The following is a 72089-nucleotide window of genomic DNA, read 5'->3' as shown; positions in this document are numbered from 1 at the left end:
CGATAGAGTGTCGTATTTCTTGGAATCGTTACATAGAACTTCCAATTGTTTTGTGCATACATGTAGAAAGAACTTAGTCCTCACGTTTGTATTAGAATCATCACTGTTCCGCATATCACAATTCCAGTTATTGCAAACGTCCAAAACAAGATAGTTTCAATCCGGTTCCACAAGCAGTTAATCTTTGCTTCGTTCCCATCCTCGGCAACATCTCGCTTGTTTCGGCTCAGCTTCAGAAGAACCACAGTACAGACAACTGACAGACCTGACAATATGAGCTGTCCTCCCACGAAAATCCCAAATGCAGGCATAGTGAGGGAATTGGCTGGGATGCTACCAAAGATGTGGCTCAGCATGACGTAATAGAAAAGCATCAGGGTCGTGGCCAATCCCACCTTCTCCCCACTCTCAGCCGGTAACAGGAATACGAAGGGGTTCAAACAAGAGGTAACAACAGTAGGTAATACTACACTGACCAAGTAATATTCTCGTCTTCGGCGTATGTTCAGAGTGATATTAATATCTTTCTGTCCAGTAAAACCTGTCACGAGGTTACTTTCAATTGAAATAAACTCCCACTGTCCATTTTGTTTTACTGTACGTGTAACATCAGCTTTCGCCTCAACAATTTGTGCATTTTCCTTTTTGTATACCCATATCTCTAAATTAAGAGTACATGTTTGACTGTCAAATGGGAATCTTGTTGTGTCTATTGGACACTGGATATTTCCGGTATAGTCCGGAACCCATTCAACTGTCCCGTTGGACTGAATGTTAGCAAGGTAATTTTCTGCAGCTAAAAATCTGTTTGCCCTTACTGCAGATGGTATGGCCAGTCGAGGTAACCATATCAGTGTATCTGGAACAAAAGTCTCATGAATACCTGGGAATTCCATCTCATTCCACGATAGGGTTTCATCCACCCACTTAACAGTAAAATACATCCCCACTGACAGCATCTGATTCTTCTCATCCAAACCAAGAAGCGAAGACAACCACACGTCCACGGACACATTCACAGCTTCGTCTACTCCACCAGGCAGGACATTTCTGTTGTAGTTGTGGAAAATATGCTGATGTAATGATGCCTCCATGGGACTTCCTTCAACACAGATTAGACCACAGTAAATTCCAACGATGAGAGATAACATGTTAAAATGCACTTATCGACAGCGTCACGAACCTCTGTAAATGATATAACACCTGTTAGGCGCAAAACGTGATAGAATACATAACCTGCAAACTATGCGTCGAGTTGCGAGAATCAAAATCATTTAGATATATTCTCTTCATCATGACGACATTGATTTTAAACCACCGCAGTTTGGAGAATTGTGTAAACATAAGTCCGGTAGATGCAAATAGTTAAATGGTTGGACAACCATTATCATCTCAAGAATATACATATGTACATATTTTGTGGACAAAGGTTCAGTTGTATAAGTAAGCTAGTGAGAGTGTACCGTCCTTATTTTCTTACTTTATTCCTATGAAAGCATATACATATGTTGATTATTGAGTCCTAGTTATAGTGCACACCAACTGAGATGCAGCTCTACACATCTTTTGTTGTCCGTGCTGTGAGTAAATGAATTTATTTCGACAGTATTTCAGCCATGTAGTGACGAGAAATGGTTTTCAGTCAAGTTTCATTGTCGATTGTAGGGGCGATCGGTTTAAAGTGTTCGTTCGCCACGCCGAGGATATGGGTACAGTCTGTGAAGACCATTTCTGTTGTCTCATGCAGATCCATACCTCATTCAAGTGAAATCTAAATTACATTCTATATGTTTTTATGCTTCATTAGAATTTCGTCATTTTTTAAACAGAATATTTCATGTGTTTTCATCTGTGAAATATCTGAGATGATCATCAAACTTTGCTACCCCAGGATTCGAGGTAAAAATGCCTCCCTGTAATAGGCGAGTAAATATTTCGGTATTTCGGACAGTCAGTCTCAAGCCTTTAATGTGTGTGAGAGTGTGTGTGAGTGTGTGAGTGTGTGTGAGTGTGTGTGTGTGTGTGTGTGTGTGTGTGTGTGTGTGTGTGTGTGTGTGTGTGTGTGTATGTGTGACTGGTCTTAGTCACGATATGACTAAAATATTACGCTAAAACACTAACTCAAAACGTAGCCAAAACCCCAGACCATATTTTGTGCTCAAACCATATTACCTTAATATATACCTAGTATCTTTTCCTCATCGTTAACATTTGTGGGGAATACAGGCGGTTTCGTTGTCATTCTCCTTGACATCCTCGGCATTTTCTGAGGAATAATCCTTGACATACACTGATTTTACATGAGCAAATTTTGAAGAACGATATAACTTTGTTTTGCTTTTACTGAATACGCTCGTAAAATATCACATTGTTAAACACATCCAATATATCGGGTTGGTGCCTGGTTTCGAACCTTCAGTCTTCGTTTACTAGCTTAGTCATTTTATCCACACATGAAAAAATAAAACCAAGTTTTCAGAAAGACAAATTAAATTGCTATTTAAAGATGGACAATACATGCAACAACTTACCCAGGTAAAACTGCATGAATGACTCTTAAACGTAAAATATGATAGGGAAATATAATTCTTAGTTGTAAAATAATTCTTATTTCGTTTGGCCCACTCGGTACTGTTATCCATTTCGATGGTCCCAAGAAGGAGTCGTCAACGGTCTACCCTGCCCATGTGAAATGAATTTTGCGCATAGACATGCACTGTAATAGCAAAGCCTGGGCTGCATTCGCACTGGCAGGTCACATTCGCATGAACGTGTATTCTCTGCCATTTCAGTGGTGCAGCCAGTACATTCGTAATGCATGAACTCCCATTGAATGCATAAGCATATAACTGACATTACCGAAAAAGGCAAGTATACGTTCAGTTCTTTGCAGTCTAAAGCTCAACCAAAAGAGTAATGTCGTAACAAAATTTTATAGTTAACTCTGCAGTATACAAACACATTTTGTCAGAAACAACATTGAAGGTAATAACATGGATATTGGTCGTTATGCGTAAAATATGGTGTCAATGTTTATCCAGTTATGGAAAAATACAAACGGTAATATCATAAGCCAAGCAGCTCACGTTGAAAATAAAATCCATACAAAGATGACGAAAAGTATAAGGCAGACAGATATTATACCCTTATGGCACACAGCATCGATTACAGTAAGAGAAGCCCAAACAAACGATTGTGTACAGCATCACAGAACAGGCCACAATTAATGTTTATTTCATGTTGTATTTCATGGAATCGTTTTACTGGAGGGTCACTTTTACAAAACAAACTCACAAATATCAACCCCATTGGATGTCGATGAGAAGTCTTCATTCGATTACCTACGTCCATCTCATTCATGTGTGTACATGTAGTGAGAACTTAGTCGTTAGAATTATCACTGTTCCACAAAACACACTTCCAATTATTGCCAACGCCCAAAACAAAATAGTCGTAGTTCGTCTAATCAAGCAGTTAATCTTTGCCTCGTCCGCATCCTCTGCCACATCTCGCTTGTTTCGGCTAAGTTTATGAAGAACCACTGTACAGACAAGTGATAGACCTGACAACATGAGCTGTCCTCCCACGAAAATCCCAAATAAGGTCATAGTGGGAGGGACGTAGTCGGGATGCTATCAAAGATGTGGCTCAGCATGACGTAATAGAAAAGCAACAGGGTTGTGGCCAATCCCACCTTCTCCCCACTCTCAGCCGGTAACAGGAACACAAAGGGGTTCAAACAGTAAGTTCCAACTGAAGGTAAAACGATGCTTACCAATCAATACTCCCTTCCTCGGCGGATGTTCAGAGTGATGTCTATATAGTTTTGTCGACCCAAGTGCTTAAACAGGTTATTTTCTACGGCATTTATTTCCCATTGTCCATTTTGCTTCATTGACGATCTGACATGACTTTGGACTTAACAATGTGTGTATACTTGCTAGGATCTACAACGTAAACCTAAAAATACATGCTTGACTGTCAAATGGGAATCTTGTTGTGTCTATTGGACATTTCGTATTTCCGATCAAGTTGGAATTCAATTCTACAGCCCCGTTGGACTGAATGCTCGCAAGGGAATTTTCTGCTTACAGGTATCTGTTTGTCCTTATTGCAGACATAATGGAAATAGGAGGAGTCCATATATGTGTATCTGGAACGAACGTTTCTTGCAATCCTGGAAATTTCGTTTCATTCCACGACAGGGCTCTATGTACCCAAGTTATGATAAAGTACATCCCTACTGACAAAATCTTCCTCTCATCATCAGAGGTAGAGCAACCTTACCTCCACAGACACATCAACAGGTTCGCCTACTCCTCCAGGCAGGACATGGTTGTTATAGTTGCTGAAAATATGTCCATGTAATGATGCTTCCATGCTGCTTCCTTCAACGCAGATAAGAGCACGGTAAATTCCAACGATGAATGGTAACATGTCCAAAGCACAGTGATCATCAGCGTCAGGAACCGATGTGAATGAAATAACGAGTGTCAGAATAGAAAAAATGCAAATTATGAGCCGAGTTGGGAGAAACGGAGACATTATATGTATTAGTGAGTATACATTTTCTCGTTGCCATGACGACATTGATTAATGAGCAACTAATTCGAATTTTGTAATATATATATATGTTTTTATTTTTTGTTATATATAATTTGTATATGCATGTACAACGAGCCATGCTATGTATGTTTTTGCTTTTCATATTTCTCTTGCTGCTCAGCCTGTTAAGTGTAGATTAATAAAATTCGCCGAAGTCACGATATGGATGATACCGCCGATGTGACTTAAAATTTTATCTCACTGACTCACTACAATACTTCTACACCGTTTTAGCAACATTCCAACAGTATCACACCAAGGGACAATGGAATCGCCTTTTACAAACCTGGAACATAAACCGAGTGGCATGCGTTACGAGCGATCGCTATTATCTCAAAGCTACATAAGTCCTTCGTAATGATTCCATGCCAGTTTCCTGAATGGTCAGCAAACTAGTTTGACTTTCATGTTTCCTTAAATCGAAAGAAACATTCACGAACAGTTCCTGATGGGATGCTCATTTAATTACTGCATTTTAAAAAGAATTAGCTTTGTTAAATGATTTGTAAATAGATACGTTTCTTTATTATTGGTAGTTTAGAGGGTACATAAGTCCCGAAACATTCTATGTAAGTTTAGTTCTGCCAAACATTTAATCGTAGTATATTTGTTTTTTTTAATAATGGCTAAATTGCAGTACAATCGTCAATGTCTGAAGGGATGGTGTAAGTCCAGTTACTGTCCATGCAGGTATCAAAAGTAATTTAAGTCCCCATGGTCCCTAGTATGGTTATCTACCTTCTGTTGTTATCGATCTATAGCCAGTGTTTTATATTGTCCTTTCTTCTTTCATAACATTGTTTCAGTTTTTTTATGCTAGTGTTATGTTCATATCTGTGATATTGTAATTATTTTACTGTCCATCGGTGACAGGTTTTAATCTTGAAAATGATTTCATTTCTATTATCTGAACTGATTTTGTCACAATATGGCTGAGATATTGCCGATGTCACTTTAAATATTAACTCACTTACTCACTCCTGAGGGGACCATACAAAAATGTTTTTGTCGAAAGACTTCCACCCGTATACTCCTTGAATTCCATTTTGCGAGGCCCCAACACTTGTTTTATGGCTTCTTGTAAAATCACATTAAGTGAATATAGACGGAAATGTACTACTTTCGCTATTAATACGGTTTGGAAAACCACCTTGAATAGTTAGATTAGATTTATGGCATCGTCCTGCTCTTTAGGTTCCTTCAGTGTAACCAGCTGGTTTAGCATGCTGGCAGTACAGGTACAGTATGCTCCGTGTTCCCTGTGTTGTAGCGTAACCTTGGCTACTGCTTACCAACTGTCCGTTCCTTGTTATTGTATTGTTCAAAATACAAATCAGATTTTACAGATAAATGCCAGTTTGAAATCTTTTCTATGATATTCTAGTTGTTTTACCGTCATTCTGTTGTATACTATATTGGTTGTTTGTGGCTGATGTGACAATAGATTTTAACTCGCTCACTCTGTCACTTGTGATGTATAGCCTAGTTTTAGAATGTATGGATTTCAGCAGCCACGTTTTCATGCTTGCGTACTAGTTTTAGACTGATATTGTGTATAGTATGTCCTCTAGTATGTTTATTGTCCTGTGTCTTGGGTATGACTGATATACTGACTGATATACTGACTGATATACTGACTGATATACTGACTGATATACTGACAATATGACGTTCCATATGAACTCACAAGCTGTTCAATGTAACGTTATGGTGAGCTTGCTTGTTTTGTGACTCAATGCCAAGAAATGGACACTGATACCTTTGGGCTCTGTACGCGTGGTCAAGGTGTTTTTGTGAACTGTGATAGTGTATAGCATCAGGAACTATTCCCATGTAGTAGGCTAGGGACGGTTGGGTATTCTAGTAGTCAAAGCGTTCATTCGTCACGCCGAAGGCCTGTGTTCGATTCCCCAAATGGGTACAGTGTATGAAGCCCAATTGTTTTGTTCCCCGCTTTGATATTGCTCGAATATTGCTAAAAACGGCGTAAAACCATAATCACCCACTCACTCCATGTAATAGGGTGAAATGATCTTGTATTTTCTGTGAAAACCACAATACCTCAGCACGTGATATGTGTCAGTTCCATATACTTCTAACATCCGTTTCATAAAAGAACTTGCAGTAATTGATAAATGTTCATGTATATTGGTCTGAGCATGAAGGTTTATGAAAAGGAAAATGAATGAATAACGTTGATCGTTTGTGACTATACCTGCAAAAGTGGTTGAAGCACCGTAAAATTATTGTCCCCCGGGGACGGTATGTAAGTCATTCATAGTGTATTGTATTGTCCGTGATTTTAATCACAGTATATGTGTTCTTTTAACGTATGGCTAAATTGCGCAAAAAATACCAACACTGAATTAATGGTGTAGATCCAGCTAGGGTCCATGCAGGTAGCAAAGGTACTGTAAACCCCCATGGTCCCAAGTGTGGTGATATACCTCCAGCTGTTTGTGATCTACATCCCTGTTTTCATATTGTGTTTGTGATAACCTGGTTGTTTTACTGCCCTTTGTTTCCAGATGTTGCGAACAGCTTTACTTATTTTATTTTTATTATGATATATTTGATTTGCTGTACAACAAAAATTGTGGAATAATAATGAAAATACTCAATCATTATGACTGGTAGATTAGCTGTTATTTAAAGCCTCTCATTTTTCTAGCTATATCGCGTCTAATTATTATGAAACGTAGTGTTTGTCTCCCAGACATGCCATAACTCGTTGTTTTTTAAGGTAGGTCCATATAACAGATAAACACTACCTGGCTATTTGCTCATACACGTTATTGCCACATATTGATTCCTGATGGAAAGCTTGTACCAAAGTCAATGGTTGTTCCCAGTATGGCGTAATTAACTTACACATCTAAACATTAATGTGAGAATAGCCACTAACCGTTATCTGTCACGTGGGTTTCCCCTTTACTGTGCTGTTAGTATTCAATGGCTTTGTAAACAGAGATGTCAAAATGTATATACAACTATGTTCTGATCAGTGGATGTTATTTGATGAGCACTCAAAGCGTTAAATTAGCTAAAAAGAACTATAAAAATACCTGAGATTTTGAACAAGATCTCTTTTTTTTCTCTTGGAGAAATTCCTGCAATCGCCAGATACTGTGAGGATGGTGTAATTCCAGTTCGGGTCCATGCAGGTAGCAAAGATACTGTCCCCATGGTCCCTGGTATTGTGATCTATCTTCAATTGTTGGCGATCTATAGCACATATTGTGTTGTCACTTTACCATTTTATTTGCTCCCTACCTAGTTTTAAAAAATGTGATGTACTAGTTGTTGTAGAGTACTGTTTACACACATGAACTAATGCATTGTTTAAGACGTTCGAAACGTGGAAATGATTATTGTCATGAGTTCAGAAAATTATAAAAATCAGTGAAAATTTGCGAATTCCTATCAAAACTTTACATCGAAACATGTACTATATTTACACATGCCTTTCCGGAATTTGATGCATGACCCTCGTGCTATTCATCTACATAAAGTTGCAGTGGGCTCCTCCAAGTTAGTGGAGAAGTTAATCTTCGATGTAACCATATATATGTATATAGTGCGTGTTTTAAGTGAGTCGATAATTGTGAACGGAAATATATATGTCATTTTAAATTTTACATGCATTTAAGGTGAATTTATAGCTTGTTGTCGACACAATATGGCTGAAATACTGCCAATGTGACCTGCAGTCTTAACTCACTCACCAAGTCACACCGAATTCAAAGACTGCTGGATGCATAGTGTAAGTAGGACACCGCTTTGGGTTTTCGAATGAAGGCTTCTTACGACTAGCAGAAATAATATATGGGTTTGGTTAAGCAGATCGTGAATGGAGATAAGAAGTATTGACATATTGTATCTGAGTACATTGCCTTTGGAAACCGAAGGCTTGTTATCCCAGCAAACACGAACTTCAACTTGTTCAGCTTGTTGAGAGATGTTATCATGAAGTTCAAGTGAACTCACGTTCCTGAAAAGATCAGTGCCCTTACTAAGTGGGTGAGTGTGTCAGTATGGTCAGTGTTCTTTTACGTGCAAAGCTTATATCGGATATATTATTGTTTTGCGTGCTGGTGAGCCATGAAGCAAATAGCTTTCACTGAGCACAATTTGAATGTGAGGGACGTTTTTTTGGGTGGTAATAATGAAATATTTCATTCTGTCAGAACTGGCCATGGTTGGTCTCTTTTTTCATCTAACAATTGGTCAAGGATTAGATTTCTTCGAATTTTACATTTGGCTTTCATCTGTTCACTAAAATTAACACTTAAGGGTTGTAGGCCACAATCAGTTAGTTCACCCAGCCTGACAAACAGATTAATTTCCAAGCCTCTTACGGCAAGATATTTATTGTTACTTCGAATGTCAACCTGAGAAATGGTGCATAGACACGAAGAAAACATATGAAAAACAATTGATGTAAGGTATCTGAAGAACATTTCATGAAACACAAATGGGATGTACAGTATTATTTGGCTCTACTGATTTCCATTCATTTGGGAATGAATGTGCAGACACTCGTACAAAATACACATCGGTTACTGATTCACATCACAATGAATCCCGAACAGTACATCCACTATGTATGATTAAGTTCGACGACGAAAACACGTTATATCAACAATACTTAAATATTAACAATTAGTTAAAAGAGCAGACAAATATAATAACAAATAAACTATACATGAGTAGAACTACATATTGTGGTGTGACATGAATCAGACACGTCACAGAGTCAACAGCAAATCAAAGAACCCTTGAAGATCCGGGCCACAATCGGTCTTCAGCAACACATGCTTGATGTACCACGTCACTAGCAGGATCGGGTGGTCATGCATGCTGATTTGGCTGACACTTGTCACCGTATCCCAATTGTGTAAATTGGTTATGTTGTTCATCAATGAATTATCTGGTACAATGGGAATATTTAGAGACCGTTATAAAGCTGAATCTACTGAGTGCGGCTTTCGACAACAACAAGGACTTGTCATGCAAAGTGAAGAAACGAGCTCAAGACCTGTAACTGTTACGGAGGTCGATAAGAAAAGGCGGCCATTTAAATGACGCCAGAAAGTGTCAGATTCAAACATTTTCCCCCAGAAGAGGAAGACACAGATGAAGAAAAAAATATGAGTCAGAAATGAAGTCCGGTGAAATACACTTCGTAGATTTGACACTGTACTACAACTGTCTTTGCGCAGCCAGTGAGGAAAACCACGTCGTCAGCCAATCAGAACGCAGGAATAAAATAGAGACAAATACATGATGTGCGTTTGATTTGGTATCACTTTTCCATAACCTCGAGTCATGTCACCTTGGCTTCTTTTGAAGACCTAGAAATGTCACATTCTCATTTGCCATGTCCTTACGATCTGCTCGTGTTTGTCTTCTATAGAGTATTTCCGCTCCTGTGTATCCCAGAATGCCAAACACAACCGCTCCGAGACAGACGTACAGCTTGGTGCGCACGCACAACACACCTCCGTATGCGAAGGTTATCGTGTAGCCGATGGCGTTCCACGTGTGGTAGTTGGCGAACGCTGAGGGTTTTTTCTCAGGGAAAAGCATGCCAACCAGAGCTGAATCAGAAAAGAGAGTACGTGAGATGTATGGCATGGTCCTACTTTCCAGTTTTATAACGATATTTTTCCTAATTCTTAGGTTCGGTTTTCGGTAAGTACCTACGTCTTCAATGACAGCATTTTCGTTTTCCAATGTTTGATAAACCTTCCCCTCCATTGAGCTAATCCCACATTTGTGTCCCTAGCATAGCGATTTACATTCAGGAGCTAGTGGTCACCAGTCCGTTTTTCATATTGCATTGTCTGTATTATTTATTTAACTGTAGTTCACTTGCTACCTTTTCCCTATGGTCCCTAGTATGTTGATCTGCCTTCAGTTGTTGGCGATCTATGGGCAATATCTATATTGTGTTACATGTATATCTGTGATATTCTAGTTATTTTACTGTCCTTCAATGAGAGGATTGTATAATCTACCTTTTATTATTGTTAATCTGTATATTGTTTTAGTTACGATATGGCTGAAATATTGCCACAGTTGCTCAAATTTTAACTCACTCACTCACTTGCTACCTTTAATTCTCTATGATAATCTATTTTTTACTGCCCTTTGTCGGCAGACTTTGTTAGATACCTTTATTATTAGTGAATGAGTTTAGTTTTACGCCCCACTCAGCAATATTCAAGCTATATGGCGGCGGTCTGTAAATAATCGAGTCTGAACCAGAAAATCCAGTGATCAGCAGCATGAGCGTCGATCTGCGCAATTGGGAACCGATGACGTGTTAACCAAGTCAGCGAGCCTGACAACGAGATCCGGTTAGTCGCCTCTTACGACAAGCATAGTCGCCTTTATGGCAAGCATGGGTTGCTAAAGCCTACTCTGCCCCGGGCCTTCACGGGTCACTTTATTATTAATGTATATCTTGTTTTGGACACGATACGGCTGCAGTATAGATCTTAACTCACACACTCACTGGTCGCATGATGGTTTACTCCATGAAAGTGATGCATGGTTGTTTCAATGGGATGATGAAATCAACTGTATATTTACGTCAAGGTCAAGTTCTATTAAACTTTAGGCTGATCTGATGAATATGACTTTGGGCTAAATTTCGCATGGAGACGGTTAACTCCTTGAATCCTTTGCATCGAAATTCGCCTTTCATCACTAACACTTTGTTCATTATTATGTTTTGCAAAATTTAACGTTACAAAATACTATATACTTACAATTAAACTGGGCATGGAATATTCCAACCGCTACTCCCCATATTATAGGAATGGCGAAAAAAGGTGCAATGTTGTCGCTTTGCGGTTTCCACAGAAGCAACGTCAGTACCATTGATATGTTACACGTGAATGCAATAGCAAACAGCCCATATCGCCCCGTGTACTTGGCTATTTGACTGGATATGATGGCGATTATTGACGTGATGGCTCCGTGTGCAGCCATGATGAAACCAACCATGGAGACGCCAAGAGAACAACTAATGAAGGCCTGCAAAGAGAGAAAGGTGGATCGTTCTTCAATACTTGCTGCTGGACAAAACTGACGACATGCTTAACAGCCCAAAGAAGTATGGAAATAGTAACAGTTCGGTTATATGGCGTTCACATCCAGGCCCGTTACCTGCTCACGGTGCTACGTACAGTACTATCGCCGGTCATGGGGCACTATCATACTTCAAGACACGTTTTCAACTCCCCTGGGGACCATGCAGTCATGGTGCCTGTTACGTGCAATGCTCTAAACACTCACATTGCCAGCACATCCTCTCGGGTACCCATTTTAGCGTTCAAGAATGATGCACTATTACAGTGACACATGATTATGTACGAGTACCGTTCTCATACAGTCAACATTTCATTTCTGCTGCGAAGTTGTATCAAAGTTACAACATTCCAGACCTCAATAAAACTTCATAAAAGGTTTATGGTAGATACGTGAAGGAAAAGTAAATATCTGACGCATCAGTGACAAAAACAGTGTCTGAATCAGTTCCCCTGTTGGATTTTACCGTTATTTTATAGGGGAGAAACATATATTTATGACGAAAGCCAAATGTGTGGACCTTTGGCTAGTACCTATTATCATCTCTGTTTCATAATGACTCATAACATGTGCTTTTGATAGAGTTGCAATATTACAATCGACTATGTTTGTAGCAGATATTTCTTAAGGCCGGGGATTGGAGTTTGTCGATATTGTCACTGTGCTACCCAACTGAGACACCAGGCCACTGTTTAACAGACAGACAAATGAGTCACGGGACATTTCGTGTTCTGCGTAACAAAAAAAAATTTCAAAAGTCCTGTGGAAGGATGCTATCCATGAGGTCACTTTGTCTACTGGAACATTGAAGCTGCCGCATGGGCCCTTGCCCTCGTTACCATCTTCAGGAACCGATTCAACAGCGTCAGTGTTAAAATCCAACCGTCTAGGGACTCTTCTGCATAGAAACCTTTATATAGGTGTAACGTCCGATAAAGCATAACACGTCATCGGAAGCAATGCAAAAACAGAACTGATTTCCTTCATTAAATATGCAAATATTCGTAGTGGCAATACATTGTTTGGTCAGTGAGGTAGAAGGCATGATATATATTGTTTGTTACCTTTGTAAAATCTGCAAATAAAATCCCTTGACTCATAGCACAGGACAAGAAGAAAGGAACCAGACAGATGAGTTTAGGGTCTGAGAGAGCTGTGCACCAAGACACGAGCGTTTTCCCTAACCCTGGCTGTTCTATGCTCTTTCCCTCAGGTTGGGTGTTATGAAGAGGTGGCAACAGACACACCGTCAGAGCCAACCCGATAAGATCACACAACAGGAAGACCCCAAGCAGAATGTTCACTATTTGCGGTTCTGGCTCCGCTATCTCTGTACCATTGCCGGCAGTTGGGCAGTTGTCTGCGCCACACCATCTGGTTGTGTTGGTGTCTGCGTAGGAACCTTGCTTGAGAACAAGAGAAGAGATCAGGTTGCCCGTGATTTGAGTAGATTCGTAACACATGAAGAACACACCGTTCAGTTTGGACAAGATGCTGTGAAGTTTCTGTCCAGTTGTTTTGGAAATACGTTCTCCGTTGGTGGTGATGTATAATCCCTGGGCCGTCCACATTGGCCCGGCTATGGCCCCGAGTACGATGGACGCAGGGATGAGTGTGGCCCACGTGGGGTAGAAGTTGCTGGCTGTATACACACTGTGACACACCCACGCCACCACTAGGGTCCACTTGGGTCCCACAAGCTTTATAAAAGGCGGTGTGAGTATACCGGATAGGATGATTGTCCCGTACAGACATGCCAGCGACACTACCCCCAGTCCTTGTTCCTGGTTGAGACTGCTCTGCAGACTCTGTAGAGCTAGGTAGGCGGTGTACGCCGACATGAACGATGCCGACACCACCAATGTTTCCCGCCATGACGACCAGAAGCTGGAAGGTCCCTTGCGAGCTGAGCCACCGTCTGGAGCGGCAAGGAGAGACCCTGTAGAAGGCATAATCTCAAGATGGCTGGCGTGCAACAACTGCAAAGAGAAAAGAGGTGATCTAAACAAACGTTATCTACATGACACGAATTTGATAAAAATACAATAAAAGTGTATGTGCATGCAATGCATAAAATCCAATACATTCTTATTACAGTATCAGGGGATCTAATGAGTAGGTTTGCTTTGTACTTATCTTGCAATACGATGAGTTATACATATATATTCATACAGTTTGACACGTACAACTGCAAATCACATTAATCGGTATTGGCCAACCCATGTTTAACCATTTTCACCCCATCCAACCCAATAACCTGAACAGACCGAACCTTTATGAGGTAGCAAGCATACACTCCGAAACGTCGTGTTATTCACAAAAACTAAATAAGTTGACATCCATGTCTTGCTTTTCTAATGCATTCCACTTCTCAATGTCTTCCAAATATCAGACCAAACCTTACTGGTACCCCCAAGAAATTATAAACCTCTCGGTTGTATTCTTGAATTGGTGTGTAAGAGCAACACAAATATATCCATAATCATAAGATGTTATTTCCATTGCCCACTTCCGATATTTCCGCATGAATCAAATAGTGATGACGGTTAGGAAAGTGGTAAACAAAATTACTGTTTCAGTAAGGTAATGTGTGTGAGGCAAACTTAAAACATCGTCATCAAGTGTTACCTAAACGTTTTCCAGGGACACACAATTCAATCAAATCAAGTCAAGTCTGATGACAATCAGCTTGGGAAGATGGAATATAAACGTGTACTCTAAAATACCCTGCCATCTCTGAAGCCAAAATGGCTCTCGAAGTAGTCTGTGCCTCAAAACCTCTTTACAACAGGTGTGGAATGGGCACACAACCCTCATACACACCACGGTGAATCTGTAAGTAGTTCACTGTCTCGGCGATTCAGTTCATTATCCTCTAGGTAAGAGTGAAAATTTGGACCAGTCAAAGTATTCCTTTAAACCAACTGGACGCACAAGTCTACATGACATAGGTATCCTTCTTCTGTTTTATTGAGTTTCTGTTTTACCGTAGTGTTTCCTCGGTATAAATATATTGATTATGAATTATTGTAATTCCTCAGTCCCATTCGGTTCACTGTATCATTGTGTTCCTTTTTCGGCATTGTGTTTCGAATTCCTCTGTGGTTTAAAGTAAATATTCTTTTGCGAGTCACATGCCCTTGACCACTCAATCCATCACTTCATTTGCCAGTTCTGGCTGCACTGTATGAACTACCATGGTATTTGCGATTTGATCGTATCATCCTAACACTGCGCACACTTTGCCGGAGTTGGCCGGTGGAAAGGTTATTACATGTTCTAGTATGTTCATTCATGTTCTTTCATCTTCAGAACGCTATTTCTTCATAAACCATTGATTTAACAACTACACCACCTTCTCGGTGAACAGTTGGATGTGGTAATCAATACACACACAACACCTGTTGAATGCAATCGTGTTGGTGACATACTGGATGCGGTTTATAGGTTGACGCTCGGTTCATAGGTCGGTGTGCTCCTTGTGGGAATAAAAGCAACCTATAAACTATCATTTCCTTGTACAATGCTCCAGGGTGCGTGCTTGAAATGTTTAAAACGTTTTTTTTCTGAGTTTACATCCATATATATCTGATGTATTGATTTCACATAAATTAGTTCGTTTTTCTGATTATATGATATATTTGCCTAACAAATAATGGAAAAAGAGATTTGATTGAAATGTTGGAATGTTTTATCACGAAGGTGTTAATCTGACTGACAGGCGCCGACCTTTAAGGGCAACGTGCCTAGCAGAATAGACATGTGAACAGATCAAACTATATAACAACTCACATGGGCTGGTAATTGTGAAAGTATGTTAAATCATAGGATATTTTCATTCGGAAACATTTTGAAGCAAATACAGGAAACTGTTGTAACTGAATGTCAGTGTCGTGTTAGATATTAAAGAACCAATTAAATACAACCATTTGCCGCTAAAGGCAGCTGGGTCGATGGATTGATATAAAGTGATTATGTCTCAGATTTACACAAATACGAATGTTCTGACTTGTTTTGCATAACATGTCCACTTACTTTCCAGATTGATTCGTCACTTTGCTCCCCTGTAAACTCCAACGAAGGAAACGGTCGCAACGTATCTCTATGTGACGACGGTCATTTGCCTCGATATTGTCAACTCAAACAGAAGACCCCCTGCCAGCTTCGTGTGGATATAGTTATCAACTATTTTCACACGTGTGAAAGCTGGACCGATCTTCTAAAGACCATGTATGGTTTGACCAATCCTGTATGGACAGTCCTAACGGCGAAAAGAAGGCAGAGCTTGACTCGTAAAATAAAGTGACGTGCTTGGGTCGCTGTATGAATGAAGTGTGGTTTCGATGATAAATGTGCCCAAATCCTGCCCTCTCCCAGGGCATCTGCCGGAAGCGATATAAAACATGACTTGCTAGTTTGGCTGCCTCATAATGACACCGCATAATAGATGCAACATGAAACAGATAGATTTGACGAGGGTCCGTAAGAAAACAACATTCCATATCGTGGTATTCTGACTTGTTAGTGGGCATATATTGTTGCAAGGCATGATGCTTAATATTATTCGACTTAACATGGGTCTGCAGTATTGCAACATATCATGTAATAGCATTTTACGTTATGGGTGGGTTAAATTATTGCACCATGTCATGTTAAAATATTTGGCCTTACGGGATGATTAAATTATCAAAATAGATCTATTGTAAAATTTTACCTTATGGGTAGGTTAAATTATTGCAAGAGATCATATTGTAATATTTTACCTTCTGGATGGGTCAAATTACTGATACATATCACGTTATAATATTTTACCTTCTGGATGGGTCAAATTACTGATACATATCACGTTATCATATTTTACCGTATGGATGGGTTAAATTATTGCGAAATATTATGTTCTGATATGTGGTCTACACTGTTGCAACAGATTATATCATATTACTTCTTAGTGTGTCTACATGAGTGCATCATTAAATGTTACTGCAATTGCAATACGGCATGACGACGTCACGTTTTGGCACGTTCACGTTTTACAATGTGACCAACTGTTGTCTTCACGTTCTACAACATAAAGACAACCTGACCATCTTGTGTCTTCACGTTCTTCAACCCAAAGACAACGTGACTATCTGATGTCTTCACGTTCTACAACCTACATAGGACGAGACCAACTGGTGTCTTCACGTTCTACAACCTACATAGGACGTGACCATCTGGTGTCTTCACGTTCTACAACCTACATAGGACGTGACCATCTGGTGTCTTCACGTTCTACAACCTACATAGGACGTGACCATCTGGTGTCTTCACGTTCTACAACCTACATAGGACGTGACTATCTGGTGTCTTCACTTTCTACAACCTACATAGGACGTGACCATCTGGTGTCTCCACGTTCTACAACCTACATAGGACGAGACCAACTGGTGTCTTCACGTTCTACAACCTACATAGGACGTGACTATCTGGTGTCTTCACGTTCTACAACCTACATAGGACGAGACCATCTGGTGTCTTCACGTTCTACAACCTACATAGGACGAGACCAACTGGTGTCTTCACGTTCTACAACCTACATAGGACGTGACCATCTGGTGTCTTCACGTTCTACAGCTTACATCAATGTGACCTACTGGTTTAGGTTTGCTAAGACAAAGTGCAGAGGTTTAGTACTCCTGCGTTCCTCTAAGACAGCGCAATGTGCTGTCAACATTGTCTTCAGACAAATATCAGTAAAGATGTACGAACGAATGTAAAGAGATTACCACATGGGTATAATCGGATATGTTTCATATTCATTTAAATGTACAACATGAGACATATGAAACCTTTTGAGAACCGTATCTGTGTTTGCTCAGAGCCCTGATAATGTTGACGCCAGTATTTATCCATCCTTGTGGAGATATGTTGGCGTAACTCATAGATTACTTCAACCAGTCAACTTGGACAAGATATAAATAACAGCGATGTCGTGCTTGTTGACAACAACAGAATCCACGTTTGCTGAACATCATGATAAGGTTTTGTTTAGGAGAGTATGTTTACCAAGATCGAATCAACCAGTATCCTTCACTGTAACTCAGTATCTATGTGTCTCAGGTCAGAATAGATTTTGATTATTCTAGACTCGTACATCGAAATATATTTGGGCGCATTTCCTCTATTAATATATTAGGTGGCTAGTAGTGTGCCATCAAATCGTAAACCCGCATATCAAATGCTCATCCTGTTTAATCATCGTGTATTTTCAGAGTTTCATCCGTATAATTTTTACCACTTCATTGTAGCTGTAACTTTAAATAATGGCTGAATTCGACTACAATTAGCAACAGCTGAAGGGATGACATAAATCAAGGAAGGGACCATGCGGATAGAAAAGTATTGTTTGTCCCCAAGGTCCCAAGTACAGTTATCTTCCGTCAGCTGCTGGCGATCTCCATTAGGTCTTTTTTATTTTGTTTTGTCCATAATAACTAGCTAATTAATGTGTCCAGTTGACATTTCACATACATTATGTGTTTGTTGGACATCGGGGCATATGTAATGTAACACTGTATATCTCTCGAGGTTGACGTTTAGGTTAATAAGAAAGTGAAAAGCCATGTTACATTGTTTTACGTCAGTTAAACAAGGCAATAATCACTAAACAAAACAAATTGACTTGTTTTCTTCTTCGTATCATAATGTGTATCATTATATTTTTTTCCAATCTCATAAAATATATTTTAGGATAGAGAACAAGCTTAAAACTCTATTTGTACAGTTAGCTCAACGAAGTAATTTGTTTTCAGTGACCAAACAAAATAGGAAGATTCAGTCATGTCCTAAATAAATCCCCATGTAAGTTATGAGGCATTATCGTGTCACATTCATGACAAGCCCATCACACACTGACATAGACAAGTACGTCAATTTTTGTGATATTTTCGCTCATGGGCTGCTTAGTTTAACTGGGACATTCCTCCCATAACGTGAATGACTCTGTGGCGAGTTCACTGGCATGAGTGAGGCAGGTCAATAAGTGCTGTACAGGTACGTTGTATTTTGAGCTAGACCCAACACCCACTATCAGGAACTTATAAATTATTCACATCCAAGCTGAGAGTACATACTTATGTACAAAACAGAAACACTGTACCCGGAGAAAGTCTAGATGTCATCTTAGGAACTTGCTGTGACAAGGGTGATTACAAACTCATATATCCGTGCGGGGTGGACATAAACAAATGCAAAGGCGAATTACAGTATTTCTGCCATATCGTGAATGAGTGAGTGAGTGAGTTTAGTTTTACGATACACTCAGCAATATTTCAGCTACACGGCGGCGGTATGTCTGTCTGGAACAGACAATCCAGTGACCAACAGCATGAGCATCAGTTTGCGCAAATGAGAACCGATGACATGTGTCAACCAAGTCAGTGAGTCTGACCACTCGATCCTGTTAATCGCCTCTTACGACAAGCTGAGTCGCGTTTAATGGCAAGCATGGGTTGCCGGAGGCCTGTTCTACCCAAGACCTTCACGGGTGTATCGTCACTGAACAATTCTCAATTCAATACATATAAAACATAACACCGATTAACGATACAGGAGAGAAAAACGGTGGCAAGAGATCGTTGGCGATGTACGTTTGGCCACCGTACCAGGGACTGCGGGAATTTACAATACTTCCCACACGGTTCCCCAGCTAGATTTAGCCATTCCTTTAGCTGCCAGCCATTATGCGTACACTATTGTAGTCCAGAATGTATAAAGACTGTACAATTAAAAATGATGGCAAATATGTATGTACTGTGATTGAAGTTTTCGTACACACAAACGGGACAAGACTGGCTGTTGTGTTGTTTAACGCCACGCTTGGCAACATTCCAGCCACATAGGGGGATTATCAGTTTTTTTACAATAAACTAGGGGTGGGCTTTGGATGTCATTGAATTTGTGAATCTGTGTCGTTTGTACATAATCTTTAGTAGGATATTTAACAGTATACATGCTTCTACATAAAAAGATCTGTGAATAATCGAATTTGGAACAGACAACCCAGTGATCAACAGCATGAACAACAATCTACGCATTTTGGATAGGATGGCGTGTATCGAGTCAGTCATGGAGCCTGATCACCCGATCCAGTTAACCGTCTTTTACGACATAGGTTCCTGAAGACTACTTCTAACCCAGATCTTCTAACCCGAGTAAGCGGGGCATGAGAAGTGAATAACCTTTTCCAAGGATACAACACATTGACTTTCACTATAAGACCTCTTGAAATGGACAAGTTGAAATGAACATTTATAAACATGTCATGCATTTCTCATTCTCATATTTCTTCGTTAAGGCTTATCGCTTGGGTCACATAACACCTTGTATTGAAGAGTTTGGGCCTATTGAGGTTGAGTCTTTCGGGGTTCCAGCAGATGGACGTTGACGATTTCTTACACTATTTTTTACACACGTTACTCTTGGAAATCAGGTGGTCCGCCCTTAATTGTGTCAAATTTGTGAAATTCGATTTAATAGTTCAAAGCCTATTAATACGGTATGTTTATTTATTACAGCTACAGAAAATTATTTACATTGGGTGTCAGAAGGAACGGTATGGATGTAGATTTATATGATCTGAAAAGAGACGCTGCACACAAATGGCACTGTCGTTAACATGATCATAAAGGAATACACCAATATCGTGCAAATAACGTTATGTTTCCATGGGCAATTGGATCCTAGTATGGTGGTCCAGACTCAATTGCTGGCGATATGCTGCCCATTTTTTTCAACCTGTTGTTGTTTTCTTTTAAATGACCTCAACAAGTTTTTACTTATAAGTGTGGTAATCTAGTTATTCTAAGTCCATCTATGACAGAAATCTTATTCTTAATATATTTAGTCTTTGTGATCATATTCTCGTCACTATAGGGTTGATATATTGTCGATGTGACGTACGGTTTTAACTCACTCGCATTTAACTGAGGGGTTTTCAAGTTTTCAGGTCAGCAATGACACACTCTAGGACCTGTCACATACGAGATGCAGTAAATCTCTGATAGGTGACCGAGAATGGAAAATGACGTTAATTTATTATGGACATATTATTGTAGGTGATGTACTTGCGTTGTATATAGCTTTATTGTAGGTGATGTACTTGCGTTGTATATAGCTTTATTACTGTTGTCTGAAAAGGTGAAATACGGAATACATTAACCCCTAAGTTTTATTTAACGTTGTTGAAGTAATAATCAGGTTTCGTTTGTTTCAGCCCTAAAATTTTGGATCAAACCCTTTCCAGTAATTATAGGAAAATACTGATAAGCAGCCGTCACTGAATATGCCAGGGTCAACTGAAAGTTGTTTTTTTTGCCAGTGTCTGTTTACTGAACTCAGCAATATTCCAACCATATGCCAACTACCTGTAAATAGTCTTGACCATGGAATCCAGTGATTGAAATCATGAGCATCCCCGTAATTGGTTGTATACTGACCAGGATAACACGAGTCTGCAGCCGTCCGTGTGCATCACACGCATGGGTTCCTGAAGACAGTTCTAACCCGAGTGTCACATTTGTCACACTTGCTCTGCCAGTTCCGTCCGACAAAAACATCCAAAGGCAAGACGCTTGTAAACCTTAAAAGATATGGGAACATACACGGAGCTAATACTCACTGCACATCATTTTGTTTCCAAAGCGTCACAGCGTGTTGTTCATGGTCAACAAGAGAAAGTGAGTGAGTTTAGTTTTACGCCACACTCAGCATTATTCCAGCTATATGGCGGCGGTCTGTAAATAATCGAGTCTGGACCAGACAATCCAGTGATCAACAGCATGGGCATCGATCTGCACAATTGGGAACCGATGACATGTGTCAACCATGTCAGTGAGTCTGAACACCCGATCCCCCTAGTCGCCTCTAACGACAAGTATGGGTTACTGAAGACCAAAATTCTTACCCGGGCCTTTACGGGTATGTCGCCGCGAATAGCTGCAATATTGCTGACGCGGCGTTAAACAACATGCATTCATTGATTCATGGCTAAGAAGAACATGCCGGTTGTTGGATTCATTCCAAGCAAGGCAGTGTTCTCTCCGATTTCACACGATCCAGCAACAATGACGGCTGATTGTGCAGGATCGGATTCCATATTTCGATTGCTTATGCTGCCATTACAGAGACTCAGTTAAAACCGCGTTGGAGGTAATTGCTACGTACAGCAACAACAATTAATATTGTTTTTAGTTTTCTGACTAGGTAGCAGAAAAAGTTACGACGGTATCAATGCTAACGGTTTTAATAATAATGTATTCTGTAGAGCCTGACTTCCAATAGAGTAAGAATGGTCAAGTACTCGGTGGCCTAGTCGTTGAAGCGTCCACTCATAACGTAGAAGACCCGGTTCGAATTTCAACAGAAGGAAAGCATGTGAAGCCCATGTCTGGTGTCCGGTACCATTGGATGGCTGAAAAATTGCCAAAGGCGGCGTAGAGCTAAAACACTCACTAACCCACCCCTGTACATAATTAATTAAACTGGTCAAAGAAAAGAAAAGAAAAGAGAAACGCAATGTTAAAAATATTTGTACAACGTTTTTATGAAATCGCTATTACTGTTATGAATAATTTTACCTGTTGTCCCTACAGTGATTTCTAGCACCAAAAACAATTGCTGCCATATACCTGGAATATGGCTGAGTGCGGCGTAAAACTAAACTCACTCACATTTGAGGTAAAATCCAGTATCAACATTAAACGAAAACATTTGACAAATGCCCATGTCGGACCTAAACTGGTGTTTGTTCCGATGATATGTGTGGCGTCGTGTACAAGGTTTGGTTGGCGAGAGGCGATAACATTGCACTGGTGTTAAGCGGGTCACCTGTCTTCCTGGTGATATATAGTTTACAATAACAGTGTCACGACCGCTCACTATATATCTACACCACAGAGGAGATGCCTCAAATACTCCTTAACTCAAATATTCACAAAATTGGGCCTTTACACTACATAGTATTATCTTTATTCGAAACGTCGTTGTGTTTAATGTTAAGATGCTACGTGATTACAGCTCACACTGTTACATAATCTGTAAAGATAAATGGCGACAAAGACGTTCGTGTCAAGTGGAGGGCTGAGCTTGTGCATTTTTTCAACCCAAACTCTAATGTCTTCTCTCGATAAAGATAACTTATGTTTAGATTATATATAGGGTTAAGTGTTGAGTTCGAGACAGACGAAGTGTCCACTCATGTTAAGTCCTACATCAATACATCGAGGACTTGAGAACGAGATGGAACTTTGCACACGGCATAAGACACAGAATTATTTTGTGATAACGTGTTCATCTACCATCGGCCATTCACACAGCTGAAAGGGATAGTAGCACATCCTACTAAACAGATCATAGTTTTCTAGGTTTATCACCGATATTTCAGATATATTATGTTATTCCTCCATAGTATGACAACCAGCTGTATGTTCAAAGTGCTCAGGTATTGAATATTAGTATTTCCTGTTCTAACAGGATAAACAGATTCAGAACTGAGATATGGGGGAATTAGCAGAAGCTAAATGCGGGACATACAGAAGTGTTTGGTTTTTATCGAAGTTTTGTCTCATTCATTGATGCACATTATTTGTACAGATACAAGTTGTTTAGGTACGTTTGTAGCCGCACAATATCTCATGACAGAGGACTTGGTTACAGTTTCTGCACCTCTGCCCTTTGTCCACACGCCTTGGAGCAAATGTATCTAAGAAAGCCCACACGAGTCTAGAAAATGTGGCAAGAAAGTATAAGGGTTCCATGTCAATATATTGTAGTTTTGTACTATGAGCTCTTTTCTGTAAAATATGTTCTTCTCATAGACTAGTTGTCACCCCTTTGTTGACCAATAAATCCTAGCAGAGTCTTCTCGATCGTAACGATGTTGGTTACTCTCTAGGTACACACTTGCCACCTATTCCACAGATATTTTCGTGATTCTAAACATGCCGTCTATAGGTGTCAATACATTATTTATATATTTACCTACTCTCCGAAAGTTACATTGACCAGATTATTATCCGGTTATCCCATACAAGTTATTTTATTTTTCGGATTTACCATGGCCATGGCCAAGGTTATTAACTCTTACAAACTCTAAGTGTACACATCATTGCTTTCCCAAAACACTCACGTGCCCTATCGGTATGTACATACATTGTACCTCGCAAAACGGATATGCCCTTTCGGCATTTACATGCTTCACAAAGCGGATATTCATACACATGTACCTCCTGAAACGGATACACCCTATCCAGACATTCACTTATCTTGCAAAACGTATATGCAAAATCGACATTATTATGCGAAAACGGATATAAAAGATCGGCAATGTGTAGCAAAACGGATGTACCCCATCCCCATTTGTTTCCAAAACGGATGTACCTGATCGCCTTGTATTTTGAAATCAAACACATACCAGATCGGTATTTATGTACCTCCCAAAACGGATATACCCGACATTGTGTAACAAAACGGACACACATTATCACCCTGCATGACTACCAGACTGGTGCCCTTTCTCTTGGGCCGCTCATTGTGGCTGGTATCACCTGCAGTGAACAAGTTCCAATCCAAAATCCCCACTGTCCATAATTACCAAATGCCAGTGAACAGTGAGACGTCACGTGGCAATGGAACAAAAGTCAAGATTTATGAATACAATACCAGATTGTATGTATGGTAAACAACTCTCTAGCTCAGGCAGTATGTTTACAGTATGGTACAATCGGTAAATTCAATGGTCCTTACTGTCCACACATTACCGACATAGATTTCATGCACCTGCATTTCACAGACGGATTGTATTGACATACTAAAGCCATTTAACATTTCGAAAGATTTGTTTGAACTCTCCAATCGATCAGGTGACGAAGAAATCAAATATGAATTATGCAAATACTTGTTCGAAGCTTTTCAAGCTGTGAAGTTTGAATGGAAAAGAAATATATACAATCACACGATACGCGACTAAAAGCCCCTCCCAGTTGATATTTGTACAGCAATTGTACTCCCCATCACCTATATCGATCTCATTGCCATCAGTAGTTCATTGGATTCTCTTTCGTGCGTTGGAACTGGACGAGATGAGACGCAAAGTATTATTGTTCTGTGTTTTACTTGTGGAGGCTTATGGCTATCGCCATGAGAAGGAACTTCATGAGTATGTGTTCGCAAATTACAGTAGTGACGTATTCCCAAGTGACACTTTTGGTCAGCCGGTCAATGTCTCCATCCACGCCGAGATGAACTATATCATTGGGATTAATGAAATCCACGAGATCCTCTCCACCGATCTTCAGTTGACGTTGTCATGGACTGATGTCAGTTTGTCGTGGAAAGAAGATATGTTTGGTGGCATCAAAGACATAATTGTTCCTGTGAAGAGAATGTGGGTGCCTGACGTTGCCATCCAGAATGCCTTGAGCGAGAGGCGTCGACTGCTTAAGGATGATCAACTTGTGACCATTAGATCCAACGGCAGCGTGTCCTGGATCGCTGACTACATTGGGCAGTCCTTATGCCCTTTAGTCATGACCAAGTACCCGTTTGATAGTCAGGAATGTACCCTGTACATTGAAGCTCTTTCCCATGGTAAAGACAAGGTGCAGTTCGTTCAGATTACTGCTCTGGACGGTTCTGATATTTTCCCCAACGGCCAGTGGAGATTTGTCGAATCAACCTGCAACCTGACCCAGGAAACGAGTGGGGACAGTGTTGCTTTAGTTACGTTATACATGCAACGAAGACAAGAGTACTACCTGATCACCATTGTCGCCCCTACCGTAGTGACATCGTTACTCAACCCCTTCGTGTTCCTGTTGCCGGCGGAGAGTGGGGAGAAGATGGGGCTGTCCACAACGCTCCTGCTGTTCTACTCCGTCATGCTGACCCACATCTTCAGCAACATCCCCTCCAACTCACACACCATGCCTGTAATTGGATTTTTTCTGGGCGCACAACTGTTGTTATCCGCACTCTCTCTCGGTTGTACCGTAGTCCTTCTGCACGTGAAGCATAATGGTGCTTCTGCCAAGGAAGATCAGAAGGAGGAGGAGGAAAGAAGAGCCTTCTACAGACGAGTCGACCGACTGTTGTTTTGGTTGTTTGCGATATCGGGGCTGATCTTGTTCATTTCGATCTTCGTTTATGTTCTAAACTAAAACTTAACCACACGTAAATAATGGTTCATGAATTGCAGTCCAAGAGACCATCTAAACTATCAGCACCAACAAGATTGTTCCTGTTTTATCCGAACACTGGCGTTGCTCACATTCTGTGCGGATACACACATTTCCGGATGATTAGATCTCTTGTTATCTCACCGCAATTACCTCCAAGTTTTACAAAGGCAAAACTGCTGCGTTGCATTGAGCATAGGGTATTTGAGCAATAAAAATAATTTCATTCGTAGGAGTGCAGGTGAACAAACAATTTCACAATAACACTGGAAAACGTTAGATAGACATATTCAAATATGATTTATATTTTACTCTAGGCATTGTTCTCTGTGCTGAGATTTTGATTTTCATGTACATGTTTCGTTAACTAAACCAGAAGTGGCAACTATTCATTCCTTTAGATTGATTTGGTTTAATTGTCTGCTACTGCAGACAAAGGTATAAAGGCTCAACGTGCCGAGCACTTCTCGCAGGATCTCGCCGAATTTAAAGTTATGAAATTCTGAGTAAATTAATGAAATACATATCAACATAAAATGATTATTTCCTTTACCAGTTTATGAAAATGTGTTTTATGGAATTGCCAAGTATAATCAAAAAGGAACAATCAACCTGATTAATGCATTGGTTCAGTTGTCCGTCTGATTTTTATTTACTCAACGCCTTGTCGTGTTGATAATATATATGTATCAGTAGTGCGTGTTTGATAATCATTCATAAAGAAAGTGTCATGTGTTGTCAGTCATAATTGTACTGTTGACACCGAGTTGGCAGAGACGTTTTGTACATATGGAAGGTACCTGTCGCAATTTTTCGTCTGAGAGATCTTGATATGATATATAGAATTCAGAATTTGGGATCAGAATAAATCCGTGGTCTATTCTTGTATAAACATTATGTGTCGCTGGTGTTTCCTTGAATAAAATGCATATCACTTAATCCAACTGGACCATTTTGCATGTTTCATGGGTTCAGGATCAAGGAATAGAACTGTAGGTAGCTCTTGTTGACGAAATGTATCTGTGGATGAGATATCAGGATTCGTTGACAAACAAGGTACTGGATCAGTGACGCAAGGTCTCTAATGTTTCGGATCCATTGCAGCGTATGCTACCACGAAGTCCTAGATAAAGTGAGGACGTCGGGAATGGAATATGAGGAACAGGTGACGTACAAGCTACCAGACGAGTGAGGCAAGATTTATCGTGTTTCAAATTCATTGCAGCGTATGCCACGCAAAGATCGTAGGTAAAGTGAAAACATTGGGAATGGGGTGTTAGGGAGTGCTGAATATGGACGCTACTAGATCATTGACGCACGATTTATCATGTTTCGGGCCCACTGCAATGTAAGTCCTAGATAAAGTGAAGACACTGGGAATGGGATGTCAGGAACTGTTTACATACAAGGTACTAGAACAATAAGGCAAGATTTATCCTGTTTCGGGCCCATTGCAATGTAAGTCCTAGATAAAGTGAAGACACTGGGAATGGGATGTCAGGAACTGTTTACATACAAGCTACTAGAACAATAAGGCAAGATTTATCCTGTTTCGGGCCCATTGCAATGTAAGTCCTAGATAAAGTGAAGACACTGGGAATGGGATGTCAGGAACTGTTTACATACAAGCTACTAGAACAATAAGGCAAGATTTATCCTGTTTCGGGCCCATTGCAATGTAAGTCCTAGATAAAGTGAAGACACTGGGAATGGGATGTCAGGAACTGTTTACACACAAGCTACTAGAACAATAAGGCAAGATTTATCATGTTTCGGATCCACTGCAACGTACGTCACCCGCAGGTCCTAAAAAAGTGAAGACACCGAGGATGGTATGCAACAAAGTGCTGAAGATGCAAGCTGCTAGATCAGTGACGCAAGAAATACGGAGTTTCGGATCTGCTGCAACGTAAGTCACCAACAGGTACTAAATATCATTCGTGAAGACGGTATGAGATCCCAGGATGACTTTTAAAGGGTGTCCCTCATAAGATCAACGTCCGATTGAAAAAAACCCCAACATTTATCCATTTAACAAAATGTATTGCAGCTGTATTTAAAAGACTATGGTTAATCATAGGCTGGTTGCCATGTTTACCATCAATTTAATATAGCTTGTAAAGGTAAAACGAGGTCCCATGATCAACTTAAAAAATAAATTTATTTGTTCACTGGTATTGTTACGTTCTTAACCTGCGACGATAAATTCACATGTTTGCACCGTTATTTTTATGTTTGTCGTCATTATTTTTATCACATTTCATGGAAGTTAATGAGGTAACCTGGAGGAACTATTGAAGTTTCTCGAACTTATTGATATTCACGTATTTCGCTTATCTCTTTATGATATTTGAACAGCTGGGTGAGTTCCGTCGTCGCTGTATCAGTATATAATCGGACATGTTTTTACAGTGTAAATAACCATTTGTCACGTTGAATTACAGGGCGGAAACAAACAAATACAAGCAGTTATATTTGTAAAAAGATAAGGGCATTATCTTACTAACACAACGCCCACACACTTTATAATGGTATAGTGGTAAAGTTATAATGGTAAAGTCATTGCAGATATGTAAGTGGATATATAGGCGACTGACTAAGTGTGCTGGCGATTAGCTGCTGGCGATTAGGTGGGTTCGCATCCCGGATGGGACTCGACCCGATAAAAGTGAAATCTCAAATAAAGATAGAAAATATATCTCTAATAAAACACCTGTTAGAAGAGAAAACATTCAGTAATCTTCCGTGACACGCTTTTTGGTCGCGTAATCAACTGAAAGATATGTCAAGCTAGGATGCTTCCATGGTGAATACATCTGTCACGATGTTTGAATGCTAACGGGACACTTAAGTGACTCAACTTACTTGAATTTTGTCTTTCAAATTTGGTACGTACTTTTTGTCAGGAAAGTATTAAAACGCAGAGTATTGTGTAGAAGATTTGCATTGTGTAGAAGGATTCTTTTGAACAATGTGTTTCCACAATGATATTGCGACACATACTCATATAATTAGGATTTTGGGTGAAGCCGTACAATCAGGATTATAACACATTACAAAAACGGAGTGGATGAAGATCATAGGTAATTTGTATGAAGGAACCTCGAGTAGACGAGTGAGTCTTGATACTACATTAACCTAGAATGCAATGACGTCGTGCTATCTATAACTTCACACCCCTGCATTTCATATCAAACTGTCGTATTAACCTTTACAAGGCTAACTAAGTCAAGGTTGTTCTGATAAATGCAACGTTTTCTTCTAAAGTCACATTGAAGCATTCATTCACAGTCAGAGATATTTCAAGCACAACTACCCTGTTGGAGTCACAGGCTCTCTCTGCCTCTCTCTCTCTGCCTCTCCCTTTCTCTTTCTGTCTTTCTCTGTGTCTGTCTGTGTGTGTCTCTGTCTAATTTTTTTCTCTCGCTGCCTCTCTCTGTTTCTGTCTCTCTCTCTCTTTGTCTGCCTGTCTGCCTCTTCCTTTCTCTCTCTGTTTTTCTCTGTCTCTGATTCTCTTTGTGTCTCTCTCTGCCTCTCTGTATCTCTCCCTGTCTCCCCCTCTGTTTCTATTTTCTCTCTCTCTCTCTCTCTCTCTTAAGCAGTTAAGCACACACAGTATGATTTATGCTTAAAAATCAGACCAGACAATTACAAGAACAATTCATAGGTTGCATATTAAGAGAAAACAAAATTTTAAACATTTATGGCCACCATGCATTCAGCCTTAACGTTCAGAAGTAATCCAATATGTCATTGAAATATCTGTTTGAAAGGAATGAACTTCATATTGAACATTCATGAATACTTCCTGTTTTAGTTACACCGCATTTTTCTATCACCAGTAAGCACATCAAATACAATTTCTGCCACTTTTCCACCTTTCCCTTTTAAAGAATGAACCAAAACAAATTATAGCTACTTATAAATCTTTAAAGAGTAATCTGCAGCCAGATACGTTTGTGTAAAAAATATATTGGTAAAATGACGACATTGGTAATAAATGAACTTGCAAAAACTATGCCATAGCATATTTGAAATGCTACTATTTTTCCCGAGAAAAGCAAATGATTTATATGACGCTTGTGTTGTGTATTCAGTGAGCGTTAGATATTATAAAAAAAGTAAAATCAATAATTAATATCAAATCATATTTTCAAAATTAATCCATATAGAAGTATTCTTTGAGTGCTGACGAAGCGTCAGGTCATTTGATTTTTCTAATATTATGCAGCTTGTTATCAATGGAAATCAACAAGTGTTAAATAGACGAGATAGCTGAGAAGTATAGTTTCTTTTATTCCTTAGTTTAGTAATACTGCTTTCATTGAGTTAATCGCTAGGGCGAGAGAGTGAGTGAGTGATGGGGCGTGACCACAGAACGCTTGAACCACTCACGTGGCCAATCCGTCCCTATACACGAGAGGCTACGGGAGGCTGACTTACATGAACTGAACTTACAAAAACAATGATTCCCTCCAAGAATTCAACAGAAGTTAATAAATATAAATGTGTATTCTAGAAATTACAAAGTAAGTCATATTTCTCGCTCCCACTAAAATACTGTTATTATATTTTTTACATTTATTGCACTCTACATTCGTGGATGTTAACAAAGTGTGACATTTTTGTTGATAAAACATATCGGTGATAACTGTTAACAGGTTTCTTCATATGACTGAGTATACTGAGCGTTAATTTGGGGTGTTCCGATTATCGAAAATAATGAAAAATCGATCGAAAGAACAATTAAAACCACTCATCGATTGTAAAAAATGATGTTTTCAATTAATCAGAATTTTATTGTTTTAGTATATTACCCCTGAATGAATTAAACTAACAATTATATTTGATGAATATTCACGAATAAACATACGTTCAACAGAGTAACTCTTCAAAATGTTTCCATGTTTTATTGTACAAATTGTTTTCGTCACGAGATATTGCCGAGATATTGCTCACACTCAACAGCGTTAAACTATGCATATTGTAAAATCCTGACTTGTTTAATTACAGTTCTAATGCCATTCGTGTATTAGTACATTTCATTGCATGGCAGTATTAGTTTCAAAATATCAGTTAGAAAAAGTCTGGGTGAAAATATTAAGAATTGGTGATTTCACTGAAATATTATAGCTATCGATTACACAGTAATCGATAATCGTTCACACAAGTCTTTCGATAATCAATAGCGGATTTAGTTTCCGATTCTCAACACTAGTGTTAATGCATTATGTCGTGTTATTTGTGTAATATACGTATAAGTAAAACAGAAATATCTCATACATGTTTTGTGTTTTCTGTTATACGCATGATTCCAGTGATTACCAATTTCGTGCAAGTGCTCACAGAAATAAACATTTTGACACTTTACAACATAATTTCATTCACATTCAAATTGTATGTAAGCAAGTTCCCATGTGAAATCATAGCCGTATTTCATTCTAGGCCTTGCTGCAAACTGAATAATAGTATTAATGAAAAGCCATGGGTGTAAAAGAACCTTGACCGGACTGACCTACTAAGAAAGTACATTGGTCTTTTCAGTCTCAGGCACAGGTGAACTCCACGATAACATTCCACGGCAAGCTGGGCAAACTACTATACGCCAGAGACCACGAAACATTATGTCACAGGAACTCTGCATGTAAACAATATTTTTTATCAACAATTTAATTGAAGTCAATGAATATAAAACGTGTTTCATGCAATTAGCTATAGAGGTAATTCATATTGCGATGTCCCAGTAAAATACTGTTATTAAATATAGTGCTATACTTTCGTAGATGATAGGAAAGTGTGATACTTCTTTAATATTTGATAACACCTATTTAAGAACATGTTTATTCACAGGAAAATATTTTTTTATAATATCGTAACGAATTGTATCTACAAAATAGTATCTGTTGTCGACAAACATTAAATTTACTTTTGAACAGCCATGCTCGTCTTCAATCCATTCTGTCTGTGTGAGTAAGATTTTACGCCGCTTCAGCAATGCTCCAACTCACGACGGGTGACACCAGTAATGGGCAATACACATTTTACGCACATCGAAAACCAAACCCGGGTCTTTGGTGGGATGAGCGAACACTCTATCCATTACACTACTCCATCTTCTGTAGGTAAACTTAATGGCATCGCGCCATCATTCGAGCAGCACGTTGAGCCTTGCGCTGTGACGGTGATATGAGAACAATCATGTCCACGTCACCGGCTCCGTCTGTAACGTCCGCCGAGTCAACACCATCGGTCACGTCTCCTCCAACAGAGCGTATGTAAACCTACGGAAAACAACATGTACACATCGAGTATTGAGCACACCCTAAGACGTGTATGTTTCATATACCTTTTATAAACGAGAACGTTGACCTTGATCAAAGTTCTTATGAATACTGTCTTCAGTTTAAGAATACTAATTAACCACTTACTTATTAATTGGCGTTTTAACAGTGCATTAATAATTGTCGATACGTTTTAATTCGGTATTTTTTTTCATCTAGAGAATGGTATTGTATCTGATATCCTTGGTTCACTCGGGACCATGGCTTTGCTCTAGGCCCGATTTGCGTCGCTTGATGAGTGAGTGAGTGAGTGAGTGAGTGAATGAGTGAGTATGCTTTAACTATTATTAAGTAATATTCCAGCAAAATGAAAACATGAACCTGAATGGGTTTCACACATTGCACCCATTTTAGGAATCGATCCTTGGCTTGAGAAGCGAACGTTTTAAACACTATGCACTGCTTGGGACTATGATACCCGTCACTTCACCTTACTCCAAAGTGAAGAGACGTTCCTTTTTATATATATTAACTGAACTTGACTTCTTGTATTCATTTATCTTGCAATACATACACTACATAAGTAATAGTTTTATAAAGATGGGAGGGGAGGGGAGATGAGAAAAAATGAAAGATGCAGAGCGCAGCACAAACAAATGTCAGTTTGTTGGTTTAGTCATTTTGACAGAGACGTAACCATTTTCTATTGAAATCTGAGTGATCTTCACCAAACATATATTTTTCCAAATGGCAGTGATGTTTTATGAAATAGAAAATCTGATCCGCAGATGTACATCATGCTTTACTGATGCATTGCTTGGTAATGGTAAGAATGGTCAACTCATGGTTCCCCAGTAAAATCTTTGTGATATCAATATTGAGGCGAGAGCCAGTTTTGTAAACTGAGAGGTTAGATGTTTGGTTTTCTCACATAAAAATATAAGTGCTCGAGTGTTTCTATTTCTCTGCCACATAAAGCACAAAGGTCTGATTAATACCTATTTTACAAAGAAACGGGGAGACGTTCTTTGGATAATTACAGACAGGATAGAACTATGGGTGCTAACGCAACTTTATGGCAACTGGGTCTTTAGAATGTGATGTGACGCAATACCATGTGTTATGAATGAATGAAAGCACATTTTCCAAAACAGTTCTATACGGCAAAGGACATGATGTATGATTAAACACATCAAATGATGCAATCTAACTAGCTTTAACTTCATACCATGAAAGGTGACTAACTGCAATTCTAAACATGCAGTAAAGTTACTACCAACAGAAACAATCCGACTTATAGCACATATTCTATGACAGTACATGACACAGACCATGTTTTTGCTCCCTCTCGTCTGTTCTTGAATTCCTGGTCTTGTGAAGGCACTGACCCTGGCACGATCTTCTGGTGGCACTACCAAACAGAAATGACATGTGATAAGAAGACACTAGCAATACGAGCGAAAACAGTAAATATTACAGGTAATCGATACTTATTTGCCATTGAATAGTTATGAAAACAAACCACTGAGGCTGGTGCGGATACCCAAGTGTGACAATGTCGGTCATACCAACAAAGGAACATAAACATCAATGAAAAACGATACATATCTTACAATCCTTAGATATACTATCCCCCCAAAAAACGCATAGGCCAGAAATCTGTTTCGAAATGTATTTATATAAACATGTATAACTCGACCACAAATAGATTTTAATGTATGAATGTTTACCAAACGGAATTAGTTTCTGAGCATAGTAAAGACCTCTGCACTGACGTTCTATAACGACTTAACACCAAAGCTCATCTATATACTGTATTAACAAGGTGAAAGGACGCCTACCTTGAATAAACCCCTTGAGCCAAGGGTGGTCTGAAATAGTTGTCCAGGAAGCACGGTGTTTTGGTTCCTTCTTCAACATCTGCTGCAGCAGCTGCATCGGCTCAGCTGGGATGATGTCCGGGAACTCCACGTCAGAATGTACAATATAGTGCACAAGGCTTCTCACCTGTTCTTGTACGTCATTTGATTCATCGTGCTCGAAGGGCGGTTTGCCAAGAAACAGCTCGTATACCATGGCCCCGAGTGACCTTGGAGACATCAGAGGGAACATGTCATTAAGTATTCCGGTATACAGATGGGAACATTTGTTTAACGTGAAAGGAGTGAGTGAGTATTAATCGGGTCGGGACCAGACAATCCAGTGACCGACAACATGAGCATCGATCTGTGCAAATGGGAACCGATGACATGTGTCAACCATGTCAGCGAGCCTGACTACCCGATCCCGTTAGTCGAGTGAGTGAGTGAGTGAGTGAGAATTTATGGTCACCTCGGCCATATCTCAGTCATATCAACGTGAGAAGGCAGTGAGTGAGTGAGTGAGTGATTTACTGGTCCCTAGTTTTCTGATAAAAGCAAATAATAGACAATAAATGTAAACGAACTGGGCGAAGATACCCACCGGACTTTGCCAAATGGTCACGGAAGATGGAAAATTATAAAAGGGAAATGAGAGGTCACTAGACCGTGACTTGGTAGTTTAGACTTACTGATGTAAATGTAGCTTATTTCAGTCGTCTGTTCTAAACTAGATTTTGCAAAATATTTCATACTAAAGGTACTGTTTACACATGAACTGATGCATTGTAAAGCAAATTTATAACGTTGAAAACGTTATTATCATAATTCAGTAAATGATAAAAATCGGTGACAAGTTGCGAATTCTTAACAAAACTTTATACCAAACTGCAGCTGTTCACATGCACGATATTTGCACTTGCTCTTCGGCAATTTGATGTATGAACCTCGTGTAATTCATCTGCATAAGGTTTGCAGTTGGTTCCCCAAGTTAGTGGAGAAATTCATCTTCGATGTAACTATATGGATATTTGTAACATACAGTGGGTGATCTAAACCTTTCATGGGTAACTTACAATATATATTTTTCAGGAGATCCTGATTAATAGGATCCCCTTTCCGTCACAATGAAAATACCCGTTTCCCAGACAAGGATGTAGGTTTTACTGTCACGGTGACCAGTTTAAGTAATACCTGAAAAGAAAACCTGTTTGATTTGGACAAGGGGATCCATGTGAGTGTTACAAAGAGAACTGTTTGACTGTGCCAAGGAGACCCGTTTGGCAGTAGCTTGGAGACTCGTTTGACTGTGCCAAGGAGACGAGGTTTATAATAGGGAGACTGAGACAAGTGACACTTATATAACACGCACACAAAACACCGGCTCCCTCGTTCTCAGCAGAGTAACAAAATATATAAGGGCACTCCACACCTTTACTACCACATATCCTCTTGCAGACAGTCCGATCATAGAACAACTACGTACAGTTAGGAAACAGACATACTGTGATGAGAAGTCAGAGGTAACAACATAATACTAGGTGTGCGTTTTATTTAAACCCAAACCGTTTATTTCAATTCTACAATAACCGCGTTATTAAGGGTTTAAAAAACACACTTTGTGCTGGAAAATCAGTGGTATATAACGTGATTATATACCTCTGAATGACTTTAATTAACTATCGCAATCCAGTGTTTAATTAATTAGATTCGGTACATACCAATTGTCCACCTTCTCATTGTAGTAAACAACGTTGTTGCCAGCAATCTCAGGGGCCATGTACACTGGTGTGGTCTGAAAGGATTACTCGTTTGTAACAGCATAGATGCTAAATAACAGTCTGGATAACACCGCATGAATCTGAATTTTATTTAATCAATGCGTGATTGCGCAGCGATTTCAGCTTCCTACGTTTGTTTGCATTACGCCGCACTCAGCCAAGTCAAAACAATTTTACGATTGTCTGTAAACATTTTAGTGCGGAAGAGTGATTGATATCATCAGCTTCTCCCCATCCCCACTCCTGGGGAATTACAATGGCTCACAATAAACAATATCGTAGTATCTAACGCATTGCCCACCGATGATCACCAATCCATTTGACCACACCTTACGGCAAGCATTCAGTTGCAATGGGACACGTTAACCTTCGCTGCCAGCCATGCTAAAAAAATGTTAGAGTCTGCTCCACACAATTCAGTGATCAACAGCATGAGCATTGGTCTGCAAACTTGGGATAAGATGACATATGTCAACCTAGACCTTGACCACCGGATCCCTTATTCGCCTCTTACGACACGCGTGTGTCACTGATCAGTTCTAGCCTGGGGTTTAACGAGTATCAAAGGAAGAAATTCGTAAACATTCTGTTTTGTGTTTTGTGGGATTTGAGTAGTTTCTTCAATAGCTTCCATTTCAGTTTATCGTTTATACAGACATTACCTTGATGGTAGTGGGTAGCGGTCCAATTTCAGAGAAGTATTCACGGGCGAAGCCAAAGTCGCACAGTTTGACGGTGCCGTCGCCCATGAGGAGAACGTTCTCGGGCTTCAGGTCTCGGTGGAGGATGCTTTTGGAGTGAAGGTGGAAGACGGCGGAAAACAGTTGACTGGCAATCTCACGTACCTTATATGGCAGATGCACATTGCACTATACGGCATAATAAACAGTTGTCTGGCAATCTCACGTACCTTACGTAACAGATGCACATTGTACTATATGGCATAATAAACAGTTGTCTGGCAATCTCAAGCACCTTATGTAACAGATGCACATTGCACTATATGGCACAATAAACAGTTGACTGGCAATCTCACGTACCTTATGTAACAGATGCACATTGCACTGTGCACTATGTTACTCGTCGATTCTCAGATTGAACAGTAACTAACACTGCCACATTGCACAGTTATAAATAACGAATGGCATAAGCAGTCATGAAATTACTCAACTCTATTTTCTGGAAAAGTCCATACAATCAACAGCTCATTGTAGAGTTCTTTCGGCGCACACTCCATTGCAAGGACTCGCTGAAACAGCAAACAACACGGGCATCAATAATGATGGTTATTGTCACATATCCACAGACGGAAGTTCTGAATAAGTTTTGCTACAAATGACCTGAAAACGGTACTTACGTAATGTGGTATTTCGTACTTCTCGAAAAAACGGATGATATTTGGGTGGTTCAGTTTTTCCATGATGTTGGTTTCATGTAAAAAGTCATTGACTTCATCTTTGTTCGATGTTATTATGTACTTGAGTGCGCATACCTGTAATAGACATATTTTATATTACTTACTTACAATATTATATAATTCCACTGTAACGTAATACCATCATCTGCCTTATTGTCAACCTTCATATTTCAATTTCGCTCAACCATACTGTTCAATCGGGGTATTTTTGTTACATTACATAATTTTCGGCTAAATTTTCATACCGTAGCCAACGGCTGAAGGAATGGTGTAAATCCAACCAGGGCCCATGCAGGTAGCAAAAGTAATGTATGTCCTCCTGGATCCTAGTATGGTGTCCGACCTTCAGTTGTTGGCAGTCTATAGTCCGTGTTTTATACTGTATTGTTTGCTTTAATTAAATTAGTGTAGTTTTCCATAGTAGTTTAACATTCATATCTGTGATACCCTAGTGTTTCTACTGTCGACTGAGTCCATCGTCGACAGGTTTTACTGTTTTCAAGTTTTATTGTTTAAACTGTTTTCGTCACGATATGGCCGAGACTTTGCCGATGTGACGTCAAATATTAACTCCCTCACTCCCTCGCTCACTCTCTAAATCGATCGGGGAGGATGCTTTGCGAGGATTCATTTGTATCGGTATGTAGTCATCGCATAAAAATAAAAATGCGATCGTGGATTACGTTTTCTTGATTTAGAGATTAACTCACTCACTCACATGACAATGTTTTTATAATGTTTTTGAGTGAGTGAGTGAGTGAGTGAGTTTAGTTTTACGCCGCACTCAGCAATATTCCAGCGATATGGCGGCGGGCTGTAAATAATCGAGTCGGGACCAGACAATCCAGTGACCAACAACACGAGCATCGATCTGCGCATTTGGGAACCGATGACATGTGTCAACCAAGTCAGCGAGCCTGACTACCCGATTCCGTTAGTCGCCTCTTATGACCAGCATAGTCGCCTTTTATAGCAAGCATGGGTTGCTGAAGGCCTGTTCTACCCCGGGACCTTCACGGGTGATGTTTTTGAGAGTGGACTATGAATACATAATAAAGTGAACACGTGTTACAATAATGCTCATTCACTTTATTACTTACATCCACGACATCGTGCATGCTCATGTTATCTAAGTCATCTAAAACGTACACTGCATATGGGTATCGTAATTTTCCATATGGTCCATAAAATCAACAACATCAACTACATCAACAACATCCTAACATCCTCGTGCAAATGTCGGCACATTCTTACCATCAACAACAGCTACAACATCACGTACCACAACTGTCGCACATACCTTGTGTCCAACATCTAATCTAACATAACCATAAAATTGTATTGTATTGAATTGTAAGAGTCAGTTGTACGAGTCTAAAGTAGCATTCACTTGAGTGAGTGAGTGAGTGAGTGGGTTATTGGTTTAAACTCCGCTCTGTACAGTGTTACCGGTATATCTGACGGTATACCTGAATTGAAGTGCATATCAAAGGTTTACCACCTTACATGGACATGCTGATTGAAGGCTTTGAAACGTATCAGCGCGAATATAAGATCAGAAGATAAAGAAGATCAAGTTTCCAGAGGGAGGTAACTCTCCGTAGCAAATTGTTCAGTAATTCAGGTAAGCAAACTGAATAGCTGCAAAGGTGTAGAAATAAGTAAACTGTCTTTCATTTGGCGTACAATACCTCACCTCTCCGGTCCCGTCTTTTCTTTTCCCCTTAAACACCACACCAAAGCTGCCTTCCCCGAGTAGCTCGGACACATCATACCGGTCGTCTTGAATATTCCGCTCTGTCAGCAATCTGTTGTCGTTCATGGTGTGTCGTGGCGTGAGATTCTCTAGAAAACTGCTAATTAATAAAGAAAAATACCAACATCAATTACAAATCCAAGGTCTGATGGCTGTATAACCTTTCTACCTTTCCTAATCGGTGATGTTATACTGTCATAGTCGCAGTGAGTAAGGTGGAGAAAGAGAGGGGGAGAGAGAGCGAGAGAGAGAGAGGGAGAGAGAGAGAGATAGATAGATAGATAGAGAGAGAGAGAGAGAGAGAGAGAGAGAGAGAGAGAGAGAGAGAGGCAAGCTAGTAACAGTAATAGTCCGCTTATAAGGCGCTCATATTCACTCACGTCCCACTCACGGCGCTACGTGCATAACTAACCCCGGTCATAGGACACTGTCATACCTTACGATACGTTTTCACAACTCCCTGGGGACCATACATCTAAACACTCACATTGCCAGCACATCCTCACGGATAGCCATTTTACAGCTGGGTGTGGATCTAATATTATATTGTACAAGGCTACTGCGCAAACGTGCCCCCTCGGGACCCGAACCTAGGTGTCTCCACCGGGGATCGAAACCGAGCCTTCAGCGTCATAGGCAGACGCCTAACCACTGTTCTATTGTGCTCCATGTCTTCAGGGGAAGGTGTGTGATAGTGTGTTACATGGACGTTGTGGTGTTGTGTGGAGCTAAATTACTACAGTGAGTGTGAGAATGTGCCACGATGTAAACTGCACACGATGTTGTATGTACTCACCTTCCTTCGTCACCAAACTGCCTCATTGTATTCTAACAATACGTGTTTGATATGTACAAGCTCTTGTAAAACCCTACAAATTCACTGATGATTATAGACTCTTCATAACGTATAAACTTATAAAAATGCAGTCACCTTACCTTGGACAATACAGCTCCTCTTGCCAGTGAAACTCGCTTCAGAGTTTTATGAACATGACGCTACCTGTCTATCTTGTCATGCCTAATTATATGTAGGGAATTCCTCTTTCCTTCAACAAAAAGCTGCACATTTACTGAATTTGCACTTCGTTATGGGGACAGCTTATTAATATTTCATGACACTGTGCAGCAACGAGACCAATGTATTCATATGTGTATACCCACAACATTCTCATTGAGTCTTCTGTATACAAACTACCGACTTTCATTGTATACACAAAGTGCATGAATAGACACCTGGATTCAGCTGTACGTTCCGCCTCAACTAGCAACACAGGTCAAACTCGTCAAGCGGGTGGTTACCAGGACATGCGGTAAGCTTAAATTAAACTTTCACAGGAGGGGAAGCAGAACGTCCTGAACGTGTGTTGCTGATACAGTTTTGTGTTTTGGACTTAGATCTCTTCCATTATCATCATGTCCTATCAGGCCAATCATTCCACGAATTATTGTAGCAGTGTTCCTTTGGAAGCTGAGGATATCTCAATGTATCATTCACTTTCCCTCAAGACTCGGTGTTTTCACTGCTCCTGACGTTCCTCAACACCAATTTCCTATAGCGCCATGTACGATTCGTAACACCCGGTGTTAATTGTACCACTGTCTTTTTTCAGAAACAAAGCTAAGTCTGAGTTTTGACTTAATTCAAATCTGGGAAAATGCAAAAAATGCATTTCCTTGAATAAACCGAAATCTATATTGAACTCAAACTTGGTGGATATTTTACTTACGTCGTCTGGGCTTTTTTATTTTAAAACTGCAGCTCAGTAAAACCTTCAGCTGCTTCAAATTCTAAAATTTGAGAAATACTTGTACACTGTATACCGCTCCCCCGACGTTCGTCAACACCCATGACGTTACTGACGACTCTTAACACGTGGTGTTGACTGTCTGTGTGTCTATTCATTGTTAGCGTATGTGGAAATAGTTGTTTGACTAATTACTATCCACATTGACGTGGAAGTAGACGTGGAAGTAGACGTGGAAGTAGACGTGGCTGTAGACTCCCACGTGTTCATCATGTTGACATCGGAATCTGAAGTGAACTGACAATTTTTCTTCGAGAATATTGGGCTTTAATTCACAAGGTCAACAATTATAATACCGAATCCCTACGACTTTACAATCATACTTTACAATCTCCTAGGGGAGGTCACTTAGCCTTCTGGTTAAAGCGTTCGCTTGTCTCGTTGAAGACCACGGTTCGATTCCCATCGTGAGTGTAATGTATGAAGTCCATTTCTGGTGTCCCCCTCGATATTGCTGGAACACGGCTAAATGCGGTGTAAAAATAAACACACTCCCTCACGAACATTTCATTTTCACAGTTCTGACATTACCTTGTGAAGGGCTAATCATTCTAATGTAACATTCTTAACAGTCGTATGCCTAGTTTAGCTACCGATGCGTGACTTTTCATGCAATTCATGGCGAAAGCATCTATCTCTATAATAGTGCAACAGACAGGTAATACTGTTATGGTTACAGTGAATGAGTTTAGTTTTACGCCGCTGTTAACAGTATTCCAGTAATGTCACAGAGATATCACGGAAGTCGATTCCAGCTCCATGCATTGTACTCGTGTAAGTAATCGAACCCGAGCTTTCGGCGTGATAAGAGAACGGCTTAACCGTTAGGCCACCCCACCGACCTGGCATTAATACAATGAAAGACATCTTCCCTTTTAAACCAGTCAGCACAAACACCAGCGGGCGCCTGTTGGTACTCAGCGGTGACACAAACGTGACATATATAACTTTCATTATTATGGCGATTGGGTGTCTGACTATGACTGACGGTGTGGGTTCGAATCCTGGCTTGGAATCAATGCAACACACGTATGAGAATCTGTGCTTCATTGAGAATGTGATATCCCGACTATAACACATGAAGGTACATGACGAATTTGTTGTTGGATCATGGCGCTATGTGACATAGATCTTGCGAGTAAAGATCCATGAGATTCAAATTAAAATCGTGTGTAGAAAGCAGCACTGAGATTGGGTTATTGCAGACAGTGGATCGCGACTTTTTTTTGTTGATTCCACTCCAACTTGCACAACAATCGCCATCGCCATCTCATAGTCTTGATAGTGACTGAGTGGGTGAGTGAGTGGGTTTAGTTTTACGCCGCACTCAGCAATATTCTGTAAACAATCGAGTCTGGACCAGATAATCCAGTGATCAACGAGCATCGATCTGCGTAATGGTTCAACCAAGCCAGCGACCCTGACCACCCGATCCCGTTAGTCGCCTCTTACGACAAGCATAGTCACCTTTTATGGCAATCATGGGTTGCTGAAGGCCTATTCAACCCCACACTGGTCTCTTAAATGGGATAACCCAAGCTGCTTTTGAGGCTCTAGAAGATTATTGTCAAATGACTTACCTCACCGGGCACCCATTTTCTGCTGGGTGAACAAAGGCAATTTTGAATAAACTCACTTGCCTAAGGTGAGACCACATGTACCACAGGTGCTTCGTTGTGGGGCAGGACCGAAGTCCTAGAAACTGTCAGGAGTCAAGCTGCAACTCGGTCACCCATTCAAGGACTCTCATCGCCCACTGCTGCTTCATTTCAAATGATTGTGACCCGAGCTGTATGCACAGGACTGTCATTGTTGTGTTTTTGATTACAAGTTTGTTAATTCCGGCTACTGTATTGTTTGTAAGCGTAAGCTGTAATTTTCACGGCACCTTGTGTGTTTACATGATACCTTTCTTTCAACCGCGTACATTATATGAATTCTGGCTGTAATTATTGGTTAACATAACACCGAAATTCAAATAAATTCAACAGAAATATATTTTCACCAAGTCACTTAGTGACAACATATACAAAGGCAGCAGTTCTGGCTAATATATATGAAACATTAAAACAATCGTTATATCAATAGCGTTTCACACTATCAACAATACCTCTTGATCATACAGGGACACTGTAAACAGAGGTGTATATTCCCCAGAGAGCTGAAAATACCATCGGAATGTGTACAGATCCGTTAATTATATATAACAGGCTTGAGCTTTGAAGTCTGGAGTCTCCTGCACTTTAGGGACACATCATCATCATCATCATCATCATCATCATCGTCATCATCATCGTCATCATCATCATCATCATTATGATCATCATCGTTGTCGTCGTCGTCATCGTCAACAACAACAATTTCTATACCACATGCTTCACTGAGTTATTTCAGCTTGAGGTCTTGGTCATCCCCCATCTGCAGAACACCAGTAAAAGTCAGGAGACGCCACCCTCTCTAGTTCAGGGTGATTGACATGAGACTTGACTTATGTCCCTCACACACCAGTGTCTGCTAGTTACATGTATCATGATATACGTCTAATAGACCGACCGAGATTATGACAATTCCGCAGAGACCATGAATGATAGCAGTTATACAGTGTCTCGAAACTGTCGGGCACCATGGCGCATCAGCAGCGTGTCTCTGCTGTTCCCGGTCAACAAAATGGATTTTGATTGTAGCTGTACAGAGTAGGGACCGACCTGCAGACAGCAGTGACCGCGCGGGTGAGATTGCTGACTTGCCTGTCGATTAGGTGCCTGACAGTGAGTGTTCGAATTCCGTGTGAGACTAAATCTAACAAAAGTATTAGAATCTTCACCGAGAAAGTGCAATCCCAAATATAACATTTGTTCTATGGCGACTTTGTTGTTTCATCATGATGCTATGACTTAGATGTAAAGGAAAGATCTCTATCAAGCCAACATCAACATTGTCGAGCAACACAGAGATTGGGTTACTGCATCCAGTAGAGCATGACTTTGCTTAATAATCTGAAACAGTTCTCATTCCACGCGACTGCCTCTCCAACATAAACTTCCACAACAATCAACATCGCTAAGAGTGGTCCGCTGTATGCTTGCAGCATACAACAGTAGCTCAAGTAGGTACTCTCGACACAGACTATTGGTCAGCTTCTGATGGGTCAGCAGGTGACTCTGAAGAACCTCCTCTCCTCTGTGGAGGAATCATGATGACGACATCCATGTCTTCATCTCCATCAGTGACGTCTTCGGCTCCATCGGGAACGTCTTCACTCTCTGACAGCTTTCCACCACGTCCAAGTATACGTACCTAACAACGATACAAATACACTCATTTGAGAATTCCTTACATTCATGCATTCAAGAATGCACATGAACATTTAGTTCATAACTACATCAATGCATAGTTTAAAGATATTAAAGATGTTATATAAACATACATGAATAATCCCTACCAATAATTACCTAATAATATAACTTCTCATACATTTGGAACCGATGGCGTCAGCCGGAGGTTTCAAATGAAATATTCCCGTGCTTCAAATACTCAGTAACACCTGGAAATTGGCCAACACGTGATGTTTAATTTCCTAATTGCAAACCAAAAGTCACTGTGTTCTGTGATCTGATTGGTTGAAAAACATGATTAAATGGTATTTGTTCATGTTGGCTTCTGGCTGCGTATTGACACGTAGAAACATCGCAAACAACTGTTTTGTTGTGTCATCAACAGTGGTGACGTCATTCAAATCATATTGTGACGTAAAGTTAGAATGACGTCACAAATGAGCAACTGCAGATGCTGCCATGGGAACCAGCTGACACGAGTGGTCCTTACCGTTTTTGTTAAGTATTGTGAGGAAGATCTTACAGTATCCATTAGGATTCAGAAAGAAAGGCTTTAAAGCAAGCTACAGATAAGTGTAACTATATTCATCATTTAGACAAAATTATGGTCGACAGACGAAGTATGAAAACCACAAACGCCATACCTTCTCCCGGTATTCCTCCACCTTCTTCTGGGCAACCTCAGGTTTGGTGTAGGGGCTGTCTCGAGCCCTATCCTCGGGAGATACTAGCAACATATCATTGCATAAAATTACTACTTTTATCGAAAGTCACAACGCTATCATGTTTACTTGTTGTAGTATAAAAACTTGTGTATATATGATACAGTAAACAACGTTTATGAGTGGTCGAGTTCAGTTTTACGCCACTTTTAGCAATATTCCAGCAATATCAGGGCGGGGGACACCAAACATGGGCTTCACACATTGTGAACATGTGGGGATTCGAACCCGTGTCCTCGGCGTGACGAGTCACTAACCACTAGCTGAACCACCGCCCTTACTAAATCTGTGGTGAACATAACAGTTTACTGTATTGTTAATGTATATTGGTTTTTTTCATTATACGTACAGCAATGCGATACGTAAATAACACATATTTCTCTCTTCTCACTGTGTGTAAACTGAGTCTGGGCTATTTAACATGGGTATGCTGAGTCAGGGCTATCTAACATACAAAGGGAATGAGATGTATAAGGGATAGTTATGAATGGGATAGTTATGAATGGGACTGAGAGACTCATAAGAAACAAGTTTGGACAGTTGATACTTTTGCTTGTATTGACTTACAGCATTAGCTTCTAGAAAAGAAATCTAATCTAAAGATTTAGATAACAAATCAGTGGCCTTTGAATACTTTCACTCATACTTGTGTCATGTACTGTTTCTATCAACTTGCCTTAAGAAAATCAGCTTGGGTCAAAGACTTGCTAATAAGATTATAACTTGTCGACATTATACATGCATTCCATTTAGAAGGTAAATAGACTGACGATTTGGGTAAGCGTTTGCTCGTTAGGAAAAAGGTATGGCGTTTATCCCCTAAATGGGTAAGTATCAAGCCAGGTCAGTGAGTACAGGGTGTTCAGCTTGACCTGGGCCACTCTACATATGCATGACCAGGGAGGTCAAATGGCAGATTCGGCAGGTCGAGTTAATTTCACAAAAAATAGGGGAGCAGATGATGTTATTATTGTTGCGATAGTACGAAACATGCACACATCGGAACATTACACCATCTGTAGCTTTGTTTTTCAAAGGAAGTTAGAACATTGCTGACAATTTCTCGACTCTGAGATGTCAAACGTCAACCTTGTCTCGGCTGTTGACATGTTGACAATCGACTGACAAAGATGCACCCCTTCACATTAATAGACCTAGCCAGTTGTGACAGGGTCACAAACTGCATTAGTATTCACTTGATCAGGTCAGCAACGTTTCTAAGAGAGACGTAAAACCCAAGCACAGTCAAATGGTCACTGCGGGGATTGGTGGATAGTCGTCCTTGCTGATACTGTGAAGAACTCAGTAATCTGACTGGATTTTTTTATGCAATATATAACAAAAAATATGTTATAATATGTTTTTAACTCGGATGCTTCAAAAACCTACTTACCCATAATTCCGCCCTTGATCCAGGGATGGGACAAAATGGTTGGCCATGAACATCTCTCTCTGGGATTCTTGGTGAGCATCATCTGCAGGAGGTCCTTGAGATCTGGGGGCATGTTGTTGGTCCAGGGGACTGAGGAGTTGAGGATCTTCATCCCCAGAGTGACGATACTGTTGGAGAAGAAGGGTGGGTCGCCCACCAACAACTCGTATATTATACAACCTAAAGCCCTGCAATATGAAAAAAAATTATTAAGATTAGATAAGTGGAAAAGAACTTATTGAATAACTTTTTGTATTGAGATGTCTCCTGACCTAAACCTGGAAATACAATCATTGTTTGTTTCTAAGGCAACAATAAACAACTCGGCTGTTTACTATAGTTCCTTGAACATTTTGATATTGGACAATGGCTGGCTTATCCTCACGTAACGCCATTCCAGATTCATTTGGCTGTTTCGGTTATACGCCTGTATATAATGTGCTGACATCACAATCTACTGATTACTGTTACTGGCAGTGGCAAAAGTCGTGGTAGTCAAATGCAATCAACCCTAGCTGTCACTAAACCTGACCACTGGATCCATATAGTCGCCCAAAGAACAGACTTGTCTTGCTGCGGGCACAATCTATTAATCTAACCAGTAACTCCTACCCTTATATAGGAAGGTCTTTGACTAAGACAACAGTTAAAACATTTCTAGATATATGCTAAAAATTAGTCGGATAACCCCTCAACTGAAAAATGGCTTTGCAATAGCTACCAGCCATGACTGCATTCATATACTGACAACAAAAGAAACGCAACTTTGTTTTGTTGTTGTCAAGTTTCTAAACAGAAGAAACACGAACTAAACAGCAAAAGAAACGTTCATGTTTATTTCTACTATTTAGAAACTTGACACAGTTGCGTTTCTTTTGCTGTTTAGTATATAAACCAAAATGATTCTTTTTGTGGTGATTTCGGGATTCTATCCTTGGATCTTGAAACCTGTGGAATGCATAATTCATTTTTAACACAGGGCAAGTGTGAAATGAGTCCCACGTCGTGGTCAGTGTTTCAATATTTTCCCTAAGACGTGAATTAATAATGGCAGTCGATGTAGCCAACTTATAACCCATCGATATTATAATCACAAAATATTCTGTCTTACCATATATCCACTTTTTCTGTGTAGGAGACGAATGTGTCCGTTGCTATTTCTGGCGCCATGTATACCGGAGTTCTCTGCAATAAGGAAACAGGTTTACCATAATGTTTCTAATCATGAGTGAGTTTAGTTTTACCCCGCTTCCAGCAATAGTCTTCACTCATGCGGGGAATCGAAGATTCTAACCCGGATCTTCATGTGTCACTTCCCATTTCACAATGACTGGATGATTGTTTGCCACTCACCTTTATAGTAGTGGCATAGTAAGTCTCCCCCATGGCCCTCGCGAAGCCGAAGTCGCACAGTTTGACGGTGCCGTCGCCCATGAGGAGAACGTTCTCGGGTTTGAGATCTCGGTGGAGGATTCTGTTGGCGTGGAGGTAGAAGACGGCCGAGGACAGCTGACAGGCAATCTCATGCACCTGGAGATGGAGAAGAAGATAATCAGATGGTCTGTATCCTGCGCTGTTTACAGGGATAACTGTTTCTTCAAATACAGGAATCCATCAGAGGATCCATAACCCTTTATTACAGCAGTGACTAGGTGGCACTAGTGGGTGTCTCGGGGTCAAGTCCTGACTAACACAAAACATTCTCAATTTAACCCTAAGGTTGAGTCCTGATCAGACTGTCACGCGCTGCATCAACGACACAAGGGTGGTCAGCCTGCAGTACCCTGCACCTTTATTCACAGACCGCCTCCTTATAACTGGAATATTAGTGGGTGCGGCGCAAAAATACACTCACTCACACATCATCTTAATGTCTTCAGTTGATGTCTTCACATTGTTTGAAGTTTCCCTAAAATGCATGACATTTGGAGTGACTCGAAACCATGTGCTGTCAAAAGTTACCTCCCTTGTTTAAAGTACCGCGGCACTCCAAAAGTGACGAAAGACTCCATTCAGACGCCACATATATGTACATGTCAGTCTTGTCGGACCTTTATAATCCTGGACACTGATTGACTGATTAAACTGCATCCCACGGAGCATTCGTCACCACTCGATCCTTTCCGTAACATCTAAGATGTTGTTTGGCTTGTCCCGGAAAAATACGAGTTAGTCACGAGTTTCTACGAAGATCTTCACACTCATCGTATCGTATCGGAGTGTCTCAGTACCCCCTTCCCGACAGTTGATTTTGCTGGCGGTTGAACTGTATGATTGCATTCCCTAAACCAGGGATAACCCGTTAGAGGTTCCCTGCCTAAACCAACTGTATGTCCTCAGTTTCTTTATTCAGTGTGTTAGGTAAACAAAAGGTTAACCAAGCTGCATGGATAGTCAGTTTCTCTATTGCAAGGAGTCTGACGTTTCGGTGCAGGTACATACATGATACGTGTTAGAACCTACCCCGAAACGTCGACCTCATTGCAATGAACAAGTTGACTATCCACCGAACCTGTTTTCCCTTCACCTTTACAACTCCTAACATGCCTCTCAAAGAAATTGGTAAACTGACTGTAAATCATGTTAAACAATTATTATGCCTTCTGTTTATGTTGATCTAACCTTTCTCTTCTCATTGTAAATAATCCCTATGCTCGAGATGACCCACTTGATGTCCAGGTTTGAATTTAAACAGTGTGAATAATAAATGTTTCAGTTTTCGTATGTTAAACATACTATGCTGACATTCCACCAGCTTTTTGTTATTTCCTGATAACAGACACCAAACATTGCTAATTTTTACGTTTACCATTTTTCATACGTTTATCCCAAAGTCTTGAGTTCGTGAGTTCGTGAATTCATGTCTGGTCTAGTAACATTGCAAAGTTACCAGTCTATTTGTCTGACTGAAATGTTTGGGAATTACATATCAATTTTATAAACAGGTTTTTTTTTATTAACATGTCTGGTAATTCTATGAATTGTACTGAGTCCATGTACTGAGTTTCCGATAATATTTTTATGAAAACATTAAATTGTAATTTTCACAAATATACTGTACCCTGTTTTCTGGAAAGCACCCAACTGCGATGAGCGTTTTGTATAACTCTTTAGAAGCACACTCTGTGACCACCACAAGCTGAAAACAAACAGACATGTAATCAAGAGATGGACGCATAGGTGTGTTGAACAGGAGTGTGCGAAATAGTTTCAAAACTATGTTAGATGAAATGTTTTGTCAGGCCGTAATCTTGCACGATTTAAAGGTGCACTGTAACTTAACGAGTGATGTATTTACAAATTGATCCTACCAGTCACCAGCCCCAAAATTCACCACTCTGGCCAATGACTGTGGAGATTTACCAGTTGGATGTTCACTAGCCATGGGCAAGTGGGTCAGTGGCCATTTCGCATACTGGAACTCGAGCATGATGACTGTGTTGTGGTTACAACGAAATCCTAGGCCAAATGCTATAAAAGTCTCCATCGTTTAGATCAATCAGCAGCAGTAAAAGTGTCATCCAGAGGTTCGTATGACACCTTTCAAAATATCTTGTTGATATGGAACTGACTACAGCAAGTATCAATTTAAAAACAAACGGGGTTTACAACACTACTTCATCCGCACAGTCCACGTGTCTACAGACTAAATGCATAATTCTTAACTCCAGTTGTGTGGTGGAGGGTGACAGGACTGATGCACAGCTTCGTCAAGACATGCAGTGGTTTTGATAAGGTCGGATGCATCTCAATAGCTGGTTTTGGTCCTACATCTACATTTGGCCTTGATGTAATAAATTTACAGAGAATGATTCAGTCAAAACGCCCCTTTGAACGGCATTAAGGTTACAGCTCAGCCAGTCAGCTTGATTTGTAATTAAAGCCCCATGTAAAGTAGAGCCTTGTCTACCACCTACAAGCACAGGCGGGCTACTGACAAAGATCGGGAGAAGCTTTGGGTTCGAATCCTAATACCTTGACACGACTGAAGGGTGCTACTATGTACAAACCTAGCACCCTAGATTGGACCGTATGGTCGCTGGTTCGAATTCGATCTCTGCTTTGTCATGACCACACACGTGTAATACTTTGGGTGCATCCCCACTACCCTTCACTTATCCTATAGAGCATTACCTCTGGTGCTCCTCAAGGTGACCCTCATGGTTATAAGTGATAAAACATTAAAAGTGGCAATAAAATATCTCACGTAGAATTACCACCATAAAGAGCAGTATGCTGTGAAAGTATATTATACTTGCATGTTGTCATTTAATGTATATATATATTTTTTTCGGAATACCTGTATGTGTACTTGTGGACAGCATGACAGCATGTGAACAACTAATTTTTATCGACAACATTGCGTTCATTTGCGGAGAGCATGGGGTGGATTTGTTGACAAATGACATGTATTGGCAAACATGTATTTCAGATTACTGTCCATTTGTGAAGATCACAAATTTCATTTAGAGAAAACCTGGCGAGTATATGTGGACAAAATATCTATACGTACATATCCAGGGATGTCGTAGGAGTCGAGCAGCTTGATGATGTTTGGGTGGTTCACCTTCTTCATGATGAGGATCTCATTCCTCACATCATTCATCTCCTTCTTGGTCCTGAAGGAGGAGATGTACTTGAGAGCGCAGATCTGTAACACATACAGTTTGCCCGTGAAGATCGATCAGGTATAGAACTGACCTTCAGTGGCCTATGCTTGTCGTAAGAGGCGATTAACGGGATCGGATGGTTAGGTTCACTGACATCGTTGACACATTATTCGACCCACAGAGATCTACGTTCATGATGTTAATCACTGGATTGCCTGGTCCAGACTCGATTATTTACAGACTGTGTTCATGTAGCTGGAATATTGCTGAGAGGTGCATCAAACATGAAGTAAGCAAACAAAACTGTTTCTTGTTTACAATCCGCCTTTGTGTATAAAGCGCGTGGCCAGGAAGTAGGTGGATCGATATCGTTCGATACAGAAACAGGTAATAATGTCACTTAAAGTGACCCTGCCTGGCGATCGCCGTTAGTGGAATGACTGGACTGTGGGAAGAAAGTATATTGTGTCTGTGAAGCAACTATGGAATACTGTAAGGGACATTTTCGCGACCTCGCATTCTCGCGCTTTTGGCATTTTTAGCATGTTTCCAAAGGTCGAGATCGCGAGAATGTCCCTTACAGTATTCAATATTAAACTGCGGACGGTTTTCCAGTTAACTTCTTTGACTCGCGTAATATAGACAAACGTTCTCAAACAGGGATAGCGGTACAGCTTGGCAACGGTACAAGAATCTGTATCGAAACGTTGCATTCACGATATAAAGAAGTTGGTATCCATGAAGTACATCAGTATTGATATCTCACTTGGCTAGTATAGGGGCTGAGTTAGCCTAGTGGTCAAACGATTGATTCGTCACAATGAAAACCCGTTTTCGATTCCCCACATGGGTATACAATGTGCGAAGCACAGTTGTGGTCTTAACCGCCGTGATATTGCTGGAACATTGCAAAAAATGGTGTTAAACCATACTCATTAAGTCGACTCCACTACACCTTTTACTAGTTATTACCTCCCCTGATCCGCCTTTCTTTCTGCCCTTGTACACATCACCATAGGCGCCACTGCCAATCTGCTCCAGTGTCTCGTACCGGTCATCCTGCATCTTGGCTGAGTCGTCCTGGGGAGACATAATCCAATGAGAGAAACAAAACATCCCTCCTTTATTTTTCACATTTCGATATATCTACGCGCGTCTATGATATCATTTTGTTTTGTTTGCTCCTTTGGTGCTTTACGCCGCACTCCGCAATATTCCAGATATATGGCGGCAGTGTATGAATAATCAAGTCTATTATTTACAGACCGCGGCCATATAGGTGAATTATTGCTGAGTGCGGAGTAAAACAAAACTCACTCACGCTTCTTACGACAAGCATGGGTTGCTGGAGACAAGTCCAACCCAGTTTTTTAGGGCCTTATCTCATATTGGGCAACAGGGGACAAGGGTTTCCCATGTAATTCTCTGTACTGACACCCAGTGTGGGTTCGAACAGAATATGTTCTCAGTATGTATTCAGTATGTGTCTGTACCATACCCGTACTTTTCGCTTAAGTGTTTAACGCCATCACAAACGCCACTAAAGATCCTCACCCTCGCAAAATGTCTAAAATATCAGCTTCTTTGATTTCAGCATGTCATTGTTTCTCATATGGATGACTATGTTTAGGGTGAAAACATTTTATATACTTTCTCTTTTGTTGACAACGCCACCAGGCACAGTTATACTATGAAGCGACGACCTACAAATAATCTAAACAGCCGAGTCTAACCAAGGTGACTGTCAGTTTCATACAAGGGGTGAAGGGATAGCCATACAGCTGAAACCTTTTTTACACCGAAGACCCGCGTTTGATCCCACACATGGGCACGTTGTGTGAACCAGTTTCTGGTGAACCGCCGTGATATTGTTGGATTAATGTTTAAAGCGGGATAGACCCACATTCACTCATACTTACTCGTGTCATTAAAGAATAAAGCATAGGTCTACTGTATATTAACATGATTTAATACATTACAGAATATATTTGATATATTAATATACTCATGGAAACAAATAAGGGAACACACGATACCTTGTGAAGAAACCTGGAAAATAACAAAGGAGCGCGTGTACTTAAATGCGTTCCTTTATTTGTTTCCATGAGTATATATAATAGACTGCAAGAAAGAAATTGTAAAAGGGCGTTGAAATGGAATGTGTACAAAATGAACGCATACAGTATAGCTTTTATTCTGATATAATTTCTAAATAATAATAACAACAACATGTATCACTTTCAATTTTAAAGCGCAAAAGTAAAGTAAAACTGGTTCCACGTCACTCTCAACATACGAACCACTCGTCTTAGTCAACCCTATTTCTACATTAACCTTCAACATGCTGTATACTTGCAATAACAATCTGATCTAAATCGATAAGAAAATATTGAGAATTCTATTTATACCTATTACATGGCATGGAAAAACGTGCAGGTATGGAGTATAAATATCTACAACGCCCGTACAATCGTTTTGTTTACCTATTGAGCCTGGAGTGAATTCAGCCACTGACTACTAGTATTTCCGGCTTCAGCTAACTCTATAGCAGGCTTCGGATCATGTGAGCTGGATGGCTTTTTCACATATCCATAACGGATCACAGACTTAAAGTAGCGTAATTACAAAGATTAGCTGAATTATCAACACCTGAAAGGTATTAGCGACTCTGATCGAGTAAGGCGAGACCTATAAGTGTTTCACATACGTACTTTCCGTTGCACGGCAGCGCGAGGGAATTTGCAACACACCTATTTGTCATAATGAAGTCGATTTCTGGTGTCTCCCGCCGTGATATTGCTACAATACTCCTAAAAGCGGCGTAAAACCATATTCACTCACTCACTATTATTCACAAACATACATGACATCTTCTTAATATGATACGGTGTTTAGTCTGTGAAAAGGGACCAAGTTATTTGGAAGACTGCTTTTATATACTCATGGAAATAAATAAGGGAACACGAGGTGTTCCTTTATATGAATTTCCGGAATTTCACTCACATTACAATCATACCTTGTGACGAAACTTGGAACGGAATGAATGAATACTTGTACTTTCATATGCTATTCGTTTCCACGTGTACATATATATATTGGGGTGGTAGTTTAGCCTAGTGGTTAAAGCGTTCGCTCTTCACGTTGAAGATTCGGGTTCGATTTCCTACATGGATACAACGTATGAACCCCATATATATTGCCCCGCCTTGATATTTCTGGTTTACTGTCAAAACAGATAATAGATGAAGGCAGTGGCGGTACCCCTGTTGCCCAAAACAGCGTAATAACGACATGGGCCTAGATTTTCGAAGCTCTCTTAACGCAAAGATAGTCGTAAGTTAATGTTAATGTATGGCACTTACGTCAGTCTTCGTACCAAGAGAGCTTCGAAAATCTTGGCCCAGGTCTTCAGCGTAACAACTAAACTGAGCGGCGTAAAACTAAACTCACTCACTTATATACATTTCGCGACGTAAAACAGTGCCCTTGGAGCAGGCGGTGACACCATGCTTCCGACTTACCGTTTCAATAGAGTCCTCCTTTAAATGGGAAATAATGTGTTTGGTCGTTTTGTATGTATAACACTGTACCTGGTCGCTTTAGAACCACTCTGTTTAAGGTATTCATGAAATATAGAGTCAGTGTTGGGCAGGGACTTTGGGGCCTATTCTTACCGCTGACTCGTACATAAAAGAGTGACTGTGTGGGGAAACGTACATACACATACGAGTCAAATTGTGATTCATCGCATTTCTGCTGTGTGTGCCTATAAACGTAGCGACAATGAAGCCGCATGTGCAAACAACCATCATTAACGGTTTCCTAATTATTTCTTTCAGGTTTCTTGGAAATCGTTAGAAGAGGATAAAAATGATATTTATAACAAAAATAAAATTAAATTAAATTATATATTTACATAATATAACAAAATCATCGTTTCTTTTTATATACAGGTAAATAAGTAAATATGTGTGCCAAATTCAGAGGTTATTCCGAACTAAGATTCAGAATTATAGGAAATTAAATATTTTTTATTCGGAAACTGATTTGTTCATGACAGGATGGGAATAAAAAATGTTAAAATATGAGAGATTTCATATCTGTAAAATGTAATTATGTAACAATGTACATAATGCATGCTTACACTTAACCTCAAAGTGGTCCAAACAAAAACACTCTAAAGACAGAAATAAATCAAAATTGGCGATTTCAAAATAAAACCAAGTGATGTGTTGTGAAGCAAAGATTATCCTCATTACACGGGATTCCGGATACAGGCGAGGAAAATATTCACTGTATTTTCTCTCACTATTTATAATATCTAAATATACATTCTTATACGATGTAAATATACCTACGAGTATCCTATCGGCATTCTTTAATCTGCTCTGTCCAGTTAAGCATAACGAAAATAGCAGGGAGAGGTCACGACCAGGTCATCAGAACACTGAGGAATTGATCTATAAGTAACAACCACGGCCATTTATTGACTGCACAGGGGCTAGAAGGTACAACCTTTGCCTCACACCTTGGAACGTTGTCTCCCTAATGAACTATGGTGTGTAACAGCTACTGCAACCAGATGTACTGACAGTACATTGCATGTTAAATGTCCTTGATAACAGGAAACAACAGCTGGGTGAATATACAGCATAGTAATATCTGTATCCAGCTTTAAATCGGTTAGGTCATTTCCGTGTATGTGTGCCGCTGTGTGTATATTTGTTTGCTGTTGTTTAATATCGCACTCAGCAATATTCCAGTTATAGTAGAAGCAGTCAGAACTGGCATCTGAGCAATCCGGCAAGTTGTCAGCACGGGCATAAAATCTCAGTCCCATATGTGGCTTGTAATTTATCATCAGCTCTACAATCCGGCACATTGTTAAACCAGATCATTTAATCAGTCCCGGACAATGGGTGCCAGTTTAGACAGCTTCCACTGTATATGGCGGTGTGTAATTAATAAAGTCTGGGCCGGACAAACCAGTGATCAACAACATTAGCATCGACCTACACAAGTGGGATATGATGTCATGTGTCAACCATGTCGGGCCGGACATGTCGGACCACCCGATCCCGTACTGGGTGGTACTCATATTCTCTTTGAGCTAATGTGCGTACGCGCAAGCGTGTGCGGTGTGTGTCGGAGTGTGGGTGTTTATATTTGAGTGGGGGTGTCTGTCTGCCTGTGCTTAAACTGGTCTCTTGACGGTTTTGAAGGGAAGGCCGGGGGAGTAGGTGAGTGAGTGAGTTTAGCTTAACGCCGCTTTTAGCAGTGTTCCAGCAATATCACAGCGAGGAACATAGGAAATTGGCTTCAAACATTGTACCCACGTAAAACAAAACTTACTCGCTCACTCATTTGTTGTTCTTTAAGACCTGAAATACGTAGCATCCATGTTGTGCATGACGTAATGGGCGTGTTTCCTGTTAAGATCAGATACCTGATTTCGGTATGGTAATTACATCCATATAATTCAAACAGTTACTAGTATTTCGCAATAACCAAATACATACATCCATGCAAAATTCACCTTGTAAAATATTATGAAAATTAACACGCGGCACGACACTTTAACGAATCGCACCCGAACGAATCGATCCGAACCACGGAAAACAACCTTCACAAATACCTCTTGTCAGCCCCTACGAAAACGACGCGCGCAATAGTAAGAGGAATTCCCTGGGAACTTGAAAAGCTCACGTAACCCAGTAAACAAACCCGGGCGCGGCCGTGACTCACCCGAGCACGGCCAAACTGCTCGGTCACACAGATTTACCTGTACAGGTAGTTAATGGCAAAACCCATGCGGTACCTGAGTTGAGATAGAGCTTCGCAACATCTAGGTAAGAGAAGGTGTAAGCTCGGTTTACTGTATGTTCATATCTGTGCTGGGTCGATTAAATAACCGCTGCCTATATAACCTTGTCAGGAGCCTTAACCAGAAGTGTTGTCAACCATGGTATATATCATTGTTTGTGAAACATGTCGTAAAAACTATGAGCGTTGACAGTGATTGCTGTGTCATAAACGATACTGTTCTGGTTAATCTTAGTTATGATGATGTCGTAATAATGTAATATCAACTGATATATTAATAACTGATAACGAGGAGGTAAAAATAGTAACTGACAATTTGGTGAACAAGTTCGTAGTTTAGCTTCGTTAATGAAGTTAACAACTACCCGTACGCGTGATGACATGATAGATAGTGTATGATGTCACAAGAATTATTAACATCACAGTTGAAGCTGGTTTGTCTCGAGGGAGAAGAAGATAATATTTGATAAGATAGTGAAGGCAGGGACTCACGTGTTTTGCTCCACGCTAATATGTCGGTCACTGTTGTCGGAAGTCGAGAGATAATGCGAGGCTAGGTCATTCGCGACGAACGGTTGTAGTTCCTTTATAACGCCGATGTGTCACGTTGACATTTCTGGACCAAACTTGTCGTATCCGCATTTGTTAGTGAGACCTAGTATGTGTTGCACTTATATGTCACAGAATAATTGAATCAGCCATGAATATCATTTGACCTCTGACATTCAAGGTGAAGGACGTAATTATCAGAGCGTACATGTATATACAGCCTGTGAACAGACTGAGCTAGGCAGGTTATACGTGTTTAGTACACTGACGCGGTGTGTTCAGTCAACAGATATTCATATGTCAGATTCGGTGGAGGTATATGTGTTTGATGTAAATGTGCTTGTAAATTCCAGAGTTTTACCTGAAGTTGTCATGACGACCTAGGGGTGTGGTGACCATCTTGTCCCTGTTTCAGGTTTGGCGATGTCTGACGACAAATACGAGCTCCTGAAGAGGATCGGCGGGGGGTCGTATGGAGTTGTGTACAAGGGCAGGAGACGGGACAACAAGGATAAGGTATGTGTCGACACAATCCATACACATGTAGACTCAGTAGAGAGTGAGTGGGTTTAGTTTAACGCATTACGCTTTTAACTGCATTTGGATCATTCCATGTCGTTTCAGTTTCATTTGGAATAACGACTGTGTTCCTATGTTGTACCACAGTTAGCAATATTCCAGCTGTGTTAGGTGGTGGGGTAGCCAAGTGGTCAAAGCGTTCTGTCGTCACGCCGAAAACCCGGGTTCGATACCCCACATGGATGTAATGTATGAAGACTATTTTGGTGTCCCCGTCGTGATGTTACTAGAATGTTGCCTGGAGCGGCGTAAAACGGAACTCACTCACTCCTGTTATGTGTAAATCATCAAGTCTGGACCAGATAACCTGATGGTCGATATCACTAGCATCGTTCAGCATGTTAAGCCCTGGCACGAAATCTAAAGGGTTGAAATCTGTAATGCGACTTCCAGTATCTTAGAGACCAGGGGCCCGTTTCACAAAACTCTCGTAAGCCTAAGATCTCGTAACTTTCCTCGTAGCATTCCTGCTTCCTATGTTTCAGTATAGGAGGTACCAATGCTACGAGAAAAGTTACGAGACCTTAGGCTTACGAGAGTTTTGTGAAACGGGCCCCTGGTCGGTCATATTCCCGCCGCCGTAAATGACGCGGGGGCATCTGAGGTCAAGGACGACGTAGTTTTTCCATGACGTGGATCCTGCCTCGTTAAAACATCTGTCTGGTCCAGACTTGAGTATCTACAGGCCGTCGTGATAAAGCTGGAATTTGCAATCTGTGAACTAATTCACAGAATTCTTTCATTGCACTAGTATGGCGACGTGCTTGCTCGTTCACGTCCTCGTTCTTAGACCTGAGACCTGTACTAATGTGCTGACTCACTGAAATACCATGCTGAAGTTTGACATCGATGTTATTTAATAATTAAACTCAGGATACGAATCGTATGTCTGCAAGGAAATAGATATGGAAAGTTAGCATGTAATATGTTATTAAAATTCACAGGTGTTGATGGAGTGAAATGGGCATCTAATGTAAAGATCTAATTTATTCTCTAGGTGTGGGATATATTTTGGGGGGAAATGCGGCACTCTTTTGAAAATCATAAAACAAACTTATAACAACAAACAGACTCTTTTTAATCCAAGTTTTGGGTTAGCAGACCCCGACAGGCACTCTTTCCTCGACATGCCACTGATTAGCTGGTGAAGATACATTCCTTATAATATAGGGATGTAATGTCTTTGCGAGCTCACTTAGACTAACGCTTATAGTTTTTGATTATATACAACTTTGATTGTAGCAAATAACCCAATGCAAATTGGAAAAGGGGAAAATAATGCGGGCTGAGAGAGTCTCGGTGTGTGTTCGTGTGTGTATTCAAGGTCATCTGCGTCCGTAAAATCCTTTTAGACGCGCTGTTGAAACAGTGAACTCAACTTCACTTATTATTTCAGGTTTTCCTTCTCATATTGTGAATTTCAAGTCTAAAACTGGTGTTCCAGGTGTGCGCGCTCAAGTACATCCCCAAGAATGTTACAGAGAAACACATCAAGGATGCTCGCAACGAGATTCACCTCCTCAAGAAACTTGAACACCCGCACATTGTACAGATGCTGGACAACTTCGAGACTGACAAGCATGTAGGTTCAGAACTAACGGGTTCCACTGCTCCAGCATCCTTAAGCCTTTGCCATATTCAGTCTCCTGGACTATCAAGGCCGAAAGTTGGTATACTGAAACATACTGTATGTTCCGTCAAGCGTCAGTCTGTAGTGTCTTGTGTATAATATTGTTCCATGTATATTTACAGATCGTGCTTGTGTTCGAATATGCTGTCAAGGAATTGTTCAAGGCTATGAGGGCAGAGCCTAAGGGGAAATTCAAGGAAGACAAGGTACGAGTAGTTACATCTGTTCCCTCCAAGACCTCAGGAATACTCTGAAACAACAAAGTTGCAGATAAGACCTCAGGAATACTCTGAAACAACAAAGTTGCAGATAAGACCTCAGGAATACTCTGAAACAACAAAGTTGCAGATAAGACCTCAGGAATACAATGAAACAACAAAGTTGCAGATAAGACCTCAGGAATACTCTGAAACAACAAAGTTGCAGATAAGACCTCAGGAATACAATGAAACAACAAAGTTGCAGATAAGACCTCAGGAATACAATGAAACAACAAAGTTGCAGATAAGACCTCAGGAATACAATGAAACAACAAAGTTGCAGATAAGACCTCAGGAATACTCTGAAACAACAAAGTTGCAGATAAGACCTCAGGAATACAATGAAACAACAAAGTTGCAGATAAGACCTCAGGAATACAATGAAACAACAAAGTTGCAGATAAGACCTCAGGAATACTCTGAAACAACAAAGTTGCAGATAAGACCTCAGGAATACAATGAAACAACAAAGTTGAAGATAATATTCCAGCGTAACATGGTCTCACTGAGGATGAAATAATGGGTCTTTAGTTAAAGAGGTATTATTGTATACATACCACGAAGTTTGATTGATCGAGCACTCGACTGATAATTTTCATCATTAAATCTACGGCGTCTTTAGAATAGGGAAATGCTTTCAATGATCGCTTAATGCAAAAAGAGTTCTGACAGTAAATACTTACGAAACACGACGTCACCTTTGCCATAGGATCGTTTGGTTTTCCAAGTTTTCGATTTATAAAAAAATGTTAGTTTAATCACATAGACGTTTGAACAGTAATCATCCAAACCGCAAGCTTTCTGGGCCAATACGGTCAAACTTATTAGCGACAGAACTGATAAGTGTGACCGGCAAATAATAGTTCCCCGTTTGCTCGCCACTGCATGCGGCGTTTCTCCGTAGCGGCCATTCGAACCCTGGTCATGTCATATCTGAGACATTTGCAGATGCCAGGCACTCGTCATCATAGACGTGACATGAACTGGTAGATTCAGACTCAGTGTGCTGTTACTGAGAGGCTTGTTCATGAGGCAGTGTGTCCCAGTGGGATAGAAGCATGCAGACAATCGTCCATGCAGACAGACATGCACTCTTTCCCCAACCCCCCACCTCTCTCTTTCTCTTTCTCTCTCTCTCAATCACTCTCTCTGTCACTCTCTCTCGATCACTCTCGATCACTCTCTCGATCACTCTCTCTCGATCAGTCTCTCGATCACTCTATCTCTCGATCACCCTCTCTCTCGATCACTCTCTCTCGATCAGTCTCTCGATCACTCTATCTCTCGATCACCCTCTCTCTTGATCACTCTCTCTCGGTCACTTTCTCTCTCTCTCTCTCTCTCTCAATCACCCTCTCTCTCGATCACTCTATATCTCTCTCGATCACTCTCGATCTCTTTCTCTCTCGATCACTCTCTATCTCTCTCGATCACTCTCTCTCTCGATCACTTTCTCTCTCTCTAGATCACCCTCTCTCTCGATCACTCTCTATCTCTCTCTCGATCACTCTCTCTCGATCGATCACTCTCTCTCTCTCGATCACTATCTCTCATACACTCCCGCGGAATATTGCCGTTTGCTGCGACAATGTGTGATTGTCTTCGACTGGCTCCCTCTCTCTCTCTCTCTCTCTCTCACACACACACTTATTCCCTCTGACTCTCGCACACTCCATCTCTTACACGATATTGCCTAGGACGGCGACAGGCAAACGATGTGACTTCGACTGATAATCCCAAATAATAATATACCTTCGCGCCTAGCAGTTGTCAGTGCTCAGACTAGGTGCCTGTCCTTGGTGTCCCTTGGTGTCCCAATCATTAACAATCCGTTCTCATGCTTTAGAGATAGAACTGCCACAGGAGACAAGAAAGACATTTTGGGTGTGCCTTTGTTAAATTAGATATGACCGTTCCTTTTGACGATCTAGACTTGGCAACAGTATGTCATTTCAGTGTATTGTTTAATATATCTATAAACATCATACAAACCTGTCAACATGCGAGCAGGATTTCACTAGCATTTGTCCCAGACCTTTAACCCACAAACTGTTATCATCCAAACCGGGATTTCCTGTCATGGGCAGTGGAATTCAAAATGGCCACGCCCATGTTAAGTTGTGAAATTGAGTGTACCAACAAATAAATTCCTGGTGTGCACAAACTGCTTTTCTATAATTTGAACTGGTCAAATTATTTCATTTTTCGATTAAATGAATCATGGTGGGTATTATTTAAATAATTTAACGGGTGCCACCTGAGCACTGAAATATATTATCAGTGCCGTTTCAGTCTGTACGTGCATGCACATTACTACATCAAATAATCTTGAATGCGACTTTCCATCTCATCCGCTCCAAAAGAGTAGCGGGGTAGCTAAGCGGTTAATGTGTTGGCTGATCATTCCCAACATCTGGGTTCGATTCCTCACATGGATACAGTGACTGAACATTTCTGGTGACCCCAGCTGTGATATAGCTTGAATATTTCTGCGTATAACAATACTCACTTGCTGGACCAAAATGTGCAACAACCGTCAGATTAAAGTATGACAGTTACCAGCTTGTTTGAATTTATTCCACTTTCACATGTGCAGCTCTTAACACCGCATCATTGTACATAATCCCTCAATAATCACTACGTTTCAGGTGCGCGAGCTCTCGTGCCAGATCTGTTCTGGGCTGTACTACCTCCACTCCGAGAAGGTGCTGCACAGGGACCTCAAACCACAGAACATTCTCGTCACCCAGAACAACACAATTAAAATTTGTGACTTTGGATTCGCGCGAATGATGCAAGAAAAATACTATGCAAGAACTATCCAGGTTAGCTATTCATGGGTTTTTTTTAAAGAAAATTTCAGTTAATGATGTCCCGTGAAAACTGAGGGTCACAAGGGACTGTCCATCAACAATCGATAAAATGTAACAGCACTTACTATGAAATGACAAGAAATGGGTGCATATGAAATTATACCGGAAGCACTTACTTTGCTTCAATCAAGGTCACTCAAAGGAAAGCTGCTAGTCAAGAGAACGCTTCCTTACAATGTAATATTTTCATTAACAGGGAACGCTTATCTACATGGCACCGGAGCTCTTTGGTCCCGAGGCGTTTGTCCATTATACAGAGAAGGTGGACATTTGGTAAATATTTCAGTTGACTATTACTCTTCATGGATATATATCTTCATTTTGTCCTGAATTTAATGTTCCTGAATGTAACAGGCGTTTGAAAACTAAACCTTAGGCAAATGAAAAAGGTGAAATGTTTCTCGGGCATCGGCGCGTCACTTTTACTTGTACGCGTAACTATTTATTAACCATATTGCCATTTAAAAAAAAATAATTTTGACACTTGGCCACGTCCCCATCATCCATTTGTCCACTATAAGAATGAATGTAAGAACAAGTATGACTGAATCTGCAACCTATTAACACGCGCTCAACTTTCCAGTCTGTATTTCTGAGAGCGAAAAAAAAAAGTGTTTCTCCCTCGTCACAAAATAAAAAATTGAAAAAAAAGTCCTACCGGCCTCGTCACTTTCGAAAAACGTGCCCGAGAAGCATTTATTTTTAATGCAGTGAATCACATTTAAAATCGCTTTGTAAATACCTGGACCGATCATTCTTTCATCGTCAGTGACAAACATCCTCATGGTACAGAAGAACTTAACTAACTGTTCAGAAGAAGTTAGTAATGATTAAGGAAATTCTACACACTGAGTGATTTAGATTTAAGTTAAAGGAACAACTCAGTGACCCAGGGACAGGTATGAACAAAACGATGATCATGCTTAAGATGTCGGTAACATCTTTAACTTAAACGTTTGACGTTCACAGCGCTACGATCGTTCGGTTATGATGTCGGTAACATCTTTAACTTAAACGTTTGACTTTCACAGCGCTACGATCGTTCGGTTATGATGTCGGTAGCATCTTTAACTTAAACGTTTGACTTTCACAGCGCTACGATCGTTCGGTTATGATGTCGGTAACATCTTTAACTTAAACGTTTGACGTTCACAGCGCTACGATCGTTCGGTTATGATGTCGGTAACATCTTTAACTTAAACGTTTGACGTTCACAGCGCTACGATCGTTCGGTTATGATGTCGGTAACATCTTTAACTTAAACGTTTGACTTTCACAGCGCTACGATCGTTCGGTTAAGATGTCGGTAACATCTTTAACTTAAACGTTTGACGTTCACAGCGCTACGATCGTTCGGTTATGATGTCGGTAACATCTTTAACTTAAACGTTTGACGTTCACAGCGCTACGATCGTTCGGTTAAGATGTCGGTAACATCTTTAACTTAAACGTTTGACTTTCACAGCGCTACGATCGTTCGGTTATGATGTCGGTAACATCTTTAACTTAAACGTTTGACTTTCACAGCGCTACGATCGTTCGGTTATGATGTCGGTAACATCTTTAACTTAAACGTTTGACGTTCACAGCGCTACGATCGTTCGGTTATGATGTCGGTAACATCTTTAACTTAAACGTTTGACGTTCACAGCGCTACGATCGTTCGGTTATGATGTCGGTAACATCTTTAACTTAAACGTTTGACGTTCACAGCGCTACGATCGTTCGGTTAAGATGTCGGTAACATCTTTAACTTAAACGTTTGACGTTCACAGCGCTACGATCGTTCGGTTATGATGTCGGTAACATCTTTAACTTAAACGTTTGACGTTCACAGCGCTACGATCGTTCGGTTATGATGTCGGTAACATCTTTAACTTAAACGTTTGACGTTCACAGCGCTACGATCGTTCGGTTAAGATGTCGGTAACATCTTTAACTTAAACGTTTGACTTTCACAGCGCTACGATCGTTCGGTTATGATGTCGGTAACATCTTTAACTTAAACGTTTGACGTTCACAGCGCTACGATCGTTCGGTTATGATGTCGGTAACATCTTTAACTTAAACGTTTGACTTTCACAGCGCTACGATCGTTCGGTTATGATGTCGGTAACATCTTTAACTTAAACGTTTGACGTTCACAGCGCTACGATCGTTCGGTTATGATGTCGGTAACATCTTTAACTTAAACGTTTGACGTTCACAGCGCTACGATCGTTCGGTTATGATGTCGGTAACATCTTTAACTTAAACGTTTGACTTTCACAGCGCTACGATCGTTCGGTTATGATGTCGGTAACATCTTTAACTTAAACGTTTGACGTTCACAGCACTACGATCGTTCGGTTATGATGTCGGTAACATCTTTAACTTAAACGTTTGACGTTCACAGCGCTACGATCGTTCGGAACGAGGACCAATTCGAGCACTTACCATTTTCAGATAAGATAAATGTTTTTATTATATCCAAGGAAATTTCGTTTGCATCATGTACTGTTCTACAGGTTTACATCCACAGGGCAGCTATATATAACATTGTAAATAATAATCATAATACTATTTGTAAACAATAGTCAGGATATAAATACATCCATGTAGTATACAAACATTGGTATTGCCTAGAAACTGACTGAAAGTGCGTGGTTATCATACAGAGAGCACTGCCTGAAGTAGTCAACCATTCCTTTCCAGGGCTCTGGGGTGCATTATATACGAACTGTTTGTTGGTAAACGACTATTCGAAACAAAAAGCCTAAAAGCTCTGTGCAAGCTCCATCGTTCTGTAGAGCTCCCGAAGAAGATGAGCAGCAAGCTGACGGACCTGCTCCGGAGGCTTCTGGTGTGTGATCAGCACAGTCGACTCAACTGGCCAAATATCCTCAACCATCCGTGGTTCAAGAACGGCATACCTGGTAGGAAGAACACGTCCTCTTGAACACCAATCTAGGGTGTGAAGCCTTGCTTTGGTAGATGTTATTTTATTGTCTTCGATGTGTACCAGTATGGTTCTGCCTTCTCCACATCATATCTTTGATGCAACTTCTACGATGTATTCAGCTTTTAATTAAAAAAAACCGCAGTGTCTTATGAAAAGTGGTCAAATGTGACATTTATATCTGATATTTATTCCACTTTCCTGGAGGATACTGACTGAGTGAGTGAGTGAGTGTGTCTAGTTTGACGCCGATTTTAGCAAATACTCAAGCAGTATTACGGCGGGGGACACCAAAGTGGGCTCCAAATATTGTACGTTGGGAATCGAACGTGGGTCTCCGGCGTGATGAGCGAAACCTTTAACCGCTAGGCTACCCAGCCGCTCCTCTACTACTTTACAGATAATAGTCCCGGAAAGGGATTGATTGATTGCAAACCTTGATATAACATCCCTTACATATTTGGTTACGTGAGCTGTCGCTTAGTCCGAAAAATATGTTGCATTGCTGGTGGTGGTCGGAACTCCTGTTGGGGGCAAAAATCTATGTAGGTCCCTGCTTCAATGGTATTTTTGTACCTTTAAAATTCGACGCGTAGCGCCGTTTAAGGGAAGATTAACTAAACAGAACATTTATTATATAAGGGGTATAGTCGCATATGAACTTCTTCTTATGAAGTTGAAATAACCGTTAAGGACTGTACCCTTTCTTTCATGACAAACGGCGTTAAGTCTCCTGAACAAGAAATACTCATTTGCTGGCGTTTAGCATTGTTTTGATCAGGCGGGTATAACCCAGATAAGGGTCGGCAGTTAGTGATTGAAGGCGGTTAACATAGTTTTGATCAGGCGGGTATAACCCAGATAAGGATCGGCAATTAGTGATTGAAGGCGATTACGTATATATCACTGGAGCATCGAAGTGGTCCGGTATCGTTGTGGGATAAATACTTACAAGAACTGAATGAAAATCAGAACGTTCAGGTGTAATGACCTTCTGTATTTGTAGATTACGGAAAGGGGTGAGTGGTTATGAATTATGTTATACTTAGCGGGAGAATGGGCAATATTACCTTATTATTCGTAATATGGAAACGGCAGTTGCTCAAATATGCCTTGAAGCACACAATAACAACTTGTCCAAATGACGCTCTGATTAAGGGTACTACAGTTACATTTATCAGTGATATTGAAGGAAAGTATCTCAAACAAAGTGAAAACATTTCTCCTTGGATGATATCAACACAACAGTGATGGTACATTGTATTGTATTGTATATTGTGTGTATTGTATATTGTGTGTATTGTATTCTTCAGTATCAGAGGAAGACTTGGCCAGGGAAAGTCCATACACAAAACCGGAAATAGGAGCGAAGAAACGCCAGGAACATCTCCAGAGGGTGAGTTTGTTGTTGAATGCCCCATCCACATGTCTGCCAGTAAATGATCATATCTGAACCAGATATTGCTGGGACGGGCATCACTAAGAAACGCCTGTCATGGCTATTCTAGTCGCAATAATTACCATATTTGCTGTTATTCTTTACATACGGCATGCTCTCGGTAATACGACATGTGGCTGTAAAGGCTTTGATATCGTTAGCGCTTGCGGGACAAAATAGCGCAAAAAGATATTTGGAAGAAAAGTAGAACATCGCTGTGACTGGTTGAGTGGCGGAACTGTTCATACAGCGATCGATGGTGTGAGCATCGATGTTTACAGTTGTATACGATGATACATTATCATCCGAGTAAGTAAGTATGTTTACACGAACCTGCATCGCCTCATAAGAACAGCATAGGTTTCTGGGACCTGCAGAAGATGAAAGGAGCACCTGCCAATAGCAGAGAAACAAAAATGTTCGATGTGTAGTTGTTGATATTTGCATACAATAAAATACACCTGTAACGAACGTTTCACTAAGGTTTGTTAGTTATAACCCTAGTACGTTTGGCGCATTTTGATGAAAGTGTACAGATGTGAGGGAAAAATCAGGTCGTTATTAGCGAGTTCGTTATACACGGGTATGTATACGATTCGAATCATGGCCCAAGCATGGTTGGTGGACAGCCATTGACTCCCCTTTATGTGTCTTTAGAGAATGGGATTATATGTGCGCATGTTTGAATAATTGAATTCAAAGTGGACTACTGTATGAAAGGTCTCCCATATGCAAGAAAGCATTATACATACAGAGATACAAGAAAGAACATGCGGTGTTCACATAAGCAATATACTGCTTGTTTACCAATCCGATTCCTCCTTTGGAAATAAATATGTTTAAACCATACAAGAAAGAAGAAGGGTGTCATGTGCTAATACAAGATACATAATAACACAATTAAACCATTCACATAGCTTTTAGTGTGAAAGACACATTACACAGTGGAACATTTACAACACACACACACACACACACACAAAGGAGTTGCACGTTTAAACAGTTCATGTATTTTGACTAGAGCACTGGCACCCCCATCACATAATCTTTGATAATGTACAAACCGTGTTCATTTTCTATTTCTATGTCGCGTACTGACAGATCAGTTTTGATTTTTCAATGGAAAGTTTCCTTCCGAAAGGTACAATAAACCAAACAGGAATCCACCCTCCAAAAAGAACCCCTCAGAGGGGTGCTAGGGGGTGCTGTAAATGTGGTGACTCCTTGTGTTGCTCCTTCCCGTTGATACACTCATAAAGGAACATAAAACCTTAACTACCGAGATTTTGACAGTTAGCGAAATCTGCCGCCACAAACCTTTGATCAGCAAAGACCAAGGATACGACATACCATCGGCCTGTGCACGATTAAATGAAACTGTAAACACTATGAAGCCCCTTATTGGCTTGTGTTTACAAACTTATCTCCATTGTTTATTGGCTTCATCACCTGTTGTTGTTCTTACCATGTTAATCTGCTGATTGTCAAAACATACCATGTTAATCTGCTGTTTGTCAAAACATAGTACACATAAATACTTCTTATCATTTGGTTCTAGTCACTTTTAGTTTGATAACGTGTACAAATCTACATCGAAACGTTGTCTGTGCAATAAGCTAGATCTTGTCATCCATAATTTGTAAACTTCACTCACGTTTGATCAACGTCATGTTGCAGGTCCGGGTTATCCGACACTCTAGAAGTATGCGTCGAAAAAGACCAGATGCTAGTAGAGTGAAAGGGCTTCAAGTAGAATCTAGACCCGATCATCTCGATGCAAAGGAACGCGAAGCAGCATCTGGAGCCGATAATCTTCACGACAAGAACGAGGTTGCTTCAAGAACTGACAATCTTGATGTAAAGAAGAACCAAGCTGCTCCAAGAACCGAACAATTTACAGGTAGTGCTGTATTTCCTCGAGTTCCAGACAGATGGGTGGCGTCTGGCACCGATGTCGTTGACGCTGATGAGGACGATGTCGATTCTGTGGACGGGTTTGGGTACGATGATGACTTTGTTGTATTGGAGGAAGCAATGGCAGAGGTAGATATTGATGAAGATGTGGACGTTGTTGTGATCATTGGACTTGATGGTGAGGACGAGGATGAAGAAGGACATTTTGGTCACGAAAATGAAGAAGATGAAGATGAAGATGACGAGGATGGCAATGAAGGTTCAAGATACTGAGCCAAAAGCAATTTGGCAGCAATTTAGCATGTTAGAATACATTATTGAAGATGAAGGCGAAAGTATATAGACTGACATACAAAGGAACGTAGCCTTTCATAGGCATTTAGAAGTTGGACGAACATGATGAATACATCGTGTTCGTAATATGTAATAGCTGAACATTGTTTCAGTAGGGACGTTCAGCTTGATGTTGAAGTTGAAGGATAGCCCGAAATATCGTAGGTACTATAGACCCCAGGCAAAACCCCTGCGTGGGTGCAAAAGTGAGTATAGTTTTACGCCGCTTTTATCCTAGCAGTACGACGGCAAGGGACACCACAAATGGGCTTCAGACATTGTACCCATGTGGGAATCAAACGTGTGGGGTCTTCTGCGTGACGACACAACGTTTTAATCACTACCCCACAGCCCCGTGCTTGGCACCGGTAAGGAGCTAACAAACACAATCAGGCCGAACCGGCATCTAAACCTCTCGATAGGTTTCTGCACGTATCTAGGCAGTTAAGGCTATAGGAACTGTACTTAAATCATAGTACATGTAGAATGTCTACAATGCAAAGATTTACAATAATCAAACATAAACACTTACCCATCAAAAGATCATTGTTACGTACATTTTAGTAGAACACTTAAAACGAAAGCAAACACTGTCTTCGTTTGCGTTTGGTTTGTTTAAGGCCGAAATTGGTAACATGGCGACGTTCTTTTTAAAGTACTTATTCTGAACCAGGCAATAGTGTGGGCGTCGATTCTGGCTGGTAGGGGTACGATGTCAGACGCCTGTATCAACGTGAGGGACTTCAGCCATACGTCACTTTTAGCAATATTACAGCAATATCACGGCTTGTACCAGGGCTGGTACAACTGCTAAACTGCGGAATATCAGGTAAATTTCCTAGCTTAGTAAAGAATATGTATCAGAATACAAAATCCACTGCCATGTTACATAATCAAATATTCCAATTCTTCCCATTCAACACGGGAGCAAGACAAGGGAAAAATCAACACCATTTTTAGTTACTTGCAACTGCATGAGAATCATGTTAACATATTTTTGTCACATTTCATTGAACTATTCACGAAATATGTGTATTAACATTATATTGCTGTCATCTTGATTGGTTATATTATCATATGCGGATCTATATTGCACGTTTCTCATGTACCACCAATAGTTGTTTTTGTGTGTGTGTGAATAAACAAACTGCGAAACTTTTACTAACCACCCGTCAAATTAAATCGCTCGGGCCCTGCAATAAGTGTAAGCATAGGTTGCGTTGCAGTAAATTCCAGCTAAGGATTCCAGGTATATGACAGAAAGCTGTAACTGATCAATTACAGACTAATCAATCCGGTGATTGACACCTTGCTTGTACGTAGGCATGCATCAATCACGGTCTTCTGACACGAGTATCGTTGTGAGTTTGTGGTTTTTTGTTTTATAGTTAAGTCCTAAACACGTTGATTGTTGCTTATCATAACCTCAGCTGCAGTTTGTGTCCATAATGATTTTCTCTAGTAGGTGCGTGAATTAGCATACTTAAATATACTGTATACTTTTACCCCAAAGTCAACTGGAGCCGAACGTCTCAAAGGTATTATACTCGTAGATTTTGAAAATGCGTATTCGCATTTTTGAGTGGTTGAGTGAGTGCGTGAGTGAGTTTAGTGGCAAGATGACCACTAACTAAGCCCTAATTACTCTTGATACTCGTGAATCTCATTAGATTGGTCTTCGCTGTTTTGGTCGTAATTGATTTGGAGTTACACTTGATTATGTTCTTTCAATGTGTTTCTGAATAGTAAGGGTGAGAACAAGTGATACATCTTTCTTTGTTTTTTATCAAAACGAGTTTTATAACCCGTGCCATGTCACATGATGAAAATATACTGAACAAATCATGTTATGGAAGGTAAATATTTTTAGTTGACATGTTGTTGATAAGATCGACATCATTACATGAATTTTAAAATGTTCACGATTGTTGCTTGTCAACTGTTTTGAACTCATTTTTTGCTCTGTACAATGTCACTCGTATTGTCAGGTAGAATTTTATTCTTTGTTATAATACTTCCAATAAACTTATGATTATTTCTAAATTTGTGTCGTTGGTCTTCTTCCCACAAGGGGCGTGAGGGGTGTGTTCGTCTAATTCTCTGTACAGGGTTGCTTGTCTGACGCCTGTCGTCAGTCTGTGGTCGTGGGTTGAAATCCCCTTGATCCGTGATGTGGGTTAGAATTGGTCTTCACGAACACATGCTGGTCTTATGAGGAAATTAACGTGATTGGGTGGTCAGATTAGGTTGACGTGGTTGATACATGTCATCGTATCAAAACTGCGTAGATTGATGCTCACATCGTTGATCACCGGGTTGTCTGGTCCAGACTCGATTACTTACAAACATATTGCTCTGTGACGTTAAAAAATAACCATATGGGTGGAATATTGTTGAGTGCGGCTAAAACTACACTCACTGAGTGCGCGAGTGAGTGAATTTAGTTTTACGATGCACTCGGCAATATTCCAGCTACATGGCGGCGGTCTGTAAATAATCGAGTATGGACCAGACTGTCCAGTGATCAACAGCATGAGCATCGATCTGCACAATTGGGAACCGATGACATGTGTCAACCAAGTCAGCGAGCCTGACCACCCGATCCCGTTAGTCGCCTCTTACGACAAGCATAGTCGTCTTTTATAGCAAGCACGGGTTGCTGAAGGCCTATTCTACCTCGGACCTTCACGGGTCACACTCACTGAGGATTTGCCACCACTATAGACGTCGCCTTTGGCAACGGGTCAAATCCTTGGATGGAACTTCTTATCATAGTTTCTGAGGGTATGTTAACAGTATTTCAGTCGCATCGTGGCGTAGCAACCGGAAGTAGGGGAC

General features: G+C 40.4%; 5 protein-coding genes across 11 annotated transcripts; 2 read left to right on the top strand and 3 right to left on the bottom strand.

Annotated features, from left to right (window-relative positions):
• Positions 1 to 8959: 8959 nt before the first annotated feature.
• Positions 8960 to 16039, bottom strand: LOC137281701 (protein unc-93 homolog A-like). Its single transcript, XM_067813117.1, has 4 exons — positions 15739 to 16039; positions 12768 to 13682; positions 11382 to 11649; positions 8960 to 10205 (listed from the first exon to the last, which is right to left on the bottom strand). The coding sequence occupies exons 2-4, from the start codon at positions 13653 to 13655 to the stop codon at positions 9937 to 9939; spliced, it is 1425 nt and encodes a 474-aa protein (XP_067669218.1). The 5' UTR covers positions 13656 to 13682; positions 15739 to 16039; the 3' UTR covers positions 8960 to 9936.
• An 8782-nt stretch (positions 16040 to 24821) lies between these two features.
• LOC137274238 (acetylcholine receptor subunit alpha-like) lies at positions 24822 to 25898 on the top strand. The gene has a single exon (XM_067807308.1). The coding sequence runs from the start codon at positions 24822 to 24824 to the stop codon at positions 25896 to 25898; it is 1077 nt and encodes a 358-aa protein (XP_067663409.1).
• A 5670-nt stretch (positions 25899 to 31568) lies between these two features.
• Positions 31569 to 40183, bottom strand: LOC137281684 (aurora kinase C-like). Of its 3 annotated transcripts, none has more exons than XM_067813087.1 (9): positions 39947 to 40183; positions 38951 to 39110; positions 37195 to 37329; positions 37009 to 37086; positions 36500 to 36682; positions 35778 to 35851; positions 34039 to 34286; positions 33529 to 33608; positions 31569 to 32197 (listed from the first exon to the last, which is right to left on the bottom strand). In XM_067813087.1, exons 2-9 carry the CDS (start codon positions 39074 to 39076, stop codon positions 32045 to 32047), a joined length of 1077 nt encoding a protein of 358 aa, XP_067669188.1. In that variant the 5' UTR covers positions 39077 to 39110; positions 39947 to 40183; the 3' UTR covers positions 31569 to 32044. The 3 variants fall into 3 exon arrangements, with proteins under 3 accessions (XP_067669188.1, XP_067669198.1, XP_067669206.1); XM_067813097.1 differs by having other exon boundaries at positions 38951 to 39107; positions 39947 to 40133; XM_067813105.1 differs by lacking the exon at positions 39947 to 40183 and adding an exon at positions 39807 to 39811 and having other exon boundaries at positions 38951 to 39107.
• Positions 40184 to 42794: 2611 nt separating this feature from the next.
• On the bottom strand, positions 42795 to 57799 carry LOC137295606 (serine/threonine-protein kinase 36-like). 3 transcript variants are annotated; one of them, XM_067827061.1, is made up of 9 exons: positions 57648 to 57799; positions 51887 to 51994; positions 50818 to 50955; positions 49366 to 49443; positions 47658 to 47834; positions 47416 to 47489; positions 46266 to 46492; positions 44795 to 44877; positions 42795 to 44112 (listed from the first exon to the last, which is right to left on the bottom strand). In XM_067827061.1, the coding sequence occupies exons 2-9, from the start codon at positions 51977 to 51979 to the stop codon at positions 43942 to 43944; spliced, it is 1041 nt and encodes a 346-aa protein (XP_067683162.1). In that variant the 5' UTR covers positions 51980 to 51994; positions 57648 to 57799; the 3' UTR covers positions 42795 to 43941. The 3 variants fall into 3 exon arrangements, with proteins under 3 accessions (XP_067683162.1, XP_067683145.1, XP_067683154.1); XM_067827044.1 differs by lacking the exon at positions 57648 to 57799 and adding an exon at positions 57230 to 57469; XM_067827053.1 differs by lacking the exon at positions 57648 to 57799 and adding an exon at positions 56697 to 56788.
• LOC137295587 (uncharacterized) lies at positions 56635 to 71294 on the top strand. 3 transcript variants are annotated; one of them, XM_067827014.1, is made up of 9 exons: positions 56635 to 56763; positions 57702 to 57802; positions 59310 to 59447; positions 59618 to 59701; positions 62404 to 62580; positions 62825 to 62901; positions 65323 to 65543; positions 66880 to 66962; positions 68682 to 71294. In XM_067827014.1, exons 2-9 carry the CDS (start codon positions 57710 to 57712, stop codon positions 69189 to 69191), a joined length of 1383 nt encoding a protein of 460 aa, XP_067683115.1. In that variant the 5' UTR covers positions 56635 to 56763; positions 57702 to 57709; the 3' UTR covers positions 69192 to 71294. The 3 variants fall into 3 exon arrangements, with proteins under 3 accessions (XP_067683115.1, XP_067683123.1, XP_067683132.1); XM_067827022.1 differs by lacking the exon at positions 56635 to 56763 and adding an exon at positions 57512 to 57601; XM_067827031.1 differs by lacking the exon at positions 56635 to 56763 and having other exon boundaries at positions 57616 to 57802.
• The last annotated feature ends 795 nt before the right edge of the window (positions 71295 to 72089 follow it).

Source organism: Haliotis asinina, chromosome 1 (assembly GCF_037392515.1).
Source record: "Haliotis asinina isolate JCU_RB_2024 chromosome 1, JCU_Hal_asi_v2, whole genome shotgun sequence".
Lineage (NCBI taxonomy): Eukaryota > Metazoa > Mollusca > Gastropoda > Lepetellida > Haliotidae > Haliotis > Haliotis asinina.
This window is presented reverse-complemented; position numbering and strand designations above follow the sequence as displayed.

Coding starts and splice junctions, on each gene's coding strand:
- LOC137281701 (XM_067813117.1), bottom strand. CDS start 13,655: ATGCCTTCTACAGGGTCTCTCCTTGCCGCTCCAGACGGTGGCTCAGCT. Junction 11,650..12,767: donor TATTTGCAGATTTTACAAAG/GTAACAAACAAT, acceptor CTCTCTTTGCAG/GCCTTCATTAGTTGTTCTCT. Junction 10,206..11,381: donor ATTCCATGCCCAGTTTAATT/GTAAGTATATAG, acceptor TTTCTGATTCAG/CTCTGGTTGGCATGCTTTTC.
- LOC137281684 (XM_067813087.1), bottom strand. CDS start 39,076: ATGAACGACAACAGATTGCTGACAGAGCGGAATATTCAAGACGACCGG. Junction 34,287..35,777: donor AATGAGAAGGTGGACAATTG/GTATGTACCGAA, acceptor GATGTCTCCAAG/GTCACTCGGGGCCATGGTAT. Junction 32,198..33,528: donor CGAGAGGGAGCAAAAACATG/GTCTGTGTCATG, acceptor TGTTTTCCGTAG/GTTTACATACGCTCTGTTGG.
- LOC137295587 (XM_067827014.1), top strand. CDS start 57,710: ATGTCTGACGACAAATACGAGCTCCTGAAGAGGATCGGCGGGGGGTCG. Junction 59,702..62,403: donor GGAAATTCAAGGAAGACAAG/GTACGAGTAGTT, acceptor ACTACGTTTCAG/GTGCGCGAGCTCTCGTGCCA. Junction 65,544..66,879: donor GTTCAAGAACGGCATACCTG/GTAGGAAGAACA, acceptor TGTATTCTTCAG/TATCAGAGGAAGACTTGGCC.
- LOC137274238 (XM_067807308.1), top strand. CDS start 24,822: ATGAGACGCAAAGTATTATTGTTCTGTGTTTTACTTGTGGAGGCTTAT.
- LOC137295606 (XM_067827061.1), bottom strand. CDS start 51,979: ATGCAGGATGACCGGTACGAGACACTGGAGCAGATTGGCAGTGGCGCC. Junction 47,835..49,365: donor GGTGCTTTCCAGAAAACAGG/GTACAGTATATT, acceptor CTCCATCTCCAG/GTGCATGAGATTGCCTGTCA. Junction 47,490..47,657: donor ACTATGCCACTACTATAAAG/GTGAGTGGCAAA, acceptor TCCTTATTGCAG/AGAACTCCGGTATACATGGC.